At 33.5% G+C, this 71,355-nt stretch overlaps 5 protein-coding genes and 1 long non-coding RNA gene across 26 annotated transcripts; 4 read left to right on the top strand and 2 right to left on the bottom strand.

Moving 5' to 3' along the window:
- Positions 1-13,942: 13,942 nt before the first annotated feature.
- LOC112282380 (acyl-lipid (9-3)-desaturase) lies at positions 13,943-17,866 on the top strand. Of its 3 annotated transcripts, none has more exons than NM_001426574.1 (7): positions 13,943-14,111; positions 14,334-14,536; positions 15,140-15,486; positions 15,673-15,822; positions 16,027-16,278; positions 16,388-16,924; positions 17,179-17,866. In NM_001426574.1, exons 2-7 carry the CDS (start codon positions 14,506-14,508, stop codon positions 17,437-17,439), a joined length of 1,578 nt encoding a protein of 525 aa, NP_001413503.1. In that variant the 5' UTR covers positions 13,943-14,111; positions 14,334-14,505; the 3' UTR covers positions 17,440-17,866. The 3 variants fall into 3 exon arrangements, with proteins under 3 accessions (NP_001413503.1, NP_001413502.1, XP_090106317.1); NM_001426573.1 differs by having other exon boundaries at positions 13,944-14,111; positions 14,447-14,536; XM_090250191.1 differs by having other exon boundaries at positions 13,955-14,111; positions 14,447-14,536; positions 15,673-15,846; positions 17,179-17,588.
- Positions 17,867-30,006: 12,140 nt separating this feature from the next.
- Positions 30,007-37,504, bottom strand: LOC112282601 (uncharacterized). 10 transcript variants are annotated; one of them, XM_024520399.3, is made up of 10 exons: positions 37,073-37,504; positions 36,755-36,788; positions 34,391-36,520; positions 33,857-34,049; positions 33,120-33,653; positions 32,777-32,916; positions 32,178-32,400; positions 31,524-31,886; positions 31,159-31,238; positions 30,007-30,860 (listed from the first exon to the last, which is right to left on the bottom strand). In XM_024520399.3, exons 3-10 carry the CDS (start codon positions 35,887-35,889, stop codon positions 30,773-30,775), a joined length of 3,120 nt encoding a protein of 1,039 aa, XP_024376167.1. In that variant the 5' UTR covers positions 35,890-36,520; positions 36,755-36,788; positions 37,073-37,504; the 3' UTR covers positions 30,007-30,772. The 10 variants fall into 10 exon arrangements, with proteins under 10 accessions (XP_024376167.1, XP_024376169.1, XP_024376174.1 ...); XM_024520401.3 differs by having other exon boundaries at positions 30,007-30,854; XM_024520406.3 differs by having other exon boundaries at positions 31,524-31,817.
- A 971-nt stretch (positions 37,505-38,475) lies between these two features.
- LOC141045442 (uncharacterized) lies at positions 38,476-40,057 on the top strand. 2 transcript variants are annotated; one of them, XR_016503169.1, is made up of 3 exons: positions 38,476-38,641; positions 39,100-39,122; positions 39,297-40,057. It is a non-coding gene; the product is annotated as an uncharacterized LOC141045442 (long non-coding RNA). The 2 variants fall into 2 exon arrangements; XR_012217590.2 differs by having other exon boundaries at positions 38,476-39,122.
- An 8,625-nt stretch (positions 40,058-48,682) lies between these two features.
- On the top strand, positions 48,683-53,069 carry LOC112282068 (endoglucanase 25). Of its 6 annotated transcripts, XM_090250369.1 has the most exons (8): positions 48,683-48,887; positions 48,992-49,055; positions 50,152-50,699; positions 50,811-51,127; positions 51,228-51,686; positions 51,777-51,912; positions 52,064-52,236; positions 52,367-53,069. In XM_090250369.1, exons 3-8 carry the CDS (start codon positions 50,276-50,278, stop codon positions 52,775-52,777), a joined length of 1,920 nt encoding a protein of 639 aa, XP_090106495.1. In that variant the 5' UTR covers positions 48,683-48,887; positions 48,992-49,055; positions 50,152-50,275; the 3' UTR covers positions 52,778-53,069. The 6 variants fall into 6 exon arrangements, with proteins under 6 accessions (XP_090106495.1, XP_024375010.1, XP_024375009.1 ...); XM_024519242.3 differs by having other exon boundaries at positions 48,683-49,051; XM_024519241.3 differs by having other exon boundaries at positions 48,683-49,055.
- A 7,890-nt stretch (positions 53,070-60,959) lies between these two features.
- LOC112282120 (putative membrane protein At4g09580) lies at positions 60,960-64,014 on the bottom strand. Of its 2 annotated transcripts, none has more exons than XM_073533919.2 (5): positions 63,209-64,014; positions 62,695-62,946; positions 62,191-62,461; positions 61,934-62,029; positions 60,960-61,689 (listed from the first exon to the last, which is right to left on the bottom strand). In XM_073533919.2, the coding sequence occupies exons 2-5, from the start codon at positions 62,919-62,921 to the stop codon at positions 61,537-61,539; spliced, it is 747 nt and encodes a 248-aa protein (XP_073390020.1). In that variant the 5' UTR covers positions 62,922-62,946; positions 63,209-64,014; the 3' UTR covers positions 60,960-61,536. The 2 variants fall into 2 exon arrangements, with proteins under 2 accessions (XP_073390020.1, XP_024375125.1); XM_024519357.3 differs by having other exon boundaries at positions 61,859-62,029; positions 63,209-64,004.
- Positions 64,015-67,433: 3,419 nt separating this feature from the next.
- On the top strand, positions 67,434-71,187 carry LOC112282749 (transcription termination factor MTERF8, chloroplastic). Of its 3 annotated transcripts, XM_024520803.3 has the most exons (5): positions 67,434-67,564; positions 67,763-67,833; positions 68,703-70,103; positions 70,278-70,595; positions 70,724-71,187. In XM_024520803.3, the coding sequence occupies exons 3-5, from the start codon at positions 68,748-68,750 to the stop codon at positions 70,925-70,927; spliced, it is 1,878 nt and encodes a 625-aa protein (XP_024376571.1). In that variant the 5' UTR covers positions 67,434-67,564; positions 67,763-67,833; positions 68,703-68,747; the 3' UTR covers positions 70,928-71,187. The 3 variants fall into 3 exon arrangements, with proteins under 3 accessions (XP_024376571.1, XP_024376570.1, XP_073390518.1); XM_024520802.3 differs by lacking the exon at positions 67,763-67,833; XM_073534417.2 differs by lacking the exon at positions 67,434-67,564 and having other exon boundaries at positions 67,794-67,907.
- The last annotated feature ends 168 nt before the right edge of the window (positions 71,188-71,355 follow it).

Here is a 71,355-nt window from a genome sequence, read left to right as displayed (position 1 = left end):
TATTCCTCATTTCCAATCTCCATCCCTTGTTCTCAACTGCTATTCCTCATTTCCAATCTCCATCCCTTGTTCTCAACTACTATTCCTTCTTTCCAATCTCCATCCTTTGTTCCCAACTCCTATTCCTCATTTCCAATCTCCATCACTTGTTTCCAACTGCTATTCCTCATTTCCAATCACAATCACTTGTTCTCAACTGCTATTCCTCATTTCCAATCTCCATCCCTTGTTGTCAACTGCTATTCCTCATTTCCAATCTCCATCCCTTGTTCCCAACTCCTATTCCTCATTTCCAATCTCCATCCCTTGTTCTCAACTGCTATTCCTCATTTCCAATCTCCATCCCTTGTTTTCAACTACTATTCCTCATATCCAATGTCCATCCCTTGCTTCTAACTCCTTTTCCTCATTTCCAATCTCCATCCCTGGTTCCCAACTCCTATTCCTCATTTCCAATCTCCATCCCTTGTTTCCAACTCCTATTCCTCATTTTCAAGCTCCATCCCTTGATCCCTACTCGTATTCCTCATTTCCAATCTCCAACCCTTGTTCCCATCTCCTATTCCTCATTTCCAATCTCCATCCCTTGTTCCCAACTCCTATTCCTCATTTCCAATCTCCATCCCTTGTTTCCAACTCCTATTCCTCATTTCCAATCTCCATCCCTTGTTCTCAACTCCTATTCCTCATTTCCAATCATCATCCCTTGTTCCCAACTCCTATTCCTCATTTCCAATCTCCATCCCTTGTTTCCAACTCCTATTCCTCATTTCCAAACTCCATCCCTTGTTCCCATCTCCTATTCTTCATTTCCAATCTCCAACTCTTGTTCCCAACTCCTACTCCTCATTTCCAATCTCCATCCCTTGTTTCATACTCCTATTCCTCATTTCCAATCTCCATCCCTTGTTTCAACTACTATTCCTCATTTCCAATCTCCATCCTTGTTCTCAACTGCTATTCCTCATTTCCAATCTCAATCACTTGTTCCCAACTCCTATTCCTCATTTCCAATCTCCATCCCTTGTTCTCAACTCCTATTCCTCATTTCCAATCTCCATCCCTTGTTCTCAACTCCTATTCTTCATTTCAAATCTCCATCCCTTCTTCTCAACTACATTTCCTTATTTCCAATCTCCATCCCTTGATCTCAACTGCTATTCCTCATTTCTAATCTCCATCCCTTGTTCTCAACTGCTATTCCTCATTTCTAATCTCCATCCCTTGTTCTCAACTCCTATTCCTCATTTCCAATCTCCAACGCTTGTTCTCAATTGCTATTCCTCATTTCCGATCTCCATCCTTTCTTCTCAACTGCTATTCCTCATTTCCAATCTCCATCCCTTGTTCCCAACTCCTATTCCTCATTTCCAATCTCCATCCCTTGTTCCCAACTCCTACTCCTCATTTCCAATTCCCATCCCTTGTTCACAACTCCTATTCCTCATTTCCAATCTCCATCCCTTGTTCTCAACTGCTATTCCTCATTTTCAATCTCCATCTCTTGTTCCCAACTCCTATTCCTCATTTCCAATCTCCATCCCTTGTTCTCAACTCCTATTCCTCATTTCTAATCTTCATCCCTTCTTCTCAACTGCTATTCGTCATTTCCAATCTCCATCCCTTGTTCCCAATTCCTATTCCTCATTTCCAATCTCCATCCCTTGTTCCCAACTCCTATTCCTCATTTCCAATCTCCATCCCTTCTTCTCAACTGCTATTCCTCATTTCCAATCTCCATCCCTTGTTTTCAACTGCTATTCCTCATTTCAAATCTCCATCCATTGTTTTCAACTGCTATTCCTCATTTCCAATCTCCATCCCTTCTTCCCAACTCCTATTCCTCATTTCCAATCTCCATCCCTTGATTCAAACTCCTATTCCTCATTTCCAATCTCCATGCCTTCTTCTCAACTGCTATTCCTCATTTCCAATCTCCATCCCTTGTTCTCAACTGCTATTCCTCATTTCCAATCTCCATCCCTTGTTCTCAACTACTATTCCTTCTTTCCAATCTCCATCCTTTGTTCCCAACTCCTATTCCTCATTTCCAATCTCCATCACTTGTTTCCAACTGCTATTCCTCATTTCCAATCACAATCACTTGTTCTCAACTGCTATTCCTCATTTCCAATCTCCATCCCTTGTTGTCAACTGCTATTCCTCATTTCCAATCTCCATCCCTTGTTCCCAACTCCTATTCCTCATTTCCAATCTCCATCCCTTGTTCTCAACTGCTATTCCTCATTTCCAATCTCCATCCCTTGTTTTCAACTACTATTCCTCATATCCAATGTCCATCCCTTGCTTCTAACTCCTTTTCCTCATTTCCAATCTCCATCCCTGGTTCCCAACTCCTATTCCTCATTTCCAATCTCCATCCCTTGTTTCCAACTCCTATTCCTCATTTTCAAGCTCCATCCCTTGATCCCTACTCGTATTCCTCATTTCCAATCTCCAACCCTTGTTCCCATCTCCTATTCCTCATTTCCAATCTCCATCCCTTGTTCCCAACTCCTATTCCTCATTTCCAATCTCCATCCCTTGTTTCCAACTCCTATTCCTCATTTCCAATCTCCATCCCTTGTTCTCAACTCCTATTCCTCATTTCCAATCATCATCCCTTGTTCCCAACTCCTATTCCTCATTTCCAATCTCCATCCCTTGTTTCCAACTCCTATTCCTCATTTCCAAACTCCATCCCTTGTTCCCATCTCCTATTCCTCATTTCCAATCTCCAACTCTTGTTCCCAACTCCTACTCCTCATTTCCAATCTCCATCCCTTGTTTCATACTCCTATTCCTCATTTCCAATCTCCATCCCTTGTTTCAACTACTATTCCTCATTTCCAATCTCCATCCTTGTTCTCAACTGCTATTCCTCATTTCCAATCTCAATCACTTGTTCCCAACTCCTATTCCTCATTTCCAATCTCCATCCCTTGTTCTCAACTCCTATTCCTCATTTCCAATCTCCATCCCTTGTTCTCAACTCCTATTCTTCATTTCAAATCTCCATCCCTTCTTCTCAACTACATTTCCTTATTTCCAATCTCCATCCCTTGATCTCAACTGCTATTCCTCATTTCTAATCTCCATCCCTTGTTCTCAACTGCTATTCCTCATTTCTAATCTCCATCCCTTGTTCTCAACTCCTATTCCTCATTTCCAATCTCCAACGCTTGTTCTCAATTGCTATTCCTCATTTCCGATCTCCATCCTTTCTTCTCAACTGCTATTCCTCATTTCCAATCTCCATCCCTTGTTCCCAACTCCTATTCCTCATTTCCAATCTCCATGTCTTGTTCTTAACTCCCATTCCTCATTTCCAATCTCCATCCCTTGTTCTCAACTCCTATTCCTCATTTCCAATCTCCATCCCTTGTTCACAACTCCTATTCTCATTTCAAATCTCCATCCCTTGTTCCCAACTCCTATTCCTCATTTCTAATCTCCATCCCTTGTTCCCATCTCCTATTCTTCATTTCCAATCTCTATCCTTTGTTTCGAACTCCTATTCCTCATTTTCAATCTCCATCCCTTGTTCTCAACTCCTATTCCTCATTTCCAATCTCCATCCCTTGTTCTCAACTCCTATTCCTCATTTCCAATCTCCATCCCTTGTTCCCAACTCCTATTCCTCATTTCCAATCTCCATCCCTTGTTCTTAACTACTATTCCTCATTTCCAATCTCCATCCCTTGTTCGCAACTCCTATTCCTCATTTCCAATCTCCATCCCTTGTTCTCAACTCCTATTCCTAATTTCCAATCTCCATCCCTTGTTCCCAACTCCTATTCCTCATTTCCAATCTCCATCCCTTGTTCTTAACTACTATTCCTCATTTCCAATCTCCATCCCTTGTTCGCAACTCCTATTCCTCATTTCCAATCTCCATCCTTTGTTCTCATCTCCTATTCCTCATTTCCAATCTCTATCCCTTGTGCCCAACTCCTATTCCTCATTTTCAATCTCCATCCCTTGTTCTCAACTCCTATTCCTCATTTCCAATCTCCCTTCCTTGTTCTCAACTCCTATTCCTCATTTCCAATCTCCATCCCTTGTTTCATACTCCTATTCCTCATTTCTAATCTCCAATCCTTGTTCTCAACTGCTATTCCTCATTTCCAATCTCCATCCCGTCTTCTCAAATGCTATTCCTCATTTCCAATCTCCATCCCTTGTTCCCATCTCCTATTCCTAATTTCCAATCTCCATCTCTTGTTCTCAACTCCTATTCCTCATTTCCAATCTCCATCCCTTGTTCCCAACTCCTAATCCTCATTTCCAATCTCCATCCTTTGTTCTCAACTCCTATTCCTCATTTCCAATCTCCATCCCTTGTTCCCATCTCCTATTCCTCATTTCCAATCTCCATCCCTGGTTCCCAACTCCTATTCCTCATTTCCAATCTCCATCCTTTGTTCCCAACTCCTATTCCTCATTTCCAATCTCCATCCCTTGTTCTCAACTGCTATTCCTCATTTCCAATCTCCATCCCTTGTTCTCAACTGCTATTCTTCATTTCCTATCTCCATCCCTTCTTCTCAACTGCTATTCCTCATTTCCAATCCCCATCCCTTGTTTCCAACTCCTATTCCTCATTTCCAATCTCCATCCCTTGTTCCCAACTCCTATTCCTCATTTCCAATCTCCATCCCTTGTTCTCAACTGCTATTCATCATTTCCAATCTCCATCCCTTGTTCCCAAGTCCTATTCCTCATTTCCAGTCTCCATCCCTTGTTCTCAATTGCTATTCCTCATTTCCAATCTCCATCTCTTGTTCTCAACTCCTATTCCTCATTTCCAATCTCCATCCCTTGTTCTCATCTCCTATTCTCATTTCCAATCTCCATCCCTTGTTCCCAACTCCTATTCCTCATTTCCAATCTCCATGTCTTGTTCTTAACTCCCATTCCTCATTTCCAATCTCCATCCCTTGTTCTCAACTCCTATTCCTCATTTCCAATCTCCATCCCTTGTTCACAACTCCTATTCTCATTTCAAATCTCCATCCCTTGTTCCCAACTCCTATTCCTCATTTCCAATCTCCATCCCTTGTTCCCATCTCCTATTCCTCATTTCCAATCTCTATCCTTTGTTTCGAACTCCTATTCCTCATTTTCAATCTCCATCCCTTGTTCTCAACTCCTATTCCTCATTTCCAATCTCCATCCCTTGTTCTCAACTCCTATTCCTCATTTCCAATCTCCATCCCTTGTTCCCAACTCCTATTCCTCATTTCCAATCTCCATCCCTTGTTCTTAACTACTATTCCTCATTTCCAATCTCCATCCCTTGTTCGCAACTCCTATTCCTCATTTCCAATCTCCATCCTTTGTTCCCATCTCCTATTCTTCATTTCCAATCTCCATCCCTTGTTCTCAACTGCTATTCCTCATTTTCAATCTCCATCTCTTGTTACCAACTCCTATTCCTCATTTCCAATCTGCATCCCTTGTTCTCAACTGCTATTCTTCATTTCCTATCTCCATCCCTTCTTCTCAACTGCTATTCCTCATTTCCAATCTCCATCCCTTGTTTCCAACTCCTATTCCTCATTTCCAATCTCCATCCCTTGTTCCCAACTCCTATTCCTCATTTCCAATCTCCATCCCTTGTTCTCAACTGCTATTCCTCATTTTCAATCTCCATCTCTTGTTACCAACTCCTATTCCTCATTTCCAATCTGCATCCCTTGTTCTCAACTGCTATTCTTCATTTCCTATCTCCATCCCTTCTTCTCAACTGCTATTCCTCATTTCCAATCTCCATCCCTTGTTTCCAACTCCTATTCCTCATTTCCAATCTCCATCCCTTGTTCCCAACTCCTATTCCTCATTTCCAATCTCCATCCCTTGTTCTCAACTGCTATTCCTCATTTCCAATCTCCATCCCTTGTTCCCAAGTCCTATTCCTCATTTCCAGTCTCCATCCCTTGTTCTCAATTGCTATTCCTCATTTCCAATCTCCATCTCTTGTTCTCAACTCCTATTCCTCATTTCCAATCTCCATCCCTTGTTCCCATCTCCTATTCTCATTTCCAATCTCCATCCCTTGTTCCCAACTCCTATTCCTCATTTCCAATCTCCATGTCTTGTTCTTAACTCCCATTCTTCATATCCAATCTCCATCCCTTGTTCTCAACTCCTATTCCTCATTTCCAATCTCCATCCCTTGTTCACATCTCCTATTCTCATTTCAAATCTCCATCCCTTGTTCCCAACTCCTATTCCTCATTTCCAATCTCCATCCCTTGTTCCCATCTCTTCTTCCTCATTTCCAATCTCTATCCTTTGTTTTCAACTCCTATTCCTCATTTTCAATCTCCATCCCTTGTTCTCAACTCCTATTCCTCATTTCCAATCTCCATCCCTTGTTCTCAACTCCTATTCCTCATTTCCAATCTCCATCCCTTGTTCCCAACTCCTATTCCTCATTTCCAATCTCCATCCCTTGTTCTTAACTACTATTCCTCATTTCCAATCTCCATCCCTTGTTCGCAACTCCTATTCCTCATTTCCAATCTCCATCCTTTGTTCCCATCTCCTATTCCTCATTTCCAATCTCTATCCCTTGTTCCCAACTCCTATTCCTCATTTTCAATCTCCATCCCTTGTTCTCAACTCCTATTCCTCATTTCCAATCTCCCTTCCTTGTTCTCAACTCCTATTCCTCATTTCCAATCTCCATCCCTTGTTTCATACTCCTATTCCTCATTTCCAATCTCCAATCCTTGTTCTCAACTGCTATTCCTCATTTCCAATCTCCATCCCGTCTTCTCAAATGCTATTCCTCATTTCCAATCTCCATCCCTTGTTCCTAACTCCTATTCCTCATTTCCAATCTCCATCCTTTGTTCTCAACTCCTATTCCTCATTTCCAATCTCCATCCCTTGTTCTCATCTCCTATTCCTCATTTCTAATCTCCATCCCTTGTTCTCAACTCCTATTCCTCATTTCCAATCTCCATCCTTTGTTCCCAACTCCTATTCCTCATTTCCAATCTCCATCCCTTGTTCTCAACTGCTATTCCTCATTTTCAATCTCCATCCCTTGTTCTCAACTGCTATTCCTCATTTCCAATCTCCATCCCTTGTTCTCAACTACTATTCCTCATTTCCAATCTCCATCCCTTCTTCTCAACTGCTATTCCTCATTTCCAATCTCCATCCCTTGTTCCCAACTCCTATTCCTTATTTCTAATCTCCATCCCTTGTTCTCAACTGCTATTCCTCATTTCCAATCTCCATCCCTTGTTCCCAACTCCTACTCCTCATTTCCAATCTCCATCCCTTGTTCACAACTCCTATTCCTCATTTGCAATCTTCATCCCTTGTTCTCAACTGCTATTCCTCATTTTCAATCTCCATCTCTTGTTACCAACTCCTATTCCTCATTTCCAATCTCCATCCCTTGTTCTCAACTGCTATTCTTCATTTCCTATCTCCATCCCTTCTTCTCAACTGCTATTCCTCATTTCCAATCTCCATCCCTTGTTCTCAACTCGTATTCCTCATTTCCAATCTCCATCCCTTGTTTCCAACTCCTATTCCTCATTTACAATCTCCATCCCTTGTTCTCAACTGCTATTCCTCATTTCCAATCTCCATCCCTTGTTCTCAACTGCTATTCTTCATTTTCAATTTCCATCCCTTGTTCCCAACTCCTATTCCTCATTTCCAATCTCCATCTCATGTTTTCATCTGCTATTCCTCATTTTCAATCTCTATCCCTTGTTACCAACTGCTATTTATCATTTCCAATCTCCATCCCTTGTTCTCAACTCCTATTCCTCATTTCCAATCTCCATCCCTTGTTCCCAACTCCTATTCCTCATTTCCAATCTCCATCCCTTGTTCTCAATTGCTATTCCTCATTTCCAATCTCCATCCCTTGTTCCCATCTCCTATTCCTCATTTCCAATCTCCATCCCTTGTTCCCAACTCCTATACCTCATTTCCAATCTCCATCCCTTGTTCTCAACTGCTATTCCTCATTTTCAATCTCCATCCCTTGTTCTCAACTGCTATTCCTCATTTCCAATCTCCATCCCTTGTTCTCAACTCCTATTCTTCATTTCCAATCTCCATCCCTTCTTCTCAACTGCTATTCCTCATTTCCAATCTCCATCCCTTGTTCCCAACTCCTACTCCTCATTTCCAATCTCCATCCCTTATTCCCTATCTCCAAAAATTAATCATCATATGAGTTGAGGGGTGAGGCTTTAACAACATTGAGATGTTGCTTTAACAACTCCATGTATATATATATATAATAGAATCCACAAAAAAATATTTCAAAAACCTTTTGTAAAATATTTATTTTATATCAAATAAATCACAAATCATATCTTGATTTATTTTAATGAATACATCTACAAATGATAAATGAAACATAAATCTTGCCACATAATATTTGATATATATATATATATATATATATATCCATATATATATATATATATATATATATATCCATATATATATATATATATATATATATATATCCATATATATATATATATATCCATATACACAAATTGTGTATAATTTCACACTCTATATATTTAAACATTAATAAAATTAATGCTTAATTATTGTATTGTGAAGATATTCTTTGAAGGTAATAATAATGGACATTTATAGTTTATAAGAAAGTATGTATGAAGACACTCATTTTTAGCACTACAGATTATTGGAGTGATATGCTTTCTAAATATATAGTATTCACTTTTAATTTGCATTATTTATTCCTACATATTAATGATTTTAATACTACAGATGTTTGTGATGGAACTTGCTTACAATAAGTGATGCATGCAGTGTATCATAAACTTTTGATGTTCATAATCCTACATGGTGTGAAGAATTCAGGTGGGAATGAGCAATAATTGTGGGCAATATGGTACATGATAAATTTGAGAATTTCTTGAAAAGATTTGGTAAAAAGTACAGATTTAGAGATTCACTTTAAAAGTTACAATGACATCACCATTTTATATTTTTGTTATGTACTTACTCAGTTCAATTATTAGTTTTTTTTTTTTCTTTTTTCTTTTTTTTTAATCCTCAAATGAAACATTTCAAACCCTAAGATTGGAACTTGAAGTTGTATTTTGCTTGTGGTAATTTGTGTGAATCAGATTCTAAAATTTGATACTAGAATTAATCTAGGTCAGAACTTGCATATGAAAATAATTTGCAAAATGTTTTTTTTCTAGAAAGAGCAAAGATTAGATTTAAGAACCCAAGATGAAATGTTTGGAGTGGAGGTTTATATAGGAAAGGGTCATGTGGCTATAAACTTGGTGAGAACTTATATTCGCAGTGATTGGTAGAATGGGATGCAATACCAAATTCTGAATTATAAATCTATTTTGAGATTTTTTTGTTATGAGTATAATGTAAGATATTACTTATTTGTTTATCTTTTCTGTAATAATTTATTGTAAAGAAAATTATGAACTTTTAAAATTATTTTTCTTTTTGTACCACATCCATGCCTACTGGAGCCAACACTGACAATGGTTCAAGACCGATATTTTTTAGTCTGTAAATCTCAACTCTTTTCTTCAAACCTGTTTGTATATATCTACACCTAGTATTAAACATTAGAGCTTCATTAATGTATGGGTTCTCCTTTTCACCCTCTATCAACAATCTATAAGTTGGTAATGATACCATGTAACCATTGCACAATATTAGATTGTTTTAAAACCTAAGACACAAGTATATTTTTGACAATTTAAATCTCAATCAATGAATAAAACATTAACATTTTTTGCATGAAAAAAAAAAAAAAAAAAAAAAAAAAAAACTTTCATTTTCAAAACATATGACTATTAAATTGATACATGTTTGTAAAATATAACAAAATTTGACAAGGAAATGATTCAGTTTATTTTAGTAATTCACATACATACATTCATAATCAAATGCTGACCTTGTATGTATATGCATTACTTAACTTTCATAATAATGTAGCACTATACAGTTGAGTTAAGTGTTGACTTTGTACATATAGGCATCACTTTAAATTCTATCATTACACAACAGTTTATGTGTGGAGGGGAGAAAGTTTTAATAAATGATGTTGTGCAAGGGTTTGTGAAGGAAGATGAAAGTATGAGAATGGGAAGAATGGTGATGTGAAAGTCAGAGTGGAGCTCATTGTCTTCAACTTGCTTTGGTGGACATTATGGTGGGATCCCCTTTTGTGGTAGATTACCTCTACAATTGCAAAATAGAATCTAGTGGTGTGATCCCTTTTGGGCACTTGCTGCTGATCAAAGCCATAGTGGGGAATGTGCTCTCCACCTTTCCCAACAAAGGGCAAACTGGACAGCTGCAAGCAAACAAAAACAGAAACAAAAAAGAGAAAGAAAAAAGAAAAAAGAAACAAAATAGATTTTAAAACAATCAGTGTGTGGAAAGATTTTCAAATAAAGTTACAAACAATTTTAGGTATTGTTAACCACCGAAGTACATGATTTGATGGTGGATTTTCACCCTCACTTGTAATGTACAACACAGACAAAAGAAAAAGGAAAACAACCTCTTTCTAAAAACATTCATGAAGATAATGTTTATTTGATTCTTGTCGATTTCCATCCTCCCCCCCTCATTTGTTTTTGGGTACCCATCATGATTTATGATCATGTCTCTTTAAATTAGGGCTTTCCTTGAAATACCTAATTTAGCTTATTTTAGGATTGAAACTAGGTTTTATTTTAGGTAAGTTAAGAATGGATGAAATTCATCCAAAGAACTATCCAAAAACATCCATCCTTATCAAATTTGACACACTTTGTTGAATTATTTAGAATGCACAATACTCTCAAGTAAGAAGTCTATGACGCATTGCTAATACTTTTCTTTTTTCCATTGGATCACAATGAAGTCAAATTTGACTATGCTTGTATTAGAAAAAATAGAAGCTAGCCCACTACAAAATATTTGAAGTTGTGGAAATCGACCATCGTAATAAGCCTATTCAATGTGAAATTCTATTTACAAATTAGAGTACTTGTCAATGACTTCCTTAAAGGTCAAGTCATCATAGTAGGCGCGTACCATGGCTTGGTGGTTATTTTCAATATCCTTAATGGATTGAATGTTCAACCCAGCTGATTCTAATTGCAGCTTGTGTCGACAAATAGAAATGCATATCAAAGATGTCCATAGTACACACAAATTACAAGATAATACTTTTAAAATGTCCTCATTGCTAGCATTATTGTTGTAATTGTGTTAGATAACAATGAATGCAATACCATTGATGAGCCCAACAAATAAGATAGCCATGTTATAAACCATAGCCTTGGCCTTGATTGTAGGTTACAAAATCATAAGGCTTATCACAAAGGTACCTTGATCTTAAATCAAAGCCTTTGCACTTATCAGAGCTACATACTAAGATTCGCAAATGGTCAGATGTAAAGTGTCGTAAGCCATGACTAAAGTCTTTGTATTATGTAAACCTTGCACTTTGCATAAATCCACTAAGGATTGAATCAAGCCTTTGTGTTGGACTTTTTATTGATTCAAAAGAGTGTTGAGTCCTTGCAAGCATATTATGGTGGTGGAGATTACCTCCACAATATCATTGAGTGCAAGCAATATCATCCATTAAAAAGAAAGAAGAATATATGTAAAAAACTTCTGTACAAGGTATTTACAAAGCACTACGCATTCGTATTGCAAAAATCTACTCAATTTTTTTATGGACAACTAATGTATGTCTATGAAATTTGGGCATGTACAATCCATCCTTCCAATGAGATTATACTACCAACAAAGGTAACAAACAAGGTCCATCAAAATGTTGATAAATTAATCATCATATAGCTTGATGTACTCAGCATGGACCACGAGATCAAGTTGGTGTAGAGTACACCACATCCACACAACTTCATCACTATCCACCTTGACCATCATTATCACGACGCTAAAAATTTGTCCAGTCATTGTTCGCTCACCATTTTTACTAATTTCAATAGTTGTATCTTCTATTCTGAAGCAACAACATCCAAAAGTTTTATACTTGTAGCGAAAGTTACTTTGGTTGTATTATAATCGAAAAGCAGAATGGCAAGAAGATAGATATTGTATAACTTTGATTGATGGTCAAATTAGACTCAAAAGTCAAGGTAAGATGTGCCTTGCTTTGAGCTAATGTTAAAAGTGAGTAAAAACACCCAATGCATGTAGAGGAGTTTGGTGAATTTTTGTAAGCTCATAGCACAAACCACCTTCATAAATGAAGTTGTATAGTTGTCATATTAAAGCAACCTATGTGTGACACAATCTTTATGACATCCACAGGATGTATTGCCATTTGGAATAAGACTCAATAGGAGATAAAATTGATCATGAGATGGAACAACTATGAAGAATTAATTTCTACCTTATGTGCTTGCAGTTCACATCTTGCTCTCTATTGAACTCAACTTGGTTATTATATGCATCTTTGAATAACTTGAAAATTGACAATGCCCATTCAAAAGTTGGCACAAATTCTTCATTATTTGCATTGAACAACATGTCACCAATAACCATGTCCATAATATCCCAATTGATCATGAATATGAGTACTTTCTTGATCTTTAAATGAATTACAAATGTATTCTTGAAATTCTTGCTAAACTTATTCTAGAGAAATTAGGATTTTTCAAGAAAAGTCATAATTTAAATAATTTAAGTCATCATTATTTTTACTTATCTTAAAATAGAAATAAACGACATGGAATGTTGTGCAGTTATTTTATCACTGACACACTAATTTGTTTTGGATGTAGAGGGGTTATGAAGAGGCTCACACCCTTAAAAAGTATCATAAACATCCTCTATGCTTCAACTTGTGACAGCTGCATTTTGATGACAAGGATGAAAAGTAGTCAGCATTTGATTAGTGAAGGCAGTTGAAGGTCAAACATGACGCCCTCATTGTCTCGTCAGTATTGCTCAAAAGCCACAACCCTAATTCAGCAACTTGGAACTGCTCGGAAATAATTCCAGGTGCTAAAATTAGGTGAGGGGGACCTTTATTGCCCAGCACCCCCAATCACACCACTTCTCCTTGTTCTCCCCAGTATCCACAAACCCACATGTGGCCGAATGGATCCAATTTATTCCATGACTTCCTCACACAAATGTATTTTGGACAGAGCACCATAAATAAAGAAAAAGAAGAAAGAAAAAAAGTGGGCGTTAATGCACAAGAATCAGCCAAGCCCTAGGCATTCAAATCATGCCTTCCCAACCCGGTTCCCCACAGTCTCTCACTGCTAGAGTTGATGTGACAGTGAGATTTTGACTGATAATAAAAATAAAAAATAAAAAAAAACGGAAAGCGAATGAAATGGGGGGCTGAAGGGTAAATGTACGTGTTGGGGAGGGGGTGGGTGTTCAAGTGTGTGGGGATGTATGTCTCCCCTCCACTAGTTTAATGGAAGTGAAGGGATATTCTCTGACCAGACAAGACACGGAGAATGAAAAGCAGGAATGAATGAGGGGACACGGGAACGCGTTCCCTGGGAGGTTCAGTTCCCTTCACCCACTGGCACTTCGTTGGGCTACGATAAGGCAACCAGTGGCCTCAAAAATACAGAATGCCCGCGATCCCGAGCGGAGAGGACCAGGCGTACCCGGCCCTTGCTGTGCAGGGGCCCCACTGCCTTTGAAAATATCGCACGACAACGACGAGGCGCGGTGACTTCGAGACAGGGAAGCGTTGGAGGCGTCGCTCGTGAGGTTGAGACTCAAATCCCGGGTCTGCCTCCCCCCGTCCCGCCCCCGCACCCCCCCTCCCCTCGGAAAAAAATCTCTTATTGGAGCGCATCAGACCATACCAGGCCCGACCCGACCCGTTGCCTCCCTCCGTGTCAGGAAGGACCTCGCCCCGTTCCCCTTATGGCCTTCCCCTCTCCTTACTTGCGACCTTCTTCGCCGTTGCTGTCGTCTCCGAGTCGCGGATCAGCCATCGCCCGCCCAGGGCCGCCTGCATTGTGTGGGACGGTGTTGGAGGAGGAGGCAGATGCGCGGGCGTTGGTGGAGTCGTCATCCGAGGATCTACTGCGGCAATACCTCCGGGTTTTGGAGCGGGCAAAGTACGTGTTTCTCCAGTTCCTTGGTCATTGAGAGACAATGTGGTGGAATGGTATCCATCGTTCGCAGAGGCAGTATTGAAGGGAGGATTGGAGTTGGCGTAGTGCACTCGTCGTGGCATTTGTGTTCTTTATATTTCGGTTTTATTGCAGTGGTCTGGTTTGGTTCGGTTCGAGCATGGTGTTTGCACAGGCAGTTTATTATTGGACACTGTTTCTTTTTAGCTCTGTTGCGGCTCGGAAGGCTATAGGTTCGGCAGGAGACTGTTGATTTTATGTCGGGGGCATTGCCATTGTGGAGAGCGGGGGAGACTCAGGATCTGTGAGTGTGCGTGCAGCGCCCCGACTGCCGCAGAGCGTCTGTGTATGACGAGGTTGTTGTGGAGCGGCTTTTGAAATGGTATTCGCGGGCGGTGGACTTCAGCAGGGTATGCATTCATGGCCCTCTTAGATCCACTTTTCTTGTGTGACCTGTAGAACTTGCCTCCTCCCACCCCTTCGCTCACCTGATCAGAATGCTTTTGCTTTTCCTATCGGGGAATGTGAGACATCAGAAGAAACTTCGGTTTTGTATAGCTTGAGTCTGATTCGATTGTTTACACCCGTGTGGCCAATGCAATGGCTATTATCAGAAGTCAAAACCAACTTGCATGTGCCTTTTACCCCTCCATGTCAAACACTCACCTGATTTGTCAAGTTTTCTAGTTTGCTCAGATCTGCTGATGTGAAACCCCTTCATTGTAAGTGACACTGTGTTGGATGCAAACTTTACAATGTACCGGTAACGCGAGTAAGATTTTCGCTTCGCTTTTTCGACAAGGTGTTTCATCTCATGGTATTAGCCTAGGAGCTGCGCTACTTACGTGTTCCTAATCTCCGGAATTTACGCAGTATCTGCTTGCCTTCAATGAGTAATGCGATCAACGACCTTCACAGATATTTTGATTGATTTTTTCCGATTTACCTCCTCGTGCTTTGCTCGTGTGAGGTTTCACCGTTGTATTGAATCGCTGTGCGGATGTTCTACTCAGGCTCTCTCGAAGAAAACATCGACGTCGAGCACATTGCCAGTATGTCTCTCTTCAGCGACTTCTTCAGTTATGTGTCTTCAACTGTTGGTTCGTGGAGCGTACACAGTATACAACCTTTGAAGCGCCTGACGAGTAAGAAGCGTGTTTCGGAAAGCGCTGCCGTGCAATGTATATCAGCTGAAGTTCAGAGAAATTCGAGTACCCAGGGAACTGCGGAGGCACTCGCAGAATCAGTCGTGAAGCCCACGAGACGAAGGTCATCTCAGTGGAAGAAGTCGACACACCCCCTATCAGAAGTAGCAGTACACAACAAGCCAAGCGATTGCTGGATTGTTGTAAAAAACAAGGTAATATTTCTTAAAAGTAGTTCCTCCCCAAGGTTATACAGCTAATCATGATGATGAACGGCGTTGCATGTGTTGAGTAATTCCGACTCTGTTATCCTGATTTGCGATATTGCTACGCCCCGTTGCATCTGTTTGTGGATGAGGGGAAATTGCTGCCCTCAATTAAGGTTATTGTGTTAATCACAGGTGTATGATGTTTCCAATTTTGCGGACGAGCATCCCGGAGGATCAGTTATTAGTACTTATTTTGGACGAGACGGCACAGATGTTTTCTCTAGTTTTCATGCAGCTTCTACATGGAAAATTCTTCAAGACTTTTACATTGGTGACGTGGAGGCAAGCCACGACCCTCACGCTAGTGTAATTTCACTTTTTGCGATTTTTAGGATTGTTTTAATCTTCAAGAATTGGTTCACTGCTCCTGTAGATTTCTTGTACCAACTTGCTTTTCCAATTCAGTAGATTAGTACACGGGTTTAATAGTGAATGAAGTAGTCAGGTTAGCTTTTCTTGACACTACATCCATCAATACTATGACAGAGGGTGGAGCCGACTCCAGAGCTGCTGAAAGATTTCCGAGAAATGAGAGCTCTTTTCCTGAGGGAGCAACTTTTCAAAAGTTCGAAATTGTACTATGTTATGAAGCTGCTCACGAATGTTGCTATTTTTGCTGCGAGCATTGCAATAATATGTTGGAGCAAGACTATTTCAGCGGTTTTGGCTTCAGCTTGTATGATGGCTCTGTGTTTCCAACAGTGCGGATGGCTATCCCATGATTTTCTCCACAATCAGGTTCGAAAACCGTATTCACTGAATGCCATTCTATAAGCTGTCGACACAGCTGTGCTTTCAGAAGGTCGTTTGAATACATGTCTGATCTTGTACGTTCTATAATGTGCAGGTGTTTGAGACACGCTGGCTTAATGAAGTTGTCGGGTATGTGATCGGCAACGCCGTTCTGGGGTTTAGTACAGGGTGGTGGAAGGAGAAGCATAACCTTCATCATGCTGCTCCAAATGAATGCGATCAGACTTACCAACCAATTGATGAAGATATTGATACTCTCCCCCTCATTGCCTGGAGCAAGGACATACTGGCCACAGTTGAGAATAAGACATTCTTGCGAATCCTCCAATACCAGCATCTGTTCTTCATGGGTCTGTTATTTTTCGCCCGTGGTAGTTGGCTCTTTTGGAGCTGGAGATATACCTCTACAGCAGTGCTCTCACCTGTCGACAGGTTGTTGGAGAAGGGAACTGTTCTGTTTCACTACTTTTGGTTCGTCGGGACAGCGTGCTATCTTCTCCCTGGTTGGAAGCCATTAGTATGGATGGCGGTGACTGAGCTCATGTCCGGCATGCTGCTGGGCTTTGTATTTGTACTTAGCCACAATGGGATGGAGGTTTATAATTCGTCTAAAGAATTCGTGAGTGCACAGGTGAGTCACATCTGATTATTCTGTGTCGTTGAATTTACCTGTATTATTAGAATCAATATCTTCCCCTGAATGTGATCGACGCGTACTCGGTGGGCCCTTTGAGATAGAGATACGATAGTCACCTCCAAATACTTTCTTTAAAATAAGTGCTGCTTCTATTTGGAACCATCCATCAGGAAGTGTGATCAGCACGAATTTCGTGGAGAATGTTCTCACAGATTGTATCGTAAGCATTGTGTGCTCGGCTGTGCCAGATCGTATCCACACGGGATATCAAAGGAAACATATTCAACGACTGGTTCACTGGTGGCCTTAACAGGCAAATAGAGCATCATCTTTTCCCAACAATGCCCAGGCATAATTTAAACAAAATAGCACCTAGAGTGGAGGTGTTCTGTAAGAAACACGGTCTGGTGTACGAAGACGTATCTATTGCTACCGGCACTTGCAAGGTTTTGAAAGCATTGAAGGAAGTCGCGGAGGCTGCGGCAGAGCAGCATGCTACCACCAGTTAACAGTCTTTGGAAAGCTTGGCAATTGATCTTTATTCTCCACGGCAGTTGCTTGTTTGTTTTGGGGTGAATGACCGAATGTACTGGCATCCATTCTTCTGTAGCCATCAATTTTGAACAGTAAGGAGCCACGATTCGTCTCTGTTCTATCATTCTTCTTTCTGCTGTTTCGTGAGGGTTGGTGTCTTAAAATGTGAAGTACTTTCAGATTTCACCTCGAGCGATATGTTTCTTCAAAACGTCGTACCGGCTGTAAAATGATCATGACCTCTGTAAAAACTTTAAAGAGTGCATGTAACTGCGATTATGAGTGCATGTAACTGCGATTCCCAATAGCGTTGTTTTTACTACCTACACATATCTATATCATTTTACCTCTTACGAGGAATACATGTCATGGCAAGCTACAGCACTACAATATTACATACACTGATACGACAGTTTTCATAAGCTTGCAAGGTGGGAATCTGACAAGCAACATAGAGCACACACCATTATATTAAATTATCCCGCCAACGAAGAATGGAAAAGTGGTTAATGAACGCTTACATTGTTCGGCAATCATAATCCAACTGCTTTATGTCCTGTTAATTATTTAATTGAGCTAATCACCCCGGTGCGCACAATGCTTACTCAGTTTCATAATTATATCCGTCAGCTATTACACTCACAAAGTATAAAATTCACTTCTTAAACTAAAATTTAACATTTAATTGTCTGATCTAATGATTTATTATGAAAGAAACCTATATTGTTAAAAAGTCGGTTATACTTTGTTTCAAGTGTATAAAGGAATATGAATTGGAAACTGAACGATTATTTCTTTTAATTTATTGGTATCAAACAGGGTACATACGAAAATGGGGTATATCCAATCCTAATACTTGAGAGGATTATTCATACATGAAGTAATTGTTGTTACTTCTCAAAAAGTTGCCCTAGCAGGTATTATCATACTTGAAAAACCCATTGTCAAGAACATTGACATAAAAATTGCATTCCTATTTTGAGTCAGAACAAGATCGTTTTCTTTGGACTTTTCTTAAATTTTACGACAAAATATTTTGCATTCTATCGCATTTTATTAGTAAAATACTATCACTACTCTCTTGTGTTTTTAATATTAAAATATCTATAATAAACCTATCTATTAGGATATTATATCATTTTTCTATTTTCTTTCTTTCATGTTGTCTTTTTAAATTAGAAGAAAAAATGTAAACAAAAATATTAGAAGAAAAATCAATACCAGGCTTAAAGTATTTTTTTTGATGTACTGGAAACAAAGAAGTATTCTGGTACAATTAACACCTTGTCTCAGAATCTTGCTATTGAAGGTTCAATAAATTTTCTAGATTGACTAACTAATACTATTTTTTAAAATAATTAATTAGGTTTAATTTACCACTCATATGTAAATTTGAGTAGAGTACATTTTGAAAAAAAAGATATCATCACAAGTTAATCAATTGATTTTAAAATATATATATATATATATATATATAATTTACTATATAATTTGAAAGTGAAAAACATTTAATAAAAATCTTATTTTAGATCAATAGACAATTTTTTTTGGATTTAAAAAAAATAAAATACAGATCAAAGTTATTTGTGGCATATTCGGCATAAAGTTTTTTTGTAAGTGTTGCATGCTTAATGTTGTAGCTAATTTAAAAACCATTATTAAATGTTATCACCTTAGAATTATTAATTATACTTTTACTTAAATTTAATTTTTAAGTATGTTTTAGTCTTCTGTAAACCTCTTTCTAAGATTCAATGCATCAAATGACAATGTCTTTTGGTTAAAGTAGAGTATACAACTGTATGTTTAGAAGAAAATACATTGTGCCATAATATAGTCTTCAAAAACATTTGCTTTTTGTACAAGCTTATGCTTATTTGATTAATGATTGTAGATCATAGAAGATTAAATGTAACTTTTATATTACATTATAATACTTCTTATTACCATATGTTAATTTAATGCAAATCTAGACATTAACAAAACCTGTAAATAGAAAATGAATCAATATTTGTACTGCTGTAGCTGCTTCTAATTTCAACCTCCCAACAGATCTTAATGAAGAGGGGGAGATTCTAACACCTTATGACCTATACTACCAAAATGACCAACTGCATTTGATTTGTCAAACTCCAAGTGAATCTTTACTATTAGGATTTTTTCAAAGTTATGCTTACTTGCTTTTAAGGACATAACCACATGAAAATTTTATTGTTTAATAACTCATTAAAAAAACAGTAGCTAAACTCCATCAAGATACAATTATAGCTTGCTTTGTGGATGGTAAAGCAAACAATATTGGTCTTACAGCTTAAAAGAAAGGACTTGAGACTCTACTAAGAAGAACTATCTCACCCCAAAAATAAAACTTGGATTGCAAATATGTTTATTCAAAGACTTCTTTACAAGAGTTTACATTACTTTGTTGTAATGCAACTATTGGGCAAAAGTGCCTTAATGAAGACTCAATAAAAATTTCCTTTAGAAATCACTCATAAAAAATAAGAGGTAGTAAAAAATTTAATATAGATCCTATTCTTTTGTTGAAAAGTGCTTCTACTTGCTTTGTAGGTTCATAAATAAAGAAAGACAATAGATAAGACAAAAAATTATCTTATACATCTTTAAGTAAAAGAAATGATAAATTTTGGAAAAAATTACCAATAAAAATATTTTAGCTGATATCCAAAAAAGACCATTTGTGAATCAAGGTTGAAACCATATTCAAAGGCTAAAAAAAAGTGTCCGCATCAAATGCAAGGTTCTATTGTCAATTAAAACTTGGAATAGAAAAAAAAAAAAAAAAAAAAAAAAAAAAAAACTCTACAAAGATTCTACTTATGTTAATTTTGAGCAAATTCAATTTGTAGGAGCTATGTAAAGTCAAGATTTTGTTTGAGTGAATTTTTTTTGAGAAATAAAATAAAATTTTATATTTTAGATAATTTTGTGAATTTTGTATTAGATCTATGGATGAAATTTGGTAGATTTGTGCACTTATTTGTATTAAGTTTTTGATGCAAATTTGAACTTAGTAATATAGTTAGATTCAAACTTTTTGAAATTTAAGTAGGTTGGAATATTAATAGTTGGTAGTTTGAATATCAATAAGGATTTTAAAGTATTTCAAAAATTTGCATTTAAAATTGAGTTAAAATTTAGTTGACTAATAGCTAATATAAATTTTAATATCTACACAAAGTTTGGAATCAAATTAATGGTGGAATAAGGATATTGTGGCACTTAGAATCCAACATCAAGATTGGAGAAGGAAGCTTCTTAATGTCAAAGCAATTTTGTTTGTACTTTCTTTCAATCTATATGTCTAATTTTTAATTTTTTTGAGGTTATTATCAAATAGAAGGTTGAAAGGTTTATAAAGTTTTAAGTAAAATTAACAACTGATTAAAAAATTATAAGATTTTTTTTTTTGAATCTATTAAGAGTTAATTAGAATTTGATTAAGATTTGGTTAATTATTTTAGAAATTAGGTTAAGATTTTTTTAAATATTTTAAATAGGATTTTGTTCAGGTTTTTTTAGAAATTGATTAAAATTAGTTAAAATATACTTAGGATTTTTCAAAGGAATTTGCTTAGTTTTTCTTTGGAATTAATTAAAAATTTATCAAGTTTTGTTTTTTTAAAATTTGATTAGGAATTAATTAGATTTTATTAATCTTTAATTATTTCTTACTTAAGACTTTGTGTGTATTTGATAGGATTATTTTAGAATTTATTTGAGATTACATAGGAATTACTTAAAGATTCTTTGGATTTTGATTAAGGTTTAACAAGATATATCTAAGATTTTCTTAGGACTAATAGAGTATATTTAGGATATTTTTAGGACTTATTTAAAACTCAATGTTTCTTATTTATAATTGCATTGAATTAAAAATTAGAATTGTTAGAAATTACAATTAATTGAATTGAGATTCTTCAAGAATTAAGATTCTTCAAGAATTAAGATTATTAAGACAAGTATTTTCAAATACCTCACATAGTTTTTGAATCACAAGAAGAACTTTAAGATTAATTAGAATTCTTTTATATTTGGTTTTTATATCTATTTTCAAGCTTAATTCTTATATTACAACAATGCCTTAAGTATAAATCTAAATTTCTTATAAATCTTCTCTTGAATTTTGTACGCTTCAAGCTAAAGATTTAAATTACAAACCGCATGATATATAGAATCTTGATGCAAAATTTTATTTTTGATCTTTTAAAATTCCAATTTTGATTTCATTCAAAGATTTTTTAGAAGAATTTCACCTTATTGCATCTCAAATTGCAACCATATTGAATCACATTTTAGATAAGAGTTCAAAAAATTAAAATGTGTAAAGCTATGGTTTTAAATTTTTATGAATTTAATAATCAAATGAATGATCAAATTAAATTTGACAACTTAAAAATTAACAATATATATATATTTTAATAATTATATACACTTATCTATTTGATATAAATTTTGATTAGAAATAAATCATTGTATTGAAGGTTTTTTTCCTTTTACTAAAATAAAGTAAAAAATCATAAAAATATATCTAAATTTAGTACAAATACTTTACTAAAATTTAATAAAATATATTCTATTTCAAATCCATCAAAACAATATCAAAATATATTCTTATCATTACTTAAGAACTTGCTTACCACTTATAATACCAATCCAAATATCTTTATTTTGATATATCAAAAAATAAGAAAAGCTTAAAGGAAGCAACAAGATATTATTGTAAAATAAGAAATTTTTTAACTACTCTGAAAGATCTTAATTCTGATTCTATGTACATAATTATGCTTAATATATATTTGGTATCAAAGATAATAATTCAAAGAATGTAAATAATAAAGTAAAAGGTATATAAAAAAGATATGATAAAATATAAAATAAGAAAGTATATATATTTAGAAAGAAATTAGAATAAATATTATCAAAGATTAAAAAATTAGAGATTCTTAAAACTATATACTAAAAGAAACAAAAAAAGAGCGGATAAGACTAAAGAAGGCCTCACTCTTGTCTCTATATATACTATCTAATAAGGAACTAAGTAGAAATGTTCTATAAGATCCTTGACATATCTCCAATTTATAATTTAAGTTTCTTATATATACATGAGATGACCAACTTATATTACAAGTGATCAATATATCCAACATGTGATCAACTTCTTAGTCAAACTTTCAACCTATCAATTGCCTAAAGACATGTACAAAGTCAATTTGTATCTATTAAGTTTTTTTATAAGATTTTAATATATTTACTTATTTCTACCTAATTCCTCTTATCTAAGTAATTACTAGTGTTGATTAAGTATGTGTTATTATCCTCTTGTCTAAGAACAAGTTCTAAAAGGAGAGGTGATGACATATTGAGGAAGTCTATAATATAACAAATTATATTTGCTATATATTCTAATCTTTGTTTTTATTGCAGGTAGTTGATAGGTTCTTTCAACTATTGATAGTATTCTTCCCTAAAGCAGGAAGTCCATCTTATTATTTGATCATTATTAAAGCTTTCATAATTATTTTCTAGCAAAACATTTTAAAATACTATTAAGAGTGGTTCTTATCTCTAATAATATCACCAAATATCAAGAATCTCTTCTAAAATCATGATAACAAATATATTGTATCTTGTCATTTATTGTAAGAACATGTTGTTCTTTAGGGTCTTCATCTCTATTAAATTGACTTAAAGACTATGAAAATTTCAATGCTTTATTTTATAATTTAATAAAAAATAGATCACAAAAAAAGATAGATAAAATAGTTCACAAATAAAGATAGATAAAATGGTCACAAACAAAGATAGATAAAATACAATCTTCATTGAACTTGGTTAATTTTACATCATATAATTACTTCATTCTCTATTTTGATTTTGATTGATATTATTGATAAAAAAAATATTATCTTTCTTTGTTCTATTTGAAAGATTCTTGAATGGCTCCTATGTGCATTTATTAATTTTATATTTGTGTCATTGCACAAGATATTTCAACCTATTTTGTTGCTACCTTAAATGTAAGACTTTTTCTTTTTTGAATTCTTTATTGTTGTTCATTTCTATAGAAAGAGGTGGCATTTGTTTTCTCCTCAATATATTTAGTCTTGTATAACTTAGGAAGAGATATATAGAACATAAAATAGATCTTTATAGATTCTAATAGATATAATCAACATGCAATTGGATTGATTTATTCATAAATAAGAAATGGTCCAAGTCTATTAAAATCTGACTTGTCACAATGACAAATAGTCTTAATATTATGAAAAAGTAATCATACTTTGTTGCCAATGTATAATTGAGGTTGTTTTTGCATTTGCATTGATTATTATTTTTTTCTTGAATTTATTTTCATTGTGCTTTTATAGTCACATATAAATTCAATAAATAGTTTTTTAAATATAATATTATAGAATTATAAACTTTTTGGAATATAAAAATATTAAATTATAGATAATAATCATAATCAATATAAAATAATAATTATTAAATAAAAATATATATTTTAATATTATAAGTAAGCTTTGCTAATAATAAAGACTTATCCAATGATTATAATAGTAGTTGATAGATTATTTTAGATATTGCTTGATAATAAAAGCCAAAGATAGTTTTATATCTACCTTTAGTATATTCAAAAGAATTTTCTAAAATCTTTATACAAATTGAATCTATTTATTTAATATAATATCGTTTGGCAATCCATGATAGCAATAAATATTGTCAATTAATTTTATTTTTTATTTTTTTATTTTTTTATTTTTGATAGTTTTGTATATAAAAAATAAATTCTATCTTAATAAAAAAATCTACTATCACAAATATAGAATAATAAAAACTTAAGACTAGAAGATTTGTGATAAAAAATTGTTGAAATAGAAGACCATTATTGATTTGGAATAAGTAGTGGTTGGAAAAGTCACTAAGATTAATAATGAAGACTTTTTTGATTTTAAATAGATTCACATGATTATACAAAGTCATTGAGTGCCTTCCTCATTTGAGGCTGCCATAACTCTTTTGAGAAAAATTCTAAAGTCTTGCTATATCAAAAATGTCTTGCAATTAGAAAGTTGTGACAAACTTGAAGAATATATAATCATGCTTTATCTTTTAGAAAATATAAGTATTCTTAAAAATATAATAGATTGTTCTTAATTTCAAACTTAAAATTTTAATAATATTTATAAGAATTATTTTGAATATTATAAATATAATAATTTAAAGAATAAATTGATTGGTTTTGATAAAAAAAAAAAAAAAAAAAATTGAATCAATAATCAACATTGATTTTATTGCTCATAGTTGAAATTGTTCTAACTTCAAAAAAATATTTTGTTATTGATCAAAAGTTATATCTTTTTTTTGATGTAAGATAAGAGCATTGTTGTGTTATGTAAAAAAAAATCTAAGAATGCACTAGATATTTACTTGTAGAAGGGTTGAGATTTACCTTCATGTTTGATTTTTAATTCAATACAATACATAAGATGTTAAAAACATCTTTTTGCAATCTTAAACAATCTAAATAAACTTCCGATTATCTTAAGTAGATCTTATCAATCTTTAAAAAATCCTAGATATATCTTATTATATCCTAATCAATTTTAAATAAATTATAAATAATCTCTAAAGGAATTTAATAAAATCATATAAGAATTTTAATCAAATCCTAAACAAATTCTAATCAAATCTTTGTTGAATTTTAATCAAATTCAAAGAAATTTCTAATCAAATCTTCATAAAATTTTAAAATAATCATAATCAAATCTCAATCACTTAATCAAATTTTAAATCCTAAACTCTAACTAAATTCTAACAAAATCCTAAAAGAATCTTATTAAATTTTAATAAAATCCTAAAAAAATCCTAAATAATTATAATCAAATCTTAATCAAATTTCATAATAGATTCAAAATCTTATTAAGATAATTTAATTATTGATCTTAATTTAAATTTTATAAAACTCTCAATTTTTTAATAAGAAACAAAAACCACAAATTTGAAGAAGTTTTAACATGCCAAACTCTGATTTTTTATAATTGTTGATAATTAAGTTTGTACCTTGTGTGCTAAATTATATCTTAATCTAATTAGGAAATTATTGCAAACCTTAAAAATTCTCACTTAACTTTTAAACTAAAATTTTTGGGATCTTAATCCAGATAAATTTTAATATCCTTTAATTTAACCATTAGGTCAAATATAAATTTATAATATACACTGAATACAATTATATTAAAAAATATATAATTTTTTATTGATAGATCTACAACATATCTCATAAGATGTTTTAAAATATAAATTCTTTTTATTTCACAAAACAAGAGGTACTCCAAAACAACCATGATTTTGCAAAGCTCTTATAAAGTTATGCAAACTCAAATCATTCAAAATTGATGCTTGATAATTTTTTTTTAGTTTGCTCACAAATCTCATTGTGCAATCAATGAAAGAATTTTGGATTTATCAAAAAGACACAATTTTGTGTCTTGAGATTTAATTTTCTTTCAAGTTCATAAACAATCATTGACAAGTATCAACATCTAATTTTTGACTATTGTATATTTTTTTGAAGTAGTTTGCTATTGAATTTGAAATAAGATCTTCTATAATATAATTTTTTATTTTTGTTTTTACCTATTAGTTGTATTACAATAAAATAATATTTAGAAAGTGGATTAAATAAATCTTGTTGTTTTTGTAGCCAATAAGTGATATCAAATACAAATCTTGACAATAAAGTATTCCAATAAGTTTGGCAACAATTCAAAAGATGTTCTAACATAGAATATTAGAGGTTCTTTTTATTTGTATAAATAGTCAATAAATTAGAAGCACTTTGAAGATAATAGTGCTATTCTTTAAATAAATTTTTAGTTATAAGAAGCTCTTTATCATTGATATTATAGTTGATTTCTACTATTAGAAATACTCTTGAATAAAAAGATACATGGTGAAATTTGTTATTTTCTCCCATTTGTGACAATATTACACCTAAAAAAAAGTTCAATACATTTACTTCCATAAAAAATATATTAAAAAAGTCAATACTATATAAGATTGGTGTAAAAATAAAAATTATTTTTAAAGATAGAAATGTTACTTTAGCTTCTTTATTGTACTCAAGTTTGTCTTTATAAATCAAACGTATAAGTGGAGCCACAACTTGAGAAAAGTACTTGATTAAAAATTCATAGTAATTAACAAATTCTAAAAAATAGTGGATATTTTTTTACTATTCTTAGAATCTTTTAATCTATGATAGTTTAAACTTTCTTAGGATCCATTATAAGGCCATCATTTGAAATGACATATCCTAAAAAGTCAACTTAAATTGTTTGAAAATATGGAATTTATAATATTTTTATTATAGAATTATATTATATGCTTGATTCAATATTAACTCTCAAAAAATATATAATTTAGTTTTAGAAATAGTGCTTTCCTATCTAGTTCTTTGAATTTTAAGTTTTTGAATGCTATATATTTAATCTAAATTAATTAATTTATTAGATATATTTCAATTGTGATAAATATAAAATTATATGATTTTAATTTTAAAGATATCATTAATTATATTATATCATTTTTTATATTAATAAAATTATTGTGCTATCAAAATTAATATTATTTTCTAAAATAATTTAATTTAAGTATTAGATAAAATAATTTTTGATTTATTATATACCTATAAATTTAAAAATAAATGATTAGATGATCATAATATAAAATAATTTAATTACATATAATTTTAAAATAAATATTTAAATTATAGTATTATTAAAAAGATGATGTCTTTATAGTAAATCTTTATAATAATACAAAAGACCTTTGCAATAAGATTTTTTTTATTTTTTTATATTATTTTAAAAATAATTATAAAAACTTAAAAAATATATATTTTTATAATTAACATATATTTTTTGGTGATATTTTAATTATAAACTACAAGTTTCATAATTAGAAGGTATGATTTTTTTATGCTAATTATTATTTTCTTAAATGTCTTCTATGAATTCTTAATAAGATTCTTACAAAAATCACATTAATTAACCTTAATATTATTATTTTAATCCTATAGTTAATTCTAAAGTATTCTAAGAATCTTTTATACATTTTCAAGATATTAAACGTTCTATATATATATAATCTACCATTATTTTATTTTTTATTTTATAAAACATTATTGTTACAATATAATAAAATATTCTCCAAATAAAATAAAATAAAGCTTTTTTAAGATGAATAAAGGAATTGAATGAAATTTATTTTGATTTATTTTAAATTTAAAAATACCATAAGTCATTGTACTTAAATACTTTATTACAAATTTATCCTAAAGTTTTAGTTAAATTAATAATTTAACTATGTGTATATAGATATACATAGCACAAGAGGATATCCATGCAAAGAAAATGAGGTCTCTACATAGTGAAATAGATTATATACTCTATAGCATTTAAAAAATACATTAATTCAAAGCTTTATACTTTAATTTTTTAATTCATAATTATGGATGATTTTATTTTTAATTAAATAATTATCTATATAGATATATATATATATATATATATATATATTGTATCAAAGAAAGTTTTTAAGAAATTATCCAATTCTTATTTTTATCATTTGTAAGACATAGTTTTATTCTTTTTATGGATTTTCAATCTGATAAATTTTAAATCTTTATAAATCAATTAATTTAAGAAAAAAAATGTTATCTTAATATAACCATAATTTACATGATGTAAATTCAGCTAATTTTTTTATTACTTTGACTTTTTTTAGTAATGTATTAGTTATCTAAATCTATAGTATTAAATGATGGTTTACAAAATTCTACTTAATTAATAAACTAAGGTGTATTGATTTGTGTACTCTAAATTAAATTTTTATTTATCTAACTCATATTTAAACCCTTCTATATGGTTTTTTTTGTCAACAAAAATATAACTTATATTGTATCTCTGGTATAATTTAAGATGTTAGCTTCACTAATCCTATATCACTTATATCTACTCTTTATAAAAGAAAAACAAATAATTTTTTAATTTTAATTTGTGTTAAAACCATAAATAGTTCAGTGAGGGCTTCATTATAATATATGTATTTTCTTGTATTTTTTGTGATACTAAAGCTAATCTTATTTGTGATGGTTTTGTTGCTTTAACAAGTATTGTGAAGATGAATATATCTATATATATATATATATATATATATATAGTTATATATGTGAAAATTTAAAAACACTTTTAAAGGCTAAACTAATCTATAAGTTAATATGCTTATATAAATAACATATAATATGCAATTTGCAATATCATACAGATACTATAAAGTGAATAATATTTTGTAACCACATTTAAATTGACACTTATAGTCTATATATTACTTTCGGATTTTTTTTAACACATAGAAATAAAACAAATTAATATTATCATAAAACTGAAGATAACAGCAACAAGAAAAAAAAGTATAAAAAATAAAAACTAATCGTAAATAAGATAAATTTACTAAGTAATTCCGATTCTGAATTCTATATATATATATATATATATACATACATTTATATACAGATTGTGTACTTAAAAAATATAAAATATGAAAAAAGTGGTACACAAGTTACATTTTAAATCCTAAATATGAAGATTACAATAAGTTGGAGATTTTTGGTGTTTATATCATTTTAATCTCTTGTTTTTGGTAGGTTAAAACTAATATAATATTGGTGATACATTTATGAGTTATGTATGAAATATAAGCTACAAAATTTGGATACTGGAATTTGGACTAATTTACAAAGAGAGTAGCTTAATAATAAATATTTTTATTGCCAAAATAATAAAAAGAAGAATATTATATAAATTACTTAATCTATTTTTCTGTATTACAATACTAGTCTAGAATATATTGGATTTTTTATAAAAGCATCAAATTTTTTTGATTTGCAATTATATATTATAATTTTTAAAATGAAAAATCAAATAATTAATTAAATTTTTATACTTTGACAATATGTTATTTTCACTAAGAAACCAAATCTTATATCTACAATTTATTTAGATTTATTTTTCTCCTCATTTATCTTTTGGCATTTTTATACAAGTGGTTAAAACATATTTTTTAGGTTTATAATTTATTAAACAACATATGTTCTCTATTCAGTTGCTGTAATTGCAATATTTGACCATAGAATAAGAGAGAAATGAATACCATACAGAAAACATTTACATGTGCCATTGCAAGAACAAACTTATACCCCAACTTTAATTCTGTTGCTTTTGCATTATGAGAATGAGGAGATGGAAAGGTTGCAGTGAGTACGAACATTCAATTCCACTTCACTCCTGCAACATAATGAGACCAAGTTTTAAAATAGAATATCCGCCTCCCTATTCTAAAACATGATACGACGTTGCACACATCAAGTAATCCCAAGATCTGAATGGATCAATAATAGGTTCTTAATCTGAACTCTGACAACCACTTGACGTGCAAAAGAAATAGCTCAGATATGCAACCAGCATAGAGCACGTAGCGAAGAAATTTTATTTAAATATTATGAAACCGAGGAAAAAGAGCTTTGAGGGAAGGAACATACGGTCCTCTTGCTACTCACTTAGTTACTTGATTAAGGAACGACACTTACATTTGCAGATAGGAACCAACTTGACGCACTTTTCATCTCCTGAGGTCGTCATTGATTTTTGGAATCATTGGTATTGAACCACTTCAACAATAAATGTAGCCAAATAACAGCCTCGACAAATATGTGGGCTACTGGCTTCAATACTGAGAATAAAGTACTTTCGATGGGATTACTATTTCCATGCACACGGAGATTGCTGATCAGGACTGGTTGAATAGTGTTGAAAATAAACACTGCATACGAGTTCCTGTCTAGTCATAATCTCCGTAGGAATAGTTACTCGCAGTTAGATGTGTAGGAACAGATTTCTAACACCATGTTGCATTGGGAAAAGCATTATAGCTGCATGTGTATCCTGTCGTCGAGATACAGATGGCCACCATGTCACATATGCCCTCTGCAGGTCTTTTATACTCTAGCGTCATGAAATCCGGTTTTCATCTGAAATTGTACAACTCATTGAACCAGACCATGTGTTCCGATTCGGTTCGCGGCATAATCAATGGTTTCTTCATGTCCAAATGAAGTCGAGTGCTAATCTGTAGTTGCTTGAAATTTATGCAACTTAATGCCGCATTTTATTTTCAAGTAAGCTTGGTACAACGTCATTCTCGCCAGCTAATGATGTAGTATTAATGCAGATGCATGACCAACTTTCGCAGGAAAGATTGTGTTTTGGCCTTCCGCGTCGGGTGATAAATCTCCGCATCCAGTCTGCATCTAACATTGAATCATAATTGCAGTGAGAAGTGATGTCACAATAATTTTGCCACCACGTGAAGAACCATGACACAATCATTTCAGTCAACCAATAATGCGACTTGTTTTTATAGCAGACGGAGCCAGTTATTCCTGAAGTTACATGGCTAAATGGACAGAATATCACTGAGCTCAAAAGCTAAGGTTTTAGAGATGGTACTTTTGTTGAACTTTTGGAAACAAATGGTAATGTTATCGCCATTGCGAAACAGAGTACAAAATAGAGTAACCGAGCAGAGCTTGTGCATAGAGATGGTACTTTGAAGATCTATGTTTCGGTTCTCTTCCAAATGTGCGCCTACTTTTATGCTCCTCCATAGTGATGGCCATTGGATGCACCTGAAATTAACAGAACACCATGCCATCAGTTTAGATAGTGGGAGATCAAGACAGACTTCCAGAATGAATGCGACCTTGAAAATATTTTCCAATTTTTTGTAGTAGTCATCTGCATACTACATCCTGTCCAGCACCTTCAGCAATTCTGGAGAGGTTTTTTGGCATTACAGTAATATTCTGTCGAACATAACCCAGAAATTGCGGCGGGATTTACAAATTTATGAAATCGATGGCACTGCAAGAAACAAACTGGTCGAATTCAAGAAAAAATCGTGCTTGACTCACTTGAGCTAGTTGATTAGCAGAAATGGAGTGAGCTGGGTCCATGGTGATCGTAGTCAATCTGGCACGTAATGCTGTCTGAACCTGAAGCAGGTGAGCTTGAACATTATCCATCAACTGGTGTGTCGGAAACAATGACGAACCAGAAGAACTGCACTTCAGAAGTTTGTTTCGAATTGCTACAAGCTTTTCGCTAACTATCTCCGCCCTCCGCTGGAGAGTGGTTAAGTAATTGATTGGGGGATTTTCGGATGGTTGAGGACTCGATCTTGAATCCTGTTTTGATTCTGCGGCACCCTGTATGCAAATTCGATTCACATCTTCGAATGAATTGATTACAGCAATTGGCACTGGGCTTGTGAAGCCCTGCACATTTAGAAGAACACATCACTAGAATGTCACGACAAGGATGATAGTGAAAATCAACAGCATGTGCATGAAAGTGAATCTCAACTCCAGTGAGAATTTTTTACATGAAAATTATCAAGTACAATTTCAAACAAGCTTACAGTGTGGCAGCCAGGCATGGTATCGGATACGATTTTACTTTAAGAATTCACGAACCATCACCCAGCATTCCAAGGTAGACTTAAAATTTACATCAATAAATGCGATTTTCATCTTATCTGCTCATGAGCATGTCAAACAGTTTCTTACCATATGCTTCGCGAGTCGGTTAACCCTCTCTACCAACCCTGCGGATCGCCTAGGTTGCTTGCTGAGACTCGAGTCCACCATAGCTGTTGGAATTCTAAATTGAATAATCTCCGACGATTCAACACCTCCAGCTTTCTCCATCTCTGCAAGTTGCTGATCTATCCTCCGTACTTCCAATGCCAGGCCCAAAATTTCGATGTCCTCCCTGGTATGTATAACAGTTCTGTAAGAACAAGCTTAAAGCTCAATCGGATTATAATGGTATGGAAAGTTCTTAGAATCCACATTTTTTCTTTCATTTAAGCATTGAGCCGATTTTCTTCGAACAGGACACACAATGATCAGAGAGAAATATCCTGTGCAGAAACATTCAATCTTGAGAGTATATGCAATGTTCGAATATGTGAGTTTAGTTTAATTTTTCAAATTATCATTATTTTTATTATTACTATCCTAAGAAAAAAACGAGAAGAAAAGAATGAAAAAAGAAGAAGTATAAACATTGTACTTTAGGTTCCTAGAGTTCCTTCACGAAAAACAATTTTTCTAAAATTGGGGTGTAAAACAGCAACAAAAACCTCCACAACTGCATAGCTAACCTTTCCATTCTGCCTCCTGCGAAGACTGGAGATGTAGGATCATGTGATCCTGCTCTAAGAGTTGATAAAGAATTTCGAGAATGATGCCCCAAAGCATTGAATAGGTCTTCATCAAGCGGTTGTGTACCGTTCATAGGAATCTGCATCACACATCAAGTTTTAAAAATTATATTGATCACTTCACAACTAGATGAAATCTGCATCATAAGTTTTGAAGTTCCTTGGTACTTCTGCAAAATGCTTGTTTTTTCTGTCTAGTATCACAGACGAGACAGGAGCTGCTTATACTCAAATCAATCCACCCAGCAACGAAGTCGTCCTTGGGATTCCTCCGTGCTCTTACCGGAATCACAGCATCATCAATATCCTCATATGAAACTGCGCTATCCGATTCTTCTTCAGAGCTATCATTTGTTCTGGGTATGGTTTCTCGTTTTCTTTTAACAGAGCTGCGAGACCTTGAGAGGTTTTGAGACAATGCTGGATTATCCTCGACTTTCAAAATTTGGACTGTTGTAGAGAAAGTGAAGCCCATGTCAAACTCAGTTATTTTAAGCGGTTTTTCGACAATATCGTCCTTGTTAGGCGATGAGCAAGGATCTAATGCGTATGAGAAGCTGCAAACTCGTTCCAGTCTTGAAGCGTTGTGACATTGAACCACATCAGCGCTATTATTTTCTTGAGTATTTGAGGCTCTCTCCAGATCTAAATTCCCCTGATGAAGGAGCACTTCGAAACCAAGTTCCCCCTCATCTTCCTGATCAATTTGCATTGAATCTTCAATTGTCTCGCTTGCAGGTATATTTTTTTCAGTCTCTTTCTTGGTGCTTACAGGCAGTACTTCCTGATCATCCTCATTGATGTATTGCAAAAAAATCTACGAAAAAATTATGAAAATAAATTAGCTATTGCACAATATTCAGATCATTTTTCGATTTTTCATTACTTCGAAAGTACATAATTGCAATGGCAGCATTTCATCCTCACATTTGTTGATATCGTAGATGCCGAATTTAGAGCTGACTTATCACATAAGTTCCTCAAAAACATTTGCAGAGACTGAAGAGAATGAACAAATACCTTTTCTTCGCTTTGTTCAGAAGAAACTTGAACTTCATTTCGCTTCATTTTGTCCAATTGTAACAAGACTTGGCATAATTTCGCCTCCACGGTAGCAAGTTGTAAGTCCTTTTGTTGTAGCTCGGTCTCTCCTTTTTCAGTGAGTTTTATAAGCATGGCTTTGTGTTCAAGATCCTGAACCCTTAGCTTCTCCCTTCAAAAACAATAACGGGGACATTCTTACATTAAAATCGTGAAATTGATATAAAACAGAAGAGCCGACGGAGCTGCCCTTTACATACTAGGTACCCTTATGAACTAAAACGAAATAATGAGCTTATTCAATCAAGAGAGCTGTGTCCCCTCCAAAAGAGGCTTCGCAAACACGAGGTGACCTACTCTGAATCTTGTGTTCATTCACTTCGATTAAATGACTTTCTATCGATTTGCATTCAGCGACAGCATTACAGAACAGTCCGTTATTGATTGAGCAATGTGGTATGCATCGACTCTTCATCAGAAATTACACCAGAGATGAGCAAACGTTTGCCTTACTTAGCTTCGTCGAGCTCCAGCTGCAATTCCTTCAATATTTGTTGATGCGTAGTGTGATCGAACCTTTCAAAGTCAAATATGGGGTTTTGTACAGTTTTTATTTCGTCGCACAAAGCCAGAGCGTTACAGTTCAGATTATTAGCTGATGCTTCAAACTCCATCTGTTGAGATAGGGACTTTGAGTTAGTAGTTCCCGATTTCATCGCTAATGGTTTTGACCTCAGAGCTGACAATCTTTCATCGGTGGCTCGAAGTTGCTCGTCAGATTTCATCGGTGGCCCGTAAGATTTCATTTCATGCCAATGAGTCTCCTCCTTGTGCGCGATGGGTCGCAGCTTCGCACCTGTGTCATCTGCAAGCCTTCTCCAATAATCTATTTCTATTTCAGCAATCTCTTTCTCTTTCAGGATCTGCTCAAACTTTTTAGCAAGATCCTTCATCTCTTCTGATGTAATCCGTGCCAATTCCATCATTCTATTGATTTCGGCATCTTTAGACTGATTCTCCTGCCTTAGGACATCCAGCTCGCTCCGAAGCCTGTCTACTTCAGAATTAGAAGTACTTAAATACTTTCTTGTGGTGTTCAACTCCTCAAGTAAACATGAGAACCTCTCTTCAACTTCTTCCTTCTTTTTTTCCACCATAGATAAGAGAAGCTGACGCTTGACGGAGACTTCAACCTCCTTCTCCAGTTCCTGACTCAACTGAACTTCAACTCCCTCCGCAATAGCAAGTCTGTCTAAGAAGTCCTTATGTTTTTGATCTGCTGAACGAGCTTCCTCCACGGCAATCACGAGAAGAGACTGCTTTTCACTAAGTGCTGCTTGAAGCTCCTTTAAATGTTTTCCCATCTGATCACACATCTCGCAACAGTTACCTCTCGTAGTGGATTTATATCCACACAGCTCACCGACTTCAGCCTTTAACAGGTCCTTCCGTAGGAGACCAATTTCATGACGGAGCTTCTTTCTCTCACTCTTCCAGGTCTGCTCTTGGGTGGCATAAATGCGCACAACCTTCTCATTCGCTCTCGAGTCCTCTTCCCTCCTCTTCTTCAATTCGATAACCTCTAATTCAGCACTTTCAATTTTTTTCACAAGAACGGCCTTTTCTTCCTTCCAAGCAATACTATCTCTGTCCCTAGCTATTTCCGATGCTGTAAATCTATCTTGTAAATGCAGAGCATCCTGTGCTATTTTGTGCAACCAGCCCATGGTTTTTGACAACATGGACTCGAGAGCCACCCTCTGAGAGTGAAGATCGATGGTATTCATTTCATTGTCCATCTTATTTGTGTTGTGGATTAGCGCTCCAAGTGCTGCAAAAGCCAATGCAACACCAAAGTACTCCTCCAAGAACGGCCAAGGTTCTTCTCCCTTTAGATCTAAGTACTTGTACATAAGATGCATCCGCCGGGGTATAAGGCCCATGTAGGAATCAGAATAGTTGGGACAGGCTTGCAATTCCACAATCAAGTCGTCAGTGTCCATGTGTTCCATGCTTGGTATACACCAGAAAATGCTTGTGCCTTGAGAATTATAGCAAGAATGTCTTACGCCCTATTTGATAACAAAAATTTGTCGTACCCAATACTGAACCACGCTGCAAAATCAGTTAAAAACCATATTCTCTTCCATATTGTCGTGTTCACTGATGCAGCAGAAGAGTCATATGAAATCGAATAAACGGGTAGAAATACCAGTTGATCAATGCTACCCTTGAAGCGCTTGTGAGCTACTTAGACGATAAGTCCAAGCGCTTATACGGACCACAAGTCATGCTACTCTTTCCACAGAAAAAAAATATGCTCGAGTAGTATGCATGGCCAACTACTGTCAGCAACGATACCCGAATTTGAGTTTATACACAGCAACCATATAAAAAAATTCCATCTCATGTGCAAGGCTCTACTGCCTAAAGTCGGTCACAGAATTTTTTTTAAAGAGACCACAACTCGTTTCGCTGCGCTTTTTTTTTCTTTTTTCTTTTCTTTCATTCGTCCAATTCCCAGCCAACCTTCGTATCACCTTTCGAGTGTGTTCTGAACTATCACGAATACCTGTGCAATTTCTGAGATGATAGATTTCGGGTGTAGAAATTCTTCAGCAGGAAATTTATCAAAAGAAACATCTACAGACATCAAAAAACAAGCATCCAAGTATTCAGAAATAACGACAAACCCCGGTGTTGTGATATTGCTAGACACGCAATTAGTACACCGCCTGGAGAAACTGTAACAATTCAAGGAATCTGTTTCATAATTCATGTTGCAATAACAATTATCGTCTCAACATGTGGAACTAGAACATCTACACTGCCAACTAAACAGATTAAACCAGTCAAATTGAAGCGGAAGGAAAATACCTTTTCCAGCGTTGCAAAATGTGAGCGGGTCTTCCTACACCATAAGATACAAGAACACGCCGCACGTGGTACATATCTGTAAATCGTTAGGCAGATCGATAACCACGAAAATGTCGTTCAACAACAACGTGAAAACAAAATTGGAAAGTTGAAAAATTTCCGAAGAATGCTAACTCTCGGTCTGAGCAGACTTCACAGCCTCTCCGAAGAGGCTGATCACAACTCTAGGGAAGAATCGCTCGCTTTAATAACGAGACCATGCTAACCTCTTGCCTGCGTTCATTTCAAAGCAAATTGTGACAAACTTGCCGAGCTTACCACAAATTAGCATGAAACCTGTGCAATTCTCGAGCAGGTCTCATCCAAGTCCACAACGCCACCTAACCAGTCAAGAAAGGATCCGTCCACCGTGATCAGCCCGAAACCAGGCCCGACAACGACTTTCAACAGCCCTCTGGACTCGCGCGGTCGTCGCCATCCAGCTCACTGCAGACCAGACTTTCTGCAGAAGGTTGAAGCTCTAGAAGCGGCCGTCACGAGGAGCAGAAGCTTCCACCCCCGCATGGCATGTGCGACGCATTCTACTTCCCATCGCTCCACACGACAGTGTGGCGCCATCGCCCGTGCCACTTCCACCATCAGCGACCACGAACAGACAGTCCATTATAGGGGGGAAACTAGAAGCACTGAATCCAATCATCCCTCCCCGCAGGCAAACAATCAATCAAGCAAGCAATGAAGCTACAAACTACAGCAAAGGATTCTGAATGTCAGCCTTGAATGAGTTCTTCGGGCCCTACCCCTGTTGCGTTCCGTCATTACCACCGCATCGACGGCACGGATCCCCAGTCCAGCCTGGCACGACGACCCAATCCAACGCCTCACAATGGGCCGTATCCCGCCCTTTCTCACCATACCTGTAGACGTGAAATGGTTTTCAATTTCCGCACGATAAAATTGGACGGCCAGGATGTGGCGATTGAGCGATGCACAGCTCTCGCGACTCAGGAAGAGGCGGGCTGGTGGGGCTGCTGTGTGGGACCAAGAGCATGGTTCGGCCCGAGCCGGGGGAGCACCGGGACCTGAATCGGGTATTATTAGCCCAATGGGGCTCTCCCTTCCTCCATGCCTCTGACTACTGAGGCTCGGCAGCTTGGGCCGGGTCTTGCTTCTTGACCGGCGGCGAGATGCTGCCCCCCAACTTGTGTGCGCTTCCGGCGCCACTGATGCCGTGAATTACCCAGCCAAATTTGGATGGATGTGGAATATATATCCAAATTCACGTCCATTTACCATCCATCCAAATTCATTCGTAAAAAAAACCGTTTTCGAAGGTTCTCTATTCACAATGCCAGAAAATTTGTAAGTTTAAGTAATTGGTGCGTTGGTGTGAGGTACAATGGGAGTAATAAATGAATATACACATGCAGGTGGAACATCCCCCACCAAACTAATTAAAACTATAATATTTTTTTTGCAATGTGGGTATCTATACAATCAAATATCCTGGTCAAAGACGTAATTTGTCTTGTACAAGATTTTCTATTCATGTTTAATATGATCACAGTATAAGTATATACAAATGTGTGTAAATATGCATATACGTTGAGTGATATCAATAATAGTAATCTGTTGGTATGTGAATGTGTAATTCATTTTTCACTACCATTCAAAGTTTTTGTGAAGTGATCATTAAACCACTCTTTATCTTATGTGTATGCACACAATTCCAAAACTCATTTTATTGATTAGCAAGTAGATCAATAAAGATCATAATTTATTTCATTTTCTTACAGACTTTCGACAGCTGTGTGAATGTTCTCTTGTTGCATCTTAGTTGCACTATGTATATGTATATTCCAAACATTATATTGTAGTGTTTAATTTGTAAGAAGACATCCTCACAACAATCTTGTTTAACTTTAAACTCTGTCTGTGATTTATTTCATGATTATAATTTCCAACAGTATCACTCACACTTTAAACACAATTCATTTATACCAGTGTATGAATTATGTCAGTGATTCTTTTCTAGAGTCAAAAAATAAAATTAAAATCAATATTCTTATTGATGACAACTGTTTTACACCAGACATTTATGGTGTACAAACCTCTTTTTTTCTTTTCTTTTCTATGCTTACTGTGTAGAAATGCCTGAAATTGCTAATATGAGTTAAAATAACTTATCAGAAATCCAATTATGCTCATTTGGTGTAATTGTTGTTTCTCAAGGTTTTGAATTTTGACTGTACAATGTTTGAATTAACTATTTTTGATGTTTGTTTAAGGTCACAAACAATTGAATGTTCCAATTACTAATATTTTTTATTCATTTATTTGTTCAGAAGGAGAAAGCTGTGTGTATATGGTATTTTAAAACTTTCTTTATTAAATACATCATATTTTAAGTTTTTACTTCAGTGTGTTATGTATATTCAGTTGCATAATTCAATTTATTAAAAGGTTTTTTTAATTTGTCAAACTCTTTCTTTTCATTTAAAATGTTGCTATTAATAACCAATTATTGATGTCGCTTTTGCAGATCATGCAGGTTCTCATGCTGGGCAAACCACCATTAAGTTAGAGTTTCCAAAGTCAAGGATTACCATCAATATTGAATGTGGGGGGCAGGGGGGTCACATGCATTTCCCAAGGATTTGGACCATCTATCTAACCCTCTTTTTTAAGGATATTCATGTTGTTTGAGTGTGTACAATATGTGACCCCAAAAGTGCCACACGCAATTTCCATAAAATCTGCCAACAGATTACTATTTGTATGAAAATACAAATCTGAGAACTATAGCAAATGACAACACACCTTCAACTTAGTTCTCCCTCTCTCTCTCTCTCTCTATATATATATATATATATATACTTATACCTGTCTTTGTTTGTTTGCATGAAGACCAAGTTAGTGCTTCATGAATGGAGTGGACAATGATCTCTGCTTTGAAGACCCCTCACTTTGCAGAGTTGACAGAATTTGCCAAAGGATAGAGTTGAACCTTGATCCAGCAACATCCATGTGCTTTCTTCAATCTTTTACAAATGTAGACAATTACATCAAATTGCAGAGTAGACAGAATGCACATTCTAAACCACCAAGATATGTGTCATGCTTAATTAAATAATAGTAAAGGACTCTTTTTAGTTAAGCAAGTGATTTTGAGGTGATGTACTTCTATACCAGTAAAGGTCAAACACATTATAGGATTTTCTTTATTACAAAGCTTTGTGTGAGTTTATGCTATTATGTTATATTTACCTAACTTGTGTGAAAAAAATTTGAAATTTTCGTATATTGTGTGGTTTTTAAATTTATTATAATATAAATATATAATATAATATATTTTTTAATATAAAATAACATATATAAAGTTAATAATATATATACATTATAATGATAATAAATTATATTAAATTATTAAATGATTTCTTGTCATTATAATTAGTAATATATAAAATATATCATCTTAGTAAAATAATCTACTATTACAAATATAGAGTCATAAAAACTTGAGATTGAGCGATCTATAATAAAACCCATAAAATAGAAGACCATGGTTGTTTTGGTATAGATAGTAGTTGGAAAAGTCTTTATAGTTGATGTCAAGGAGTTTTTGATCTTGAACAAATATCACATGATTGTACAAAGTCTTTAACTACCTTCCATTATTTGAGGCCACTAAAAATCTTTCAAAATTAATTTTAAGAACTTGTTGTATCTAAGATGCATTGTAGTTAGAAAGTTGTGATGAGCTTAAAAGCATGTAATTGTACTTCACCTTTTGAAACATATAATTTTTCCTTAAAATACAATAGATTTTTCTTAAATTCAAACTTAGAATTATTATGAGATTTAGAAGAATTATTTTTAATATCACAACCAAGAGGATTTAAAAGATATACTTGATTGAAATTGGTCAAGAAAAGTTAAATCAATTGTCAATATTGATATCATTGCTTAAAGAAAAAAATGCTCTTACTTTAAAAGAATGGTTCATTGTTGATTAAAAATTGCATCTTCTTCTTTTGGCATAAGATAAGAACATCTAATAAATCATGTTATTTTTTATTTTTTATTTTTATTGACAAGTAATTTTGAATTTAAATCTTAATAAAGTCATGCTTCAATGTGCTTGGTCACAATTTAAAATATGTGATGACATAAGATACTTAAGATTCTTGTGATTTATATAAACATTCACTAAGTTAGAAGTACCTTCTAAATAACGGCACCATTCTTGAAATAAATCCAAAATTATAAGAAGCTCTTTCTTATGGATCTTATAATTAATCTTGACTACTAATTTTTTTTAAAATAAAAATTATTAGATGAATTTTTCATCTACTCTCATTTACAACAATATCAGATCTAATATAAAATTTGATGTATTTGTTTCCTTAAAAAAATGTTTTAGAAAAATTGACAAAATAAAAAATTAGGATTATTGTAAAAATGGCTTTCAAAGCTCCAAATATTACTTCAGCTTCTTTATTTTGTTCATGTTTGTCTTTAAAAATCAAACATATAAATGAAATTACAACTTTAATTTTTTTTTTGGATGTTTTTTTACAATAATTGATAATTCTTCCAAAAAATAGGATGTATCTTACTATTCTTAAAATCTTCCAATCTATATTAATTTGATTTGTAGGATCTATTATTAAGCTTCTATTTAAGCTAATGTATCCTAAGAAGTCAACTTAAATAGTATAAAATATATATTTTTTCATATTGGCATTTAATCCAATATTTTTAAGTTTTTTGTAAGATACAACAAACATAAAGTTTATGCTCTTTTATATTTTTAGAATAGATTAAGATATTTTTTAGATTATAGACAATGAAATCATTTAAAAATACTTCAAAAAAATCGTGCATAAGATATTTAAAAGTAATTGGCACAATTTTGAGTCCAAAAGATATGATTTTATATTTAAAATATCTATGTATGGTTCAAAATATAATCTTCTATTTTTTTTTTAGACATATCAAATTATATGTATTTTTTAGATCTATTTTTGTATATATCTTTGCTTAATTCAATTAATCAAGAAGTTTTAATATCAAAGATAGAATATATCTATTTTTAATGTTAATTTTATTAAATTCTTGATAATCTGTATACATTTGTAGTGATTCATTTTTTTTTTCTTTACAAACAAGATAGGCATTCATGTTAAAGTTTTAAATGGTGTATAAAATCTTTAGCCAAGTTCTCATCAATATATTTTTTAAGTACAGATAATTCGTTTTGTGATAAGTTGTAGATTGGTTTAAACAATGATTAAGCTTATTCTTGAAGATCAATTGAATAATTGTAAGGACAATGCTCTTAATTTTTTTTTGTATTCTTCTTGTTAAAAATGTCTTAATAATCTTGATATTAATTTGAATTTCTCCTTGAAGACTTTCCCTCATTAAAAATAAGTGTAGCATAAATAACAAAAGATGACTCTTATTTTTCAACAGGCATAAAAATTCTTGTACTTTATAAACAAGGGTTTGGTCGCACCAAACTTATGACTTTTTACTTGATTAATAAAATTCTTAATTATATTTTAGAAAAATTTAAGATTACAAGAAATTCAATCGATTTGAAGATCAAATTAAATTAAATATAACAAATTTTTTATGACTAGTTGTTGCTACTTCTGTAAAAATAAATTTTTAAATAATGTCTTTAGACAATAATGGAAAACCATCTATGAATTCTAAATGTACATGTTTAATTTTCTTTATTAAAGATATGTTATGTCTTTTAACAAATTCTTTATCTAATAAAAAAGTTGAGGCTCTTAAATCTAGCAAAGCATGGACTTTGTAATTTTTAGATCCTAAATAAAAATATATTATTAATCAAAGAGAGTATTTTGAAGAGAGAATATGGCCTTCATTAAGTATAGTATAAAATTTTAGTTACACAATCTTTATTATATTTAGATAAATTTATTTTTTTAACATATTATATTCTTTAACAACTATATTTTTTTTTTTGTATTTATATTGCTTCTTTGGACAATGTTAAGCAATGTGTTGATGTTCACTACAATATAAAAATAATCCTTCTTAACATTGAGGAGTCTTTTCTTACTTATTAAAATATTTAAAATATATTGCATCAATTTATATGTCTTCTACTTTTAAATTTATGTGTTGAAAAAGAGTAGGTATTGTCATTGAATTGTAAAAATGTTAAGGCTTATTTATGCAACTCTCGAATCAAAATTCAATAAGCCAATTGTCATATTTCACAAAAAAATTAATTAATCGACTTAATTTTTGAAGATTATATAAGTTTAATATTAATTTCTTTACCTAATATAGTAATCCATAAAAAAATTAGTTGAAAAGTACAATATCATTTAATTCAATATCAATTGCAAATTTTTGAAATTATGAAGTATATAACATTATTAATTGATTTCTTTGATATAAAGTATAAATTTTATTGGTCATGATATAAGCTTTATCATGTATTCTATATAAAGCAATTTTTTCAAAAAAATCCTAAAAATTATCTAATATTAAATTAAATGATTTAAAAAATTAAAAACTATGATAAAAAAATCATGAAATATTATTCTAATGAATGTGATTTATGATTATAGAGTTAGAAAGTTTAAAAGTTGAAGTTCAATCACCATTTGTATTGATTAATGAATCCTTATAATTTTAATCTTGTGTTGTTAAACTTCTTAAGTAAGGCAACTCTTGATTCTCTAACGCTTGAATAATGTTCTATTATAATAGAAGTAATATAATTTTGCATAGATATTGAAGCAACTCCAATGATCACTATATATTCACTTCATGTCAATCTTGTTGCTTTTTGTGGTGGTAAATTGAATTGATGTATTGCAAATATTAACTTCCTTATTTGCTCTTGCATTTTTGTCATTGCATTTTTGATTTCAATAAGCTTTGCTATAATAATATAATAATAAAAAAAATCTAATATTTCTTAAGGTAAGTAAAAGAGAGGATTCAAAGACAAAAAAAATTCTAAGAATAATATCAATTTAAAAGAGGCTAATCTATAACTTCTAATACGCTTATATCTTATTAAGAAAAAAAACAAAGTTCTAATATTGTAAGTATATTCTTATCAATTTTTCAAGGATAAGAACTCAAAGCAATGAAAATAAATAAGTAAAACATTTTTCAAAAGAATATTATAAAATATCAATAAATAATAATATGTACATTAAAAGATAAATAAAATAACTATTGCCAAAAATTAAGAAACTAGACACTCTTGAAACTAGACTAAAAACAAAGAAAGAATTGATAAGAACTAAGAAGGCCTTATTTTTACCTCTTTACATATATTGTTTAACTAAAAGCTATGTGGCAATATTCTATAAGATATCCAAGACATGTTTGATTTATAAGACAAGTTTTTTACATATGTGCCACATGTCCAACTTATATTAAAATCTATTAATTACCTATAGACACAAATAAATACGAAGTCACTTTTACAAAGCTTTTAAAAAACTTATCTATAAGATATTATTAAATTTATATATTTTTACATATTTTATTCTATTTATATTATTTAAATAATTATTGGAATAAATATATGTATTTGTGATAATTATAACCTTCAAAAGAATTTAATAGAGTTGAAGATCCTTAAAACCATATATTCTTCGTTAAATACATGGCAAGATATAAAACATTTGTATTTTCAATTTTAGAAGAAACTTCGAATGTCTAGTAATACTATTGGAGGTAGACACCATTCTTAATAGTATTTCAAATTTTTTATTTGAAAAAAGTTACAAAAGCTTGAACAATGATCAAATATCAAGTTAGTTATTATGCCTTAATATGACATAATATTAATGGCTGAAAGCACCTATCAATTATCTACAAAAAGAACAAAGATCAAAGTATGTAGCAAATACAATTTTTTTGCATCTTAGACTTCTTCAATATGTAATCACTATTCCTTGTGGAACTTATTTTTGGATAGGAAGGTAATATCTAAACATATACATTTATCTAGATTTAAAGGAGTTTTTTAAAAGTAAGTAAAAATAATTAATTTATTAAAATATTGTGAAAAAGCTTTATAGACATGGATTTGATTTTAGAAGTGTCTAAAAGTGATTGGTGGATTTAATACTCAGTCAAAAAATTGGGCATGTATTACACATATTAGCCACTTGTGGTACAAGTTGGTTATGTGGTACACATAAAAAAAATTGACTTGCAAGTTAAGTACATGTTATGTAAGTTGGATATATGCCAAAGGTCTTATAGAATGTTGCTACATAACTCCTAGTTATATATATATATATATACATATGAAATCTCTACTATTGTTTCAAGAATCTCTAATCTTTTGTCTTTGACAATAGTCATTCTAGTTTTGATGTTATACTATTTTTGAGTGAACATTTATTTTTTTCTAATAACATAAGTGTATATCAATGTTTTGATTGTATGTCATTCATGTCCTTGATAAACAATCAAGAGATATATATTTTTTATTTTTAGGTCCATAGATTGTATTTTGATAATGTAACAAAAATAGATCTAAAATAAATACAAAATTTTAATTGCAAATATTTTTAAATTTTTTTTCTAATAAAAAATAAGACTTGAGCATGTGAAAATATATATTGAATAACATATTATAGATACTAGATAAAAAAATATATGTAATAGTATATAAAAATTATTCTAAAACATTCTAAAATTTAATGATATTTTTTAATCTATTAATAAATTATTTTACTTTCTTATAATTTATAATTATTTGTTTTCTAAAAAATAATTTTATTAAAATTATAATATAAATATATATATTTTAAAGTAAAAATTTATACAAAAAATCAATAATATTTTTTTTATTTCAAAATCTTAAAATACTCCTATTTAATAGGGATATATAGTTTGTATTAATTTTTTTAAAGCATTGATGAAAAACAAATGTATATATATATATATATATATATATATATATAAAATACTAAAGCTTATTAGAAGCAATTATAAATAATTGACTAAATAGTAGATAATTCATAAATAACAAAAATCCATAAAATTCATGATCTAAAATCTATACTAAAATTTAATATTAAAAATATTATTGTATAATAATGCAACTATTAGGTGAAAGTGGAAAGAATTTTTTTATTTTAGAATATTCCAATAGAAATATATAGTAATAAAAATAAAAAAATAAAAAAATTGTAAAAAATTTAGTCTTAATATTGCTTATTTGTAGAAGAGACTTTTATTCATTTTGTAGGGGCATAAATGAGCCAAATCAAAGTAAATGAGATAAGTAATTGATATAGGCATGTTTAAACATATATATATATATATATATATAGCAATAATTATCTCAAAATATGAAGAACTAATACTTAGAGAAGACTAGGCAGACCCTTAGGTTCAAAACCATGCACATATGGCAACTTTGAGGTTCTTTGATTGATCAGAGAGCAAAATTTGAGAATAGACAAGCATAAGGTTTTCTGAGCATTAGTTTTAAGTAATTTGAGTATGTACAAATTTGTAAAGGCTTTGCAAAATTAGGATTGTTTGTAAAAGACTTGAAATTTTGAGAGATTCAAAGAGTTTTTATTTTGGATAATTATGTGAGATTTATCAATGACATATTGATGAAATTTTGTGATTGAGTATTCATTATTGTATGCAATATGTATTGCAAGTTTGAACTTGTTATAATAGTTTATTCAAAGTTTATTGAAGCTCAAACATATTGAGGTCTCAAGAATTGGAGTTTATAGGATTTTTAAGATATCTATCAATCTGCCAATTTGATTGAAATAATTTTTTTTGCACAAAGAAAAAACTTGATTTTCAACAATTGTGCAAGATTTGAAACTTATTGAATGGTGAAATTAAGAGATTTTGGCTCTAAAATATTAGTATCAAGGTTGAAGAAGGAAGTTGGTCAACACCCAAGTAGATTTTAGAGATTATCTTCTATTTGGTATGTATGATCTTCTTCAAATGTTTAGTGCTTGTTGCTAACTTAGTTTGTAAGAAGTCTACAAATTTTGAGTTAAAATCAATGATTCAAACATTAATTATTTACATTTCAATCTGCTATAGGATTTAAGATTTGTTCAGGGCTTAGTTAGGATATGTTAGAATTTAATTAGAGTTTTGTTTAGAATTTGGTGAGGATTTAAGATTTGATTAGGCTTTAATTAAAATTTGTTTTAGAATTTTTTTAGAGTTTGGTTAGGATTTTATTAGGATTTTATTAAAGCTTGGTCTAAGATTTGGATAAGATTTGTTTAGAATTTGGTTAAGATTGGTTTAGGATTTCATTAGGATTTTTTGAGAGTTATATTAGGATATGACTATGATTCAATCAAGATTTTTATTTTTAATATTTTTTTAAGGTTTCTTTGATTTTTCTTCGTTAGAATAATTAATTTATTAATTCTAATGATTTAATAAATCTATTGAAGGATTTGACTTTATTATAATAAAGAAATTAAAATTTCTTTATTATATATATTTCTTTAAGATTAATTTATGATTTTGTTTATGTTTCTTATGTAAGTTCTTTAAGACTCTTTTGGAGTTTAATTAAAGATTGATTAGCATTGTTATAATTTAATTGGAGTTTATTTAAGAATCTTCTAGAGTTGTTAGGATCTTCTTGTTGCAAGTTCCATTTTACTTTCCACAACCACATACTTTGTGCATGCTCAAGCAAACTTCATGAAATATGACAATATAAATCAAAATTGTTCTTTAAAATGATTTAGTAAATACAACATATTCAACTTCTAGTGTTTGCATTTTGAAATGTTTGTCTTTTTCCTTTTAAGATTAATAGTTATTGTTATTACTATTCTTTTTCTAATTTGATAATAATACAAAGATTCATATTTTGTTTAAGCAATTTTTTAGAATTAGATGTTAGTCGTAAATTTATGACATCCATTGAATTTATTATTAATATTAATAATACAATTAAAGTGGGTTTTCTTAAGCAAAAAGAACATGACTTATCAAAACTATTTACAAAATTGACATATCTGTAACAAAACAAATACAACAATAATTAATCAATTTTATTAAGTTTTTGAAAAATACTAAAGAATTCTGATATATATATATATATATATATTAATTCCGATACACATTAATGATTTTGATATATAAAGTTCATACATTTCTAATTATAGATTGTTTTGAAAAACCACCATTTGAACTCAATATTATATTAGATTTTATTGCACAAATCAGATTTTTAAGTTTTGTTTTATTTTATGGATTTTTGTGATAACACTTGCAAACAAACAAAGAAACCAATTAAATTAATACCACAAAGGTTGGCAAGCAACAGAAGATAAAATAGCTTGGAAAATACCTTTTCTTATACCAAATTTCTAAAGCCCACCTTCCAGAAAACAAAACAGGCCAAAAAAATCCTTATTATGTGCTTTGCACGGCAATGAGGAAAATTACACTTCACTTGACCACCAAAGTAAAAAAGAGAAAAAGAAAATAAAAGAAATGGACAAAAAGTGTAGGAGAACAAAAGGAAAAGTGAACAAGTCAACTAAGTAAAAGAAAAAGGCAACTCAAGAGTGTGTGAGTTAGTGTGTGAAGGAAGGGCTCTCCCATCGAGAAACTGCTCAGTTTTTGCCATATACAGACTTCCTTGCAGCTTGTAATGCAAATGAAGCTTCCGTTGACAATCCCTACTGGTGAAAAGATTCGTAACGACGAACCCTGTTGATGCACTCCGTGAGCAAACGCATCGGTGTATGTTAGGTTGATATCTCTCGGGTAAATCGGTATTTCCATTGATACCCTGTGTCCCAGGTTTATACATCGGTCTCACTGATGGCGGAGGAATTGCATGGAAGGCACTAAACCCATCGACGCCTTCGTGTTTTTGTTCCGAAGCGTGTCAGCTGAGACGGCATCTTCGGCGATGGGCTGGCTGGTTTCAGTCTAATGGTTCGCCTCTCTCACGAACATCAAGATCTCTTCTCGTAATACCGTTTCCCTGGTTTTGCGCTGCCTTTACCGGCAAAGCCCTGATCCAGTTTGCGCAAGCCAGCAAGAGGCGAGAGACTCTCCTTTCGGATTCAATGAGCTTGTCTACTGCTGCTTGGTATGCCTGGAGGATTCACTGGCGTTGCTAGCGATGTTAACGGTTGGGCCTGTGCCGTACGACCGTTACTTCTTTCAATCCCCTGACCATGCCTTTGTGTTCAGGGCTTCGGAATCGAGTGTCAGGGTGGGAGGATTGAGCGGGACGAGGTTCAGTCGTGTAATGTGGGTATGAAGGGCATCCTTGACCTTGGGTGGGCTGGGTTTGGAGCCAGTGATGGGTTAGGAGTGGTGGTGTGCGATTCGCAGGTTGGTTGTGTGCTTAGTGAATGGTTGGTGTGCATGGGTGGCGATACCTTTTGTTTCGATCGAAAGTCTGAGCTCGAATGAATCCCCACTTGAAGCTCAGATGTCGAGCTGTGTGCTGTGCTGCGCCATCTCTTTGGTACAACAAGTGCGCCCTTGAGCTCTATCCCGACGATATGGTTAGGAGATTCGCTTACAAGCGAGATCTTGTTAGGTTCAGTATGCGCGATAGATGGCTCAGGTGTAAGTTGTGGAAGAAGTCGAAACAATGGCGGCCGCGCTATTAAATAGGTTCGTCTATGCCAATTCAAGTTTCAGCAGTATTATTGGTCTCGCGGCGTATCCAGGAAGAAAATCCTCACATGGGCAGTTAGAGCAATAATTCAGGTCTTTTCTTGGAAACAATGGTGGCAGAATTGCTCCCTCGGGGTGATTGTTAGGTTACGTTCTCTCACCACCACATCTAGTTGTGTAATTCATGAAAATGGTTGAATGTGGGTGATATGCGGTTTGCATTCACTGTGTTCAGCATTTACTCTTGCTCTTGTCTCAGGAGACAGGATTTGGTCAAGAGAGATTGCACTGAGACTTCAGTCATTTAGAGAATGTATTCAGAGTGCGCATGTTGCATGGAAGGATACCGAACCTGTGTTTGATTTCATACTATTTCGGAAGTCGCGGTTCGTTACAGTTTGCTGTGGATGTCACTGCTTGAAATTTCGATTTTTGAGTTTGGTTTAGGCTATTTTTCGAACCGTATTCATTGACATTGTCGAAGAATCTTGAATTCAATCCACTAAAAATGTCTTACTGTAAGACCGGACTCCTTAGCCAAATACTAAATGTGCCTTCAAACTCGAAACAGTGTTGCATTGTCGGGAACGTCTGTTTGCACCATGACCAGAACAATGCGTCCATCTTTCGGGAGATGGTCCTAGTGTCTGTTCACGTCGTAAAGAATCTCTTCAGGGTTAAATCACAACACAATGCTCATGAATTCCGCATTGTGCCTGTTGCAGATCAGCTATTTGTTTCCTGGGAAGTTTCTTAACGAGATGTTCCTCTGTTAATGCGTCAACAAGCTGAGTTGAGGAAATTCCATAGAATTTGCTGCTGCTGTTCCAAGATTAAGATCTTTTCACCATGTTCAATCAGCAGTATCGCCGTCCAGGTTCCATGGAGATGTCCAGAAAGTACTGGGGGAGCTCTCTGGGAACCTCTACAGACTTCGACTACGACGAGCCAAGCGTTCAGTCATTATGCGACTTAGAAAGGACCAGGAGTTTAGAGGGAGCTGTACCAAGGCCTATGCTGGATGAGACGCAACAGAGCTGGCTGCTTGAGCCCAAGGTCGAGAAGAAGGAGCCCACGGTAGATTTAGGATGCGTATCGGTGACGCGCAGGTTCTTCCGGTGGATGAATTGCATCTTCTGGGGCATAGTCGTCATTATTGCCCTTGCCCTTATCATTTGGAAATTCGGTCCCAAACACGGCCACTCCCCCCCGAAGCCAGACAACTATACCATTGCACTGAGCAAGGCTCTTTCATTCTTTGATATTCAAAAGTGTAAGAATTCCTCACTCTACATTAATGTTTCTCTCAACAGTGCAATGTCGATGCATCCTGTTTCGTAAGCTGATATTTTCGCTGACACTGGTTCTACATTTCGATTTGCAGCTGGCGCTCTCCCCGTTAATGATCGTCAGCGCAGATTTAAGTGGCGCAGATCCTCGGCCCTATTAGACGGCCAAGCAGCGCAACCCGGTAGCCCAGCAGTGAAACTCGCTGGAGGATTTTACGATGGAGGGAACACGATCAAATTTGGATTCCCAGGAGCCTATGCTATGACTATGCTGAGTTGGAGTGTGATAGAGTACAAGGCGAAGTTTGAAGCCTCGGGAGAGTTTGATCATGCTAGGGAGTTAATCAAATGGGGGACGGATTACATATTGAAAACTTTCAACAACACCGAGGTGGATAAAATTATCTGTCAGGTATGCGCGCTTCTTTGTAACGTACTCGTGCATCGAAGTGGATTTGCGTCCATCTGAGAACAGCATTGAATTTTGGGGTTTTTTTTGTTTATTGCTATAGGTGGGCATAGGTGGAGGTCCAAGACCAAATGATCTCTATTGCTGGGAGAGGCCAGAGGATCTAGACTTCTTCAAAGACACACGCAGGTCTGCCATTTCGGTGAACTCGGGCTCAGACTTGGCAGCGGAGATGGCAGCAGCTCTGTCAGCTGCCTCCATCGTGTTCAGAGACGATCCCAAGTACTCGCAGGGATTGGTGAATGCTGCGAAAGCTCTTTACGCCTTCGCCAAGCTGAAGCCTGGCAGCTTTGTGCAGAACCTCCCTGGCCCTGAGAGGGCCATCTACAACGCTACCTCTTTCAATGATGAGTTGATATGGGGAAGCACCTGGTTATATTTCGCCACCGGCAACACAACTTACCTAGGCGATGCGACTATTCGCAGTATTGAAAACAGTAACCGAAAGAGGGGCTACACGTTTGGTGTATTCGATTGGGATAACAAGCTTGTTGGTGCTCAGGTACGACGCAACTTCTTTTTTCCATTAGATTTATGGTTGTCAGTGTGTGGCTTCAGTTGGTACTAACCAGATGCACTCTCTTGATTGCAGTTACTTCTGACCAGGCTGAGGATCTTGCAAGGGCCCGGTTATCCATATGAACAAACGCTGAAGCAGTACAATAATGAGACGAATCTGGTCATGTGTGCTTATCTGCCTCAGTTTCGGACATGGAACCGCACAAAAGGTATGCGCACGTGAGGACTCTTCATGGGTTTTGGTTTGCATTCTTAAGCTTTCCGTAGGAGCTTATCAGCTATGAGCTACACCTTTAGCTCATGCTATTTGATGATGTAGTTTGGTGTGACCTGATTGAGAGTCTTATGGCGTCCATGCAGGAGGAATGATTTTATTTAACCCGAACGCAACCCAGCATCTTCCGACAGCAGTTAACGCTGCATTTTTAGCTACGCTGTATGCCGACTACTTGAAAGCTGCTGATGTACCGGTTTTGGAATGTGGCCCTAATTGGTATTCTCCAGAGGTTCTGCGCAATTTTTCTCGATCACAGGTTCATTTTCCTAAATCTTATCCTTGTCGTGCTCCTCTAGAATTCGTCGTATTACTCGGTGGAGCTCTGGTTTTTGATGATTGTCGTGAGTCTTCTGTGGTCTTAACATTGAGTTTGGGATCTCATGTAGGTCGATTACGCGCTTGGAAAGAATCCCTTGAAGACGAGCTACGTTGTGGGATACAGCGAAAAATATCCTTTACAACCTCGTCACCGAGCAGCCTCCATCCCCGATGATGGCAAGAGTTACAGTTGCGAACAAGGGTGGCAGTGGAGGGACCGCAATTTTCCCAATCCACATGTCCTTCAAGGCGCCTTGGTTGGAGGTCCCGACATTCTGGATCGCTTCACTGATTTGCGCAAGAATTACATTCAGAATGAGCCCACTATTGCCAACAACGCGGGCCTCGTGGGGGCTCTTGTTGCACTGTCCACGATGCCGACAGGAACCCAAGAGCACATCGACCCCCACTCTATCTTCTCTGCGATCCCTGTGTATGTCCCTTCTCCTCCACCTCCAGTCGTGCCTTGGGAACCCTGATTTTTCTCATACCCGTAATTAGAACTCAACACGATACTTGATTTGATTTGTACAAATACAAAAGATATTCGTAGTTACAACTCTCGCGACACGCAGGGAATAATGTGGACTCGAAACTAAATGCATAGTTGTGATCGAATTGTGTCAGAAAGTGTCGAAGACTAAAAAAGTATCTTCTGTGCATTGATCGTAGATAGCTGTCCTATTCAATTACGTTCTTCCTGTGCCGCACAAAATGATCAACTCGTAGAATGACTCCTAATAATGCAAGCACGCAACTGCAATTTCTGGATCTGTTCGCGTAGGCAGACCTCTCGCAACTGCCCACTAGGTAAATCTGAATATTATGGTCAAGCCGGGATCGCCGATGAAAGCTTTCGCTGAGGGATTGATGCTAGCCTTCACTATACAATTCTCGACCACATCAGGAAACTGACCGTCGTTGTCAACCCCATCCCTGTCGCACTCATGATCTCGCCGACCGTCAGATTGCAAAAGAGCGACCTTGTAGTGCACCCTTTCTTTCTGGTTTGTGTCATAGTCCTCGAGGATTAGGGTGTCGCCCCCTATACAGTAGGTACTCTTGTAGATCTACGTGACAGAATGCGGCATCCAGCAGGGATCAACCACTCCGCCAGTGGCCGAGATAAAGTTGTTGGGCATATCCGTTCAGGAATGCACTCAATGGGAGGATCCATTTCAGCTCATCCCTTCACTTTGTCGAACTTCGACGCAGCAACTTCAGTACCCCTGGATGCGGTGCTACGAAGCAGACCATTACTGGTTCACGAATCCTGTAAAGAATGAGGGTTAATACATGACATTGTTTCCAACCACAAGTCCGCAACAGGGTGGAATATTCAAACAAATTTCTGTGCAAGAGTGAACACAAAACGAATATGATGCGGGCATAAACTTCAAGCAATCGGTGCATTATATTGCCGGAGAGTCTCACGAGACCTTCTGCATGGCCTTCGGAAAGCAATGTGTGTCGCAATTGCATAAGCCATGAAGGCTAAACACAATATTTCAATCTCTGGATGCTCATGTAATTTGTGTTTATCTTGTGAAAAGTTGAAAACATTTTAAGTAGTCTATTATCATTGTCATTTTCCTATATTGAAACACGTTTCTTGTGGTTAAATTAGTTATTAAATTGTTTAGCATAAGTGATTTTTGTCAATCAAAGGTTTAGGACTCATTAGTCTGATGGGAACCAACTTACTTTGTAGATGCTATTGAAGATGTCCCTTATAGAAAAATCAAGATGTTAAGATAATACTTAGGTGATGAAACCAAATGGAACTTAGAATTTTGAAATAACTAAATGATTTACATTTTTGTAATAGAAATTATGTAATATTTTTATTTGAGATGTTGCTTAAATATATGGATTATTTGACTCAATATGCATAATCACTTGTGTGTGCTTAATTCTATTAATTAAGTAAAGAAGCATAAGGTACATACCAGATAAATAACTATCATAATAAAATTTTAAAAATACAATTTCAATTGGTAAGATAACATCTAGATTTTTGGACAGAATTAAGATACTAAAAATTCATATAAAATATGACATAAAAAATTTAGTACTTTGGTGGTAATCATTAAAAAAAATACAAACTATTACATTTTACGTTTATTCAATTTCGTCAATAATTTTTGCCTTGGGTTAACCTGCTAGATACCAAAAAACTTTAATAAATTTATGGCCCTTCTACATAAACTTGTAATGAGTGGGTAAATATCATTTGATATGTTATTATTCCGAGTGAAATATTTAGACACAATGTATTGCACTTGTTGTCTTCTAAAGTAAAAGAGCAATGGATTTAAGTAGAGTTGTTTTTTGCGTACTTATTTCAAAATTTTATAAGAGAGAATATCATTTTAAAACCATGATGTATGTAATAAATAAAATATTTGTCTTCAGTGAAGTTCTAAAATTAAACCACTTTGCAATTAAAAAACCACACATATATATATATATATATTGAATTATATAGTACATAAAAAATATTATTTTAAAATTTAAATGTCTTTATTTGGACTCACCATCCTCATTAATTTTAAAGAACTAAATAAATAAACACCCCAAAGAACTTCAAATACGTCTAAATTTGTAAATTAGATGAAAATCTATGACAAGCATTTCTCTTCTCCAAATACATGTCTAAGGATGGTTTTGTCTTGGTTGTTATTAAAACACTATATGTTGCAAGATCATCTTTTGTAGATTATTTGAAATGATTAAATTTCCAATTGAAAAAATATTTGTGATCTTATGTATTTATTCATTAAAATTATATATATATATATATATATATATGTATATATATACACACACACACATATATACAGTTATAAATTATAAGAGATTTAAAAATTAATAAATAAAAGTATTACAAATTTTCTATGTAAATTTCTAATTTCTAGTTTTTTAAGCTAATAATGTAATAATGTATTTTAGTCATTTTATTAGTATTACATACGTTTGGTAATTTCATAAATAACATAAACTTATCAATCTTTTTTAATAGTATTTGTCAAGAAAAATCGTGGAATTATTATAGATAATAAGTATTAAAATATAATTAATCTTAGAACAAATTAAGCTTCTTAAGATATTAATTATATGCTATAGCATATCATATATGAATAGATTTTTAAAAATATGTATTTTTTAGAATGATCACTTCCTTTCTATATAAATAAAAAAAAAAAACTAATTAAATTTTTTACTTTGATTTTCTATAAATTTGTCCCATAATTTTGTCTTTTATTTAGGGGGTTGTAGTTGCCAAAAAATCTAAAGATACAAAGATGTAATTTTTTAATGTCATCACCAACTTATATGATATTAAATGTAAATCCGTAGTACCAACTTATAATGATTTAAAAATACATATAATCAGTTTACTCTAATTTAATTACAAATAAAATGCATATCCAAACAAAATCACGTTAATAAAATAATCAGAACTAAATTAAAATCTTCTTGAATTCTAATGCCATTTTTTAAAGAAAATACAGCCTTAAGTCTTGATTTAAAAAAAAACAAAAACAAAACAAACAAACAAACAAACAAACAAACAAACAAAACCAAAAATAAATAAATAAAATAAAATAAAACAAGAAAATAAAAAAATTAATGTTTTGAAAAAAAACCAATCTAATAAAAATTTAATAGATGAGATTAAACCACATAGTATTAAGTTGGGAATAGTATTTTTCAAGGTGGATAACCTAAAACATTGATATATTTTATGTCACAGTGCTAAGCATAGCAACTACTAAAATCTATGCTCAAAACCATGTAAAGATTCTTTGCCACATCATTAAATAAAACTGTGTTGACTCCACAGATTCTTAAGCTTAGAAAACATGCAAAATTGACTCTGGGTATGATACTTGATATATCAAAAATTGCAATTACTGCACCATAAAATGCAAGAAAAACTTGTCTAATGGCTTTTTCTTATATACTAGAAAAGTAGAGGCATAGTGTCTACTATGAGCCGCTGGCTTTAAAAATATCTTTTGCTTTTGATCCAACATTTTTTTAAAGTAATTTTATTTCGTATATATATATATATATATATATATATTTTTGCAAGTCAAGCATCTGCAAGATTCTAAAAATATAAATTCAATAAAAAGATATAAATATACACAAAAATTTATAATTTCATTTTTAAAATACATAAAAAAGTAATGTTAAATATTATAATAATGGTCTTTAGAAATTTCAGATCCAAATAACTTTTATAATTTTTTAAAAATTAAAAAAAAATTAAATCCTATAGATACTGAAAAATAATCACTGATCTATCATCTACATAGAAATTTATTTATTCGTACATATAAATATAAATATAAATATATATATATATATTAAATACCACCTTAAATATTGGTTATATTATACCCTAATATTACAAATAATTACATCACTTAAGAATATAAAATAAGTATTAATAAGAAAAAGTCATAATACTTCTTTTATTTAAAAATATTTAAAATAATGTAAAACTTATTCGATTTAGTTTTTAAGGAACTTCTACATAATGATTTTGTTAGTCAATATACATATAGGCAAAGCTAAGACCATCCTTACTACTCAATGTCTTTCTTGTTTTAAATATTAATTGAAGGTTCTTTAATTTTTATATTTAGAAATATTCAATTAAAATTATCTTTATATTTTATAATTTATTTATTTTTTATTATACATATGCTAATTTTTCTTAGATAATTTTACATAAATTCAAATTTCTGAAGAATGAAATAAAATTTTAAAAATATTATTTATTTATTTATTTATTATAATAAAAATTAGAGTAATGTATTTTTGAACTATCATATAGTTGTTTTTGAACGTTTATCTTTTAATAGACCAATATTATTATTTTTTAAGTATTTATTTATTTTGAGATATCTTATGTGTTATTTTTTATATCTTAAATCTAAAAAAAAAGTTATTACAAATTAAGAATGGTATAGCAAAATTATAAAAAAATTATAAGAATTGATACTTTGAATTATCATTTTTTTTCCCTACTAAAATCAACATTTAGAGCGATTAATAAAATATTACAATAATGGTAGGAGTTTCTTTAAGAATTGTATTACATCATGTCATTCTTTTTAAAGATGTTATAATTTAAATATAATTTTATTAATTATGAAACTTGGATTCTTTTTCTTTTAGAATCTATATGGTACTAGGCCCTAATTTAAACTATTGATTAATTATGTATTATTTTGTATTGTACTTAAATTTTAAAACCTTATAATTCTAATATGGTAATTAAAATTTTATCAGTAGCAAACCTATTGTATGTTGGTTTTATTATTTTTTGAGAGAAATTATCCAATATTTAATAACTTGTGCTATTTTTGAAAAAAAATTATGTATAAATGAGATATACATTGCAATTTGTGCAACAACCAATGAGATTTGGATCTTACAATAAAAAATCCCTTAGGTATTTGGGTGTACTTTACAATCCTAATTGATAGCATTTAATGTCAAGTAAGATATATTAAATTTATCAAATAATTTCTTTATTAATTGGAATATAAAATAAAAAATATCTACTCATTTTTTTCAACTTTTAAAGATTGAACCAGAAAAAGAATTCTTTTGGAAAATACAAAAATTAATTAGTTGAACTTTTCTTAAAATGTTTTAAAATTTTACCAAAATATTCTTATAATTTTGTAGCAAGTACTATTGCTTTTGTAAATATAGAATCAATCAAAGAAGTTGACAAATTATGACTCAGATCATAAAAAGGACTTAGCTTCAACAAAACAAATTCTGATTATATTATACAACTAAGGTTTTAAATAATGTAATCTTGTAAGATTCCGCCTTCCTTTATAATGAATTAATTATTTACATAACTGATATTTTAAAGTATAAATTAAGTAATAGAATAATATTAGTGAAAAAAAAAATTAAGTTTGTAAGAACTTCAATTACGTATTAAAGCATAAGATATGATAGTTTTTTTTAATATTAAATTCGATCATTTTTTAATTTAATTTAAAAATATATTTACTTATTAATTTAAAAATTATGTACCAATTAAATAAAATCATATATAGATATTTTTAAGCTTATAATATATGAAATAAAATCCTATATTAATAAATTTACTTAAAATAAAATTAATAACATAGCCAAGTAATATATACATATGTAAATAAATATGTTAAATATGTTAATACACAACACATTTTATGCTTGTAATGAGTTTAAACAATAATTTGTCTGTAATTTGGTCTCACATACATACTTATAACTTTGAAGGGTGTAATCGCTTAAATATTAAAAGATTCAAAAATATACTACAAAATTTGATATTACTAATATGTATCACAACAAATATAAATTTGTGGTACTAATTCAACCTCATTAATATATATATATATATATATATATATTAAATCTACCATGAGCTAATCATAAACTAATATAAATATAAACATATATGTATTAGTAGAAATCCCTGTTGTTGGGCATGTAGAAGTTGTAAATAAATGCTTCTGGAAGCAATCTCTTGCAAACTTAAAGGCTTTGGAAGGCCTTATGTTCTTTTGCTCTTGCATTCTTGAATTTTCCATATTTCTTGAGTTCTCTTCTTTACAACCAATGAGAAGACTTTTTTTATTTCTTTGTCTTATATCCAAGTTAATTTATATAATGTAATAATTTAATTAATAATATTATTAAAATTTTACTTATAGATTGAATATTCTTTATTCCCATAAATAAATAAATAAATAAATAATTTAATAAAAAAATATTTATTCTAAAAAAAAAACCTCATGTCTTAAGTACTAGAAGACAAGTCCAAAAGTGGAAGCAAAAAAACCAAAGTTGAATTATTTAACAAGTTGTATTAGTGAACAAAAAAATTGCTCAATAGAAAAGATTAAATTACAAATCTAATCTATAAGATTAATGTTGGAATTTTATATTGTATGTTGTATAGATTAAATATTACTATTAAAAATTATTTATATAATCCATAAGTTATTTTCACTTTCACTACAATTTTTTTGAGTGGGAAATATATAATTAGTGGCAATCATCTTAATTTCAGCTAAGATTTTCTAGCTTGTAACTACTCTAGAATAGTCGTTAATGTCTTTAAGATTTGACTTTTGGCCTCACTGTCTTGGATAGTGTTCTTTTATCAAGTTCAAAACATTATATTCGTCAAAAGTACTACTAGCCAAATAGCATAATACATTGATTTGCTTATCTTGTTATGTAGTCATTGTCTTTTTTTATACATACTACATTGGAGGCTCTTCACTTGATTGGTCAAGAAGTCCTAATATTGAAGGTTTTTATTGTTTTTGTTTTACATAAAAGATTGATTTACTTATAAAAGACTTTTGGTAGAATTTTTTTTTATCAACAAATCACTTAAATGCACTTGGTATATTTTTAAATTAATTATAAATTAGTTTAAATGGTGGCTGAATTGCTTAATTGTAATTTTTTCAGTTATAAGGATAATAACTAAGAAAATTGGTAATTTTATATATTTTAAATACATCTTAATATTTCTTCTCTTTTTTCAAATTTTTGCTACAACCTCTACTTAAAAGAAGGCTTGGAGTTGCATAAATTAAAAAAAAAAAAAAAAAAAAAAAAAAAAAAAACTTTCTTTTGTAATTTGTAAAAGTGCCTTTACTTTAACAAATAAAATTTTAACTTTTCTATGTCCCAACAATATCTTGTGACATTATCATATAATTTTTATTAAGAAAATTGTTAAAAATTTAGAATCTAATAAAAAAAACATATGGCTTTTGGAACTTAAATAAATTTATATTTAAAAGAAACAAAGAAATTAAGAAGATAAGATAAGACCTTCATAAAAGAATGTCATATACGAATTCTATTGTAAATTTTCTAATTATAGTTGAACAACCTTATTTTCTAACATATTGATTCTTTTAGAACTACAGTCTTTCTTTTGTAGATTTTCTTCTTTTTTGAAGAATTTTAAATAATATGTTTGGATTTTCTTTAATACATGTAAAATCCTTCTTCTTGATGTCAAGCTTTTTTTAATATTGAAAGAGGTTTGAATCATAAAACATCAATTTTTTTATAAGAGTTGCATCATCATCTTCAATACTAAACATTAATTTTTATACGTTCTTAGATTTAAGCTATAACATTATTCATTTCTACTAATTATACTATAAATATATTAACTTAAAATTTTTAATACAAATAAGAAAACACAAAATAAAATAAAACAAAATGGTGTTGCAAAATCAATATCAATTTAAGATGATAATTTATAACTTTTAAAATACTTTGATGTTTTTTTAAAAAATGGATTTTCTATTCTTTTTTTAAAAAGATCTAATATTATTTCTATAAATATTATTTAGCACTTGTACCATATATAAGCATGTATTTAATATTCCTCAATTAACTAAAATTAATATAATTAGAATATCTTCTATAGAATAATAATAAATATAAATATACATTTATAAAATGGCAATTCAAATTTTGATATTTTAGATTCTAATTACAAAAAAGACCTTAAATTTCTATAATAAAACTACGTGAAAGTAGTAGTTTTATTAAAAATTTATCATAAAATTATATTTATAAATATCTTTATGCACTATAAACAAATTAAGCAATGATTCTCAAGTTTTATATTGCCAAATATTCAAAGTTACATCAATTTATTTTGAAGTTAGAATTTATTATTTTTTTTTTTCTGTTTTTCTAGTGTATTTTAAGCAATAAACAATAGCATTGCTATATATCCCAACACCAGTCAATTATCAACTGGGATAATTCACTACACCTACTGTCACCCATTAAAGGTATCTACTAAACGTCCTGCCAGATTCTAGCATGCTATGAAACCATGCTTTAACCTCTTAGCATGATAAACACTAAACTTCTAAGAGATGAATCCTGTCGCAATGCTGGTGTATTTACATTATTTAAATCTGTGAAACAAACTGAAAATGAGAGAAAAAAAGATGAGTGGAGAGTTCGCCAACGCATGCAGAATCCTCTGGTATACCACGTTTTCGAAACAAAGTATTCTATTTTCCAGAGTACATCAAGAGGTAGGTAAATATGAAAGCTTATGGTTGATCATCACCTCCCAATATGAACATGCCTTCACTCTCGTGTCAGATGTTGATGGCAGGTACGCATGCCGTTCAAACAAATCAATTGTGAAGAACAGCAAGAATCAGCTGCTATGAGACCTGTCGGAATCCTGGGATTGAAATTTACTCATAATAGCTGGCATAATTGATACAAAGCCAATAACGAAGAGAGCACCTACAGTCTTGACGTCATACAGCTCATTGAAACTCCTGAGGGTATTCAGTGCAACACCAGCCTGTTTCGTCCCCAGCAACAACAAAAGCAAAACCAAATACCTCATTAGAACATTTTCTCAAAACAAAAATTATGCGATTTTTTATTTCGCAAAAGTCCTGATAATTGGTGGAAGTTGAGAACTCAGAAGAGGTTTACCAAATCTTTCAGATCGAACACAAATGGCTTACCCGAACAGTAACAAATGTAGCAGGCAGCAATCCGAGCATTGTAGCCACGAGGAAAGTGAGGTAGGGAACACCTACGATTGGAGAACAAACATTGATAAAAGTGTTTGGCAAGGTTGGTGTAACTCTCAAAAACAGCATGTAGTTGAATAAGTAGTCCCTTCGTTTGGCAACCTGCACGCAAACCCTTGTCAACAATACATCCATGGGGAGGGCCTTACAAATTCAAAACGAGTTTACATCCCAGCCAACCAACCGAAAACGAACAAACAAACAAACAAACAAATGCTCGCGTAAGGTCTGCATCGATTTGGAATAGAGACGCCAAGACCTACCTCTCGAGTGAAGAAACGAAGTTTGTCAGGCCACAGCCACATTGCAAGTGGACGACCAATTAGTTTGGACAAAAAATAGCAAGAAGAAGCTCCAGCTGTAGCCGTAAAAATCACCAACGCCGCACCCTCAGCTATGCCAAAGAGAGAACCCGCCAGAAGTGACATTACGATTGTTCCAGGGATCATAAACGTCTGCATAAATATGTAGGTGACGCAGAAGCCCGCCAGGACTTGCGGCTTGTAGCTATCTGTGTACTTTGAGACGTATTCCCTGCAGGAATAAACAAAAGCAAATAAAACAATTCGTGAAGATGAAATTCGAGTTGAATTGAGAGCAATTGAAAGTTTCCAATCGTGTTCAACAACTCAATCCATACCAAGATCCAACATGCTCTGTCAGACTTGAAATCAAGAGCAAGTACTCTACAGCAGAAATAATCAAGCAAATGAAAACGAAGGTATGCGCACCCTATGCTTATAAAATAACTCGTGAAGTCGACTTACGTCAACGTGCGCAACTCTTCCACAGTGCGAGGGATCTTCAGGAATTTCTGATCTACACTAGGCATGGTAATATATATGCACAACAACGTAATCGAGAACATCCCAAAAATGACCGACACGAAAAATAATTCTAACGTCGTCAAAGGCAACCTAGACCGTATACCCTCGCATCCTCTCTCTTCATTGGACGGCAACTGCTCATCCCCGCTTGAGCCAGGTTTCGCCATCTTATCGGTGGAAATCGAGGCCCTTCTGCACAATGACGAGTGCCACAAGAGGAAAGGAACTGGTGACCTCTAGTATCATTCTGCGACGGATTCATGAGAGAAAACAAGCCATACATAAAGCTCTGGATTTCACGAGCTCTTTTGAAAAAGAACAACAAATGCGAGCATTCGGCAAACAGCACCCAATCTACACTTTGCACAAAAAAATTTACTGGCTCCATCGCAATTTTCCTAGGAAATACACAGAATTCCTTCAGCTCCAAGACAAGAAAGGGCGCGCAACTTACGCCTCTTCAAGCGCGTGCGGCTCCCTCCTCGTGAGTTATGTCCCGAGGCGCAATGCAGCACGATACGTCCAAAGTCCAGCTGGCCGCAAGCTCAATTCGACATAGCTATAGAATTCGCAAACGTGACGAAAGAGAGGGAAAGGCAGATAGACAAGCTAAGCGATAGAGACAAAAACACGTAAAGCGAGAAGAAGAGCGTTGGAGGAATGCAGTCGTAAAGTGAGAACACGAGGAATTGACACCGCGAGAGCGAGATGGAGAAAAAGGGGGCAACGAACACCGACAATGCAACTATGTAGAAACACAGTGACAACAAGCACGGCGACAGAGCCAGCGAAAAGGGAGAAAGAGAGAGTATAGTGAACACCGACAACGAGGGCGACGACGCAGACATGCGTTACTCCCTCTAACCGCTCTCACTCTCTCACACACGCTTTCTCTCTAGCAATCTACACACCCCTCTCCTCTTCTAAATCCACCGCATCAAACCAATCTCCACGAAATCTCTTCACTCCGCAACAATCCTCCACCCTAACCATCCACCAATCTACCGCACAACCCAACTCTCAACCCTCCTCCTCGTTCGCCACCCTCACGGAACGCCGCGGAATTCCACCGGAACCCAATTCGCATTACGATCCGTGGGAAGGCTCTGCAGGCTTGCGCGCACAATCGGACACGAGAAACGGGAGTGGAGGGGCCTGCTGATGCCTGCTACTGCTGATGCGGGGCGGGGCGGAGGAGGGGCTAAAGGAAAGGGGAATGGAGCGTGGTCTCCAAAAAGCTAAAAGGCGCGTCCAGGTTTGGATGCTCCCGGGTCGGTTCAGTTCGGTCCCCCCCCCCCCTTCTTCAACCGCCGTAGACTCACTCTACCTCGGGGCCTCCTCCCCTTTAAAGTAAAAGGCGGGCGGAGCTCCCCGCGACTGAGGGAGTCGTCAGGTTCGCGGCATCCAGCGATTGTGACGTCATCTGTTACTTTTGCTTTTTGACACGTCGGATTCCATTTGTTTATTTAGTGTGGTAATAAAATAGTGCGAACATGCTCGTGATTTTCATCTACAAGAAATCACGCTTGGTGGATCCAATTTTCTTGTGTAGTTTATATGTTAAAATAATAACATTTTATTACATAATAATCATGTGCTTTTCAATACATTTTAATACATTTTAATAGATATTAATCATTTGAATACATATTAATCATGTGCTTTACATTCTCAAAATCCCAAGTTCTGCGCTACAATACCTCGGAGCCATATACTAAAGAAATTCATTCTAGTTATTTGTTGAAGTTTAGCATAATAATCAGGCCATATTCTTGCATGTGAGATGAGAAGGTGCCTTTGAAATAACATTAGCTGTAAATAAAATTTTGTCTATTGGCACCCATTTTAAGCATCATCTCAAAGTAGTACCTACAATCAAAGGAGACAAAATCCACCACTTGATAATTGCCATACCATTAAATGGTTGTAAAAATCATTCATGACTTGGGTCCATATAAAATGCTAATATTGTTATGGTGAAGAGTTTGTGGATTGTGTGCTTCACTCACTATGATAAAATACCCAAATTCTTTATATGCTTTCTACATTGCTAGATTATTTATCTTTGTCTCTTTTGTTGCTTTCAACATAAATCTCAGGTATTTTTATCAATTACGTTACAATGTGTATATCTCAAATCTATGTACAACCAAAAAATTGATAAATAATAAATTTGGAATTGGAAATTGGAAATTTTCAGTAAAAAATAATAAAATGTCTATTAAATTTTGACCAAACTAGCATACTACAAGATGTTCAAAATATTGTCTTTAAAAAGCATAAAATACAACCATAGTTAAGAATAATTTTTTTGTGTCAATTCTCTTAAAAGAATAATATTTGAAAATTAATATATCAAAACATGTTAAAAATGCATTGACAAATCCAATGGAAACTTAGTCTTACCCTCAGTTAGTACAAAATATGAAGATGTTTGGTAACAATCAAAATAAAAAAAACAAAAGTAGCTCTTTGAAAAGCAATATTTTTGTAAGTACTTAGAATTTTGAAGATGATTTTGAAACCAATAACTGGAAGGACATTTCACTTCTATCACACAGAACTTCTAAATATTTTACAACAATATAAATATATATATATATATATATATATATATGTGTGTGTGTGTGTGTGTGTGTTCATATTCATTACAAAATTTAACCTTTCCAGCATTTATAGAATGCAAAAATCTTAAAATAAAAAACATTTAATATTAGTGCTTTGATGGCTCTCCTTTTACAGAAAGAGCAGGACATTGAGCCGTCGCTTCTATTGGAGTTTTGTATTACAAAATATGTGAAATTGCAGTTCTGAAGGATTGTTTGTCAATAGGCCACATGCACATATTTATTTATTTATTTTAAAATTATTTGTTTTAACAAATAATTTTTATTTTGAATTCTATTCTTCTATTGGGATTTATTTTTAAAAAATAAAATCACATGTATCTTTAATATTATCCATTAAATTAAATTGTTTCTTACAAAAATTTATTTTAAGCTTTCACAAGTTTTGAATATACCTTCATTTTACCTTTTTTTTTAATAGATCACAACATTTTTTTTAATTTTAATTTTTTTAATACTAAACAAAAAAATATAATATAAACTTATGGTATTGATATTGCAACCATATTTTATACTATTGTCACCACGACCCACCATCTATTCAACATGTTACTTTAGTTTTTTTTATTTCAATAAAAATAATTTATTAAATTTCTAATACTTTTTTAATCATACAAAAAAATCTATAAAAATTAAAAATCAATAAAAAAACAAGTTGTGGTGATAGTAGCAAAAATCGTAGGGGGTTTAGCAACACCCTCAATCTATCATAAAAAACTACTCATAATGACATCACAAACAACTACAACATAAGAAATTTAAAATGCACAAAGGTGCTACAATGCACAAAACATAAAATTTACAAACTATAAAATTTATAAACTCTAACAGAAGCAAGAGCCTATAATTTATTAAAAAAATGTGAAAGAAAAAAAGAAGTACATGTTCATTTTTTTAATATTTTGAATGGAACAATATTAAATGCAGGTTTAAAAAGTTTTGACAATGTACAATCTTTTTCTATATACTCTATCTTGATACTATGAGACCACAAAACATATGGGACATATTGTATATTTATATTTTCAAGTACCACTTTCTTCAAATCTTTTGGTAATAAACTATATTTTTTGACAGAAATTGTATCTCCTCCAGAAGCCTTGTGTGGTGTAATATGTTCCAACATATGACGATACCTCTTTTTCTTTTTTGTTTTGTTTGTTTTTTTTTATGAGTGCATATTAATAATGATAGATTTTTTTCTTTTGTTTTCTACACTTATTAGTGATTACCAAATTTAGATAAAATGACATACTTAATGTCACATTTATTGACATAATAATTTTAATCAAAATACAACAGAATAAAGACACAATTTATTTTAAATAAATATAATATTAAAATATCAGATACACACGTTATATATATGTATATATACATTTTTTATTTTTAAAAATTCGATAAAATTTGATGAAATATTCTGGAAAAATAATCAATTACTGAGATATATACAATTTACTCATGTAACTTAAAAATACATGGTTTAAAATATAATTATGTAGTAATATCTTGAGATATGAATATCTTCAAAATTATCATATTTTTGGATAACACATGCCAACTTAACACAAACACACACATGCGCCAAAACATATATTTATACACACACATTTTATTAAATAGTTTCACTGTTGAAGACAAAATGGGCTCAGCATCACTGATTTTAATTTTAATTTTTTGAAGTTACATTGAATGTGAAAGGGTATGAACAAAACGATTATCCAAAAGATAAAACTTTCAAAGGAAAACTCACGACTTAGAACTAAATACGCAATAAAAACACAATGAACTCCCTCAAGAATTGAAGTTCAGCACTTGAGGGGAACATTCAGGGGAACGTGCAGCGGGGAAGCGAACGCGGTGCCAAGTCAGATGAAGGAAGTGCCACGGTGGACGCCATGTGTTCAGAGGGGGATAGGGGGAAGAGGGGAGATAAGCCTGGTACGTGGAAGGGGGAGTCGCGTCCGAGTTGGCCCCAGGGATCCCGCCCTTTCTCGTTCCCTTATGGATAACTGGCTTCATCGCCTTCACCCCTCCCCTTCTCTTCCTCCTCCTCTTCAACGTCTGCAGCTTGCTTCCCCGTGTGCTTCAGATCGTAGCTTCGTGCTACGCTTTGAGCTTGAGCTTCTTCCCAATCCGACCCATCTGCTGGTTTCTCGCATTACGCTGGCTGGGGATGTCAGGTATGTCCAGTCCTCACAGCAGGGATGGTGCGACCTGTCTTTTGTATGTCCAGGATTGTGTGTGTTTGTGTGTGTGTGTGTGTGAAAAGGGGCTTTGGGGTTAAGCTAGAAATCGCGTAGGAGGTGCATTACGAAGAGGGGAATGCGTTTGCGAGAAGCAGGACTGGGGCTTTCCTTCACGTCCAGCAGTTTTTGCAGATTCGTGCACAGCTCTCTGGGATTCGGTGAAGCTGCAAGGTTTTTTCGGGGGAGAAATTCGCTTGTGGAGGGTGCTTCTTCTTCCTTGCTTGCTTTGAGGGGTTGCATTTGGCACAGACGCCCATCAGTGTTTTCTGTGGAAGATGTGCATTTCCGAACTCGTGGCCTTGTATAAGTGGTGGATTCTGCAATTTGTGAGGTCCAGGGTGTATTCAGGATATGGAAAAAGAGCTACATTGAGTTGGCTGTTACAATTTGATGAAAGTGATGTAATCGCGTTCAGGATGCCATTGGATGCTTTAAGTCTTGAACTCAAAATTGCTATCTAGTTTGCTTCCTGCCGGTTACCGGACTTTGTGGTTGCAGTTTGTGTTTTCGCGAATGGCTAGAAAGGCATCCTGTCGAGGATGGAATTCATGATGTTTGAACCTTCAGTTTCGGTTCCGGATTCTATCGCAGTTGGAACCACAGATTGAAACAGAATAATTGTTTTGGTCAATGCTGCAGAAGTACTCCTTAGTCGACTGTCAAAGCATGGGTTTTGTAGTTCACTCTATGCTCTTGACCTTCATAGTAGCTCACAAATCCCTAGTTTTCTATTGTTGGATTGTAGGATAAAGATACCCGAGGCCAGCCCAGCGTGGGTATGGTCCTGGAGCCAGCTGCCGGGTTGTCTTCACAACCGTGTCTGTTGTCCGTGTGCAAGGATGTTTGATGTAGGGTTGAAGAACTCTCAAAGCATTTACATAGATTAGAATTAGTTTCTCGAGTTTGGGCAGGTTCCGTCTGCATCTTGTAACTTGATCAAGCAGCGGTATTCATGTTCTAGAACTGTACTGATGAGATTATTTGTTGTCTATCTCTCTTGAGTGGTATCGAAACTACCACTAAGCTCCTACAAGCTAACACAAGGATCTCATTGTGGCATGGGTTAATGCAGAAAGTGGCGGTCGCTTCAAGCACATTAGGTGCATGAAGTGAGGAAATGACTACTGCCGTAAATTCTGGTGGAATTGGATTAGTCAATAGGCATAAAGAACAGACATGGGTGCCTGTTGAACGACCTGGGTGTTCTAAACCGCCTTCCATGGCTGCTCACAATACCAAGCATCTTTCACGTCCGGGGTGGGATAAAGGGGGTAAAAGAATGGAGCTCTATTCTGCCCCGACGTGGTACTATGGAAACCACCAGCAATCAAATCTGGTGCCTCAAGCCACTCCTAAATTCTCCCTTTCCATGCGTTTTATGGGACCCTTTCAAAAGAAAAATCTTTCTGGGTTGAGGCTTTCTCTGCGACTTTGCTGTCAAGCTGTTCTCGAAAATGAAGTTTCGAACATGCGAGTGGCTGCCTCCTCCGTTGATGAACAGCCTGTGAAGGTGAAGAAGGTGAAGGTAAAAGTAGTGAAGAAGTTAAAGGCCGAACAAGAGCATGTGGGAAGGAGTCTTCAAGCCATCGGGGTTCGAAATGCAACCCTGGCTAAGTGTGTGATTGAAGCAGACGGAATGACTGAGGAGGAGATGCTGGAGTGGATGAGTATGTTGCAACGTTTAGGGGTTAAACACTCCGAGATTGTATCCATGGTGGGGAAGGATGCGAGTGTTCTCCGTGCACACATTCCAGATGTGGAGCGTCTTTGGGTGCATCTCAAAGATGAGCTAGATTTTGATAGAAGTATAGTTGTATCCATGTGTATGCAGTGGCCGGGCCTACTTCTCTGCTCAGTACAACACGTGAATGATGTTACCAATTACCTTTTATCCGTAGGGTTAGAACTTGATGACGTGCAAGGGGTGTTTCAAAGACGGCCTCATGTTTTGAGCCATTCCGTGGAACGCATTCAGTGTAGTGTCCAATGCTTACTGCAAGCAGGAGTTCTTGTTCAGGATCTCGCCCCCATCTTGAGAAAGGTGCCAGAGCTTTTTTCTGACTTAACTCAGAGGAATCTGGACTCAAAATTAGAATTTCTGTTGAAGGTAGGTCTTGGAGCCGGGTCCTTGGGCAAGGCAATTGCGAGGCGTCCAAACATTTTGAACTACAATCTAGATAGCATGAGAGTCGCTTTCCAGTACCTAGAAACATTAATGCGTAGTCGCGATGTTCCCAGGTTGGTCAAACGGTATGCCGAGGTATTAGTTCTGGATCCGGAACGCAAAATGGCTCCCATGGTTAATTATTTAATCTCCCTTGGTGTTCAAAGGGATAATATCGGCAAGGTGATACTGAAGCGGCCTCAGCTCCTTGGCTACACAATTCCAGGCCTTCAGCCAACTGTACAGTATCTTATTGAACTTGGTGTCAAGCCGGAGTCCTTGGGCAAAGTTGTCTCCACTTCTCCTCAGGTCTTAACCATTTTAGCCCTTCTAGTTTGAACCCGTTCCATGTCCTTACATGGATTTCTTAGTCTTGTAGAAAAGGCCGATTTTTTTGTCACATTGAATGTTGTATTCGTGTGGCCTTGTGGAGTAGTGCATTTTGTTAAGGGCAAGTCTGAAGAATGTGACGACCTATGGCAGGTACTCACGCTGAACGTGGAGGAGAAACTAAAGCCAGTCGTGGAGTTTTTTCGCAGTATGGGATTAAACAAGGAACGTGACATCGAAATGCTGCTTGTTCGGAATGCCCAGATACTTTGTTGCAGCATTGAGAAGAACCTACGACCAAAATTTCTTTTCTTTAAGGGTCTTGGATTGACAGAGAACTCCATTGCAGATATGATAGTTCTCTTCCCATCCATGCTCGGTCAGAGCATTGAAGGATCTCTTGCTCCCAAATTCAACTACCTGATTCATGAGATGAATCGTCCCATAGAAGAGCTTGTGGAGTTTCCTCAGGTATCAAATATCTCACTCAATCATCGCTTCCATTCTAAATGTAGCTTTTTTCTCTATTGTTGTATTCATATTAATACTTTGAGAAATTCCTCAGATTCTGCAATTAATCGATAGTTGTGCATGTACAGTACTTTGGCTACAGCTTGGAAAGAAGGATAAAACCCCGGCATGAGTTGTTGAAGGGGAAGGCTATAACGACCAGCCTCGCATCAATGTTGGCATGTGTTGAGGACGACTTCAAAGCTCGTTACCTGTCTGGACAGCCGCCCAGCCGTGCTCCATATAACAAAAGGGTTAAAACTGACAGATCTGATCCAACTCGTACTGAGTGAGATATGCTTTGCTCTCTTTAGGCTTTGTCACTTCATGAACAATAGCATTGCAGATACTATAGAAAGTCCAGTTTATGTCTGTGACGTCACACTGTTGTAGGCCAGTCCTTATTTGTAACCTTGACTGATGCTACTGCTGCTGCTGCTGCTTCGAGACTTGATGTGCAAGCTCTGCATGCCACTTAGAAAGGAATTCATTGGAAACCACGCATTGATATAGAAAGGCAGGATTTGTTGCCTGTGCAAATTGCCCTCCTCCATTTAAGTGACTATTCTGTAGAAAATATTGACTCCCGGATCACTCAGGTCTACTGGAAAATATATGGGTCCTTTATGAGTTGTAGATGCTTAGCCTTTTACCACATTCCCTCAGCTGAATTCTGACATCCTTGTGAATGTTGGCTATAGCAATCTCAAACCTAAAGTAG

Source organism: Physcomitrium patens, chromosome 5 (genome assembly GCF_059467195.1).
Source record: "Physcomitrium patens ecotype Gransden chromosome 5, ASM5946719v1, whole genome shotgun sequence".
Classification (NCBI taxonomy): Eukaryota; Viridiplantae; Streptophyta; class Bryopsida; order Funariales; family Funariaceae; genus Physcomitrium; species Physcomitrium patens.
Note: the sequence above shows the minus strand (reverse complement) of the source record. Positions and strands in the feature narration are given on the sequence as shown.

Excerpts from the sequence above, each read along its gene's own strand:
- LOC112282601 (XM_024520399.3), bottom strand. The coding sequence starts at position 35,889 with ATGGAACACATGGACACTGACGACTTGATTGTGGAATTGCAAGCCTGT. Across the intron at positions 34,050-34,390 it reads CTGGAGCTCGACGAAGCTAA|GGAGAAGCTAAGGGTTCAGG; the intron begins GTAAGGCAAACG and ends TTGTTTTTGAAG. Across the intron at positions 30,861-31,158 it reads CCGAAACATAGATCTTCAAA|ATGCAGACTGGATGCGGAGA; the intron begins GTACCATCTCTA and ends ATTCAATGTTAG.
- LOC112282380 (XM_090250191.1), top strand. The coding sequence starts at position 14,506 with ATGGTATTCGCGGGCGGTGGACTTCAGCAGG. Across the intron at positions 15,487-15,672 it reads GGATTGTTGTAAAAAACAAG|GTGTATGATGTTTCCAATTT; the intron begins GTAATATTTCTT and ends TGTTAATCACAG. Across the intron at positions 16,925-17,178 it reads AAGAATTCGTGAGTGCACAG|ATCGTATCCACACGGGATAT; the intron begins GTGAGTCACATC and ends CGGCTGTGCCAG.
- LOC112282749 (XM_024520802.3), top strand. The coding sequence starts at position 68,748 with ATGACTACTGCCGTAAATTCTGGTGGAATTGGATTAGTCAATAGGCAT. Across the intron at positions 70,104-70,277 it reads TTGTCTCCACTTCTCCTCAG|GTACTCACGCTGAACGTGGA; the intron begins GTCTTAACCATT and ends GACCTATGGCAG. Across the intron at positions 70,596-70,723 it reads AGCTTGTGGAGTTTCCTCAG|TACTTTGGCTACAGCTTGGA; the intron begins GTATCAAATATC and ends GTGCATGTACAG.
- LOC112282068 (XM_090250369.1), top strand. The coding sequence starts at position 50,276 with ATGTTCAATCAGCAGTATCGCCGTCCAGGTTCCATGGAGATGTCCAGA. Across the intron at positions 50,700-50,810 it reads ATTCTTTGATATTCAAAAGT|CTGGCGCTCTCCCCGTTAAT; the intron begins GTAAGAATTCCT and ends TTCGATTTGCAG. Across the intron at positions 52,237-52,366 it reads GCAATTTTTCTCGATCACAG|GTCGATTACGCGCTTGGAAA; the intron begins GTTCATTTTCCT and ends GATCTCATGTAG.
- LOC112282120 (XM_024519357.3), bottom strand. The coding sequence starts at position 62,921 with ATGGCGAAACCTGGCTCAAGCGGGGATGAGCAGTTGCCGTCCAATGAA. Across the intron at positions 62,462-62,694 it reads GAAGAGTTGCGCACGTTGAC|GGAATACGTCTCAAAGTACA; the intron begins GTAAGTCGACTT and ends TTATTCCTGCAG. Across the intron at positions 62,030-62,190 it reads TTCGTTTCTTCACTCGAGAG|GTTGCCAAACGAAGGGACTA; the intron begins GTAGGTCTTGGC and ends GTTTGCGTGCAG.